The sequence below is a fragment of the Bos taurus genome, chromosome 1, assembly GCF_002263795.3.
Source record: "Bos taurus isolate L1 Dominette 01449 registration number 42190680 breed Hereford chromosome 1, ARS-UCD2.0, whole genome shotgun sequence".
NCBI classification, from domain to species: domain Eukaryota; kingdom Metazoa; phylum Chordata; class Mammalia; order Artiodactyla; family Bovidae; genus Bos; species Bos taurus.
In genome coordinates this window covers 73,489,267-73,550,214 of record NC_037328.1, presented here as the reverse complement: position 1 = coordinate 73,550,214, position 60,948 = coordinate 73,489,267, and the positions used below count along the sequence as shown (strand labels likewise).

General features: G+C 43.9%; 1 long non-coding RNA gene across 1 annotated transcript; it reads left to right on the top strand.

Annotated features, from left to right (window-relative positions):
• Positions 1 to 18,825: 18,825 nt before the first annotated feature.
• LOC104970902 (uncharacterized) lies at positions 18,826 to 24,322 on the top strand. Its single transcript, XR_001500607.3, has 2 exons — positions 18,826 to 19,617; positions 23,029 to 24,322. It is a non-coding gene; the product is annotated as an uncharacterized lncRNA (long non-coding RNA).
• The last annotated feature ends 36,626 nt before the right edge of the window (positions 24,323 to 60,948 follow it).

The following is a 60,948-nucleotide window of genomic DNA, read 5'->3' as shown; positions in this document are numbered from 1 at the left end:
AGCACCAAGCATGATGGCTGGCAGGCAGGTACTTAACAAGTTGTGGCTGAATAGATCAAAGAATGGTTCTCTCCCTGTCTCTTCATCTCTGTTTGACTCACCTTTTCTACTAATTCTCCCTTAACCTGAGTTGCTTAGCTCAGCAAATAATTCAAAATTTCTTGCTCAATTTTTGGGAGGCTGAATTCTGAGTGATGAGGTTATGAAGAAGTGTTGGTGGTTGGGAGCAGGGGTAGGGTCAGCTTGGATTCTGAGCACCAACCCTGGATATGCAACTTGGTAAAATCCAAGGGCTAAGCGTGAGGATAAATAAGTATTTTCTCTTTATAGACTTCATACTATAATCACTGTGAAAGCTTGCCATCAGTTAAGAAAAAATGAAGAAAGCACATATCAGCCTTTTTGTTTCATATCTAAGAAGAGGGACACGTGGCATTTATTTCTTCCAACCTTAGCTTCTTGTGCCAGGCGTTAGCATCACCTCATCAACAGCTGGTACCACACCTGAGAAGGGAAGAGTCCATTCTACCTACACCCATGAAAGCAGTTATAGGATGTGCAACATAGGGTAATGCAATGTAGAGTAATGCTTCCTAAATGCTAACATCCCCATCCACATACTCTTCTGTGAAGCCCACAACAGGAAACGGTTAACCTACCATTTACTTAGCACTTACTGTGTGTCAGGCACTGGGCTAAGCAACCACTTATATATGTATCCTCATACTTATTCTTCACAGGTACTCTCTCACATGGATAATATTATCCCCATTTTATAGATGAGAAGACTGAGCCATTAAAGCTGGGTTTGATCCTGTATCTTCGATTCCAAAGCCTGTGATGATAACCACTGTGCTTAACGCTAGGGCTAGTTCTGTGCCTCCATGGTCCCTGATTCAGATGAGGACATTATAGTGCTGAGACTGAGAATCCCTGATCTAGAAGATGCCCCCAAATGAACCTATGAACCTGGGAACACTGATGGACTAGATTCATGTTCAGGTGGGCCTCATGAGCAGAGCGAGAGAAGGTCCATCCTGACGGCTTGCTCCACAGTCTCCATCTCACTGCTGGGAACCCAGGTGCAATGAATTCTTATGGTGCAGGGTTGCAGCTTGAATTGCTTTTTTAACTGAAGTATAGTTGATGTACACTGTTACATATGGGTATACAATATAGTGATTCACAGTTCTTAAATGTTGCAGTCCATTTAGAGTTATTATAAAATATTGGCTATATGCCCTGTGTTGTACAGTGCACCCCTGAGCCTATCTTATACCCAATCGTTGGATGTCCCACTACTCCACACTTATGTTGCCCCTCCCCACTTCCCTCTCCACTGGTAACAACTTGTTTGTTCTGCATATCTGTGAGTCCACTTCTTTTTTGCTACATTCACTAGCTTTTTATATTTTTTATATTTCACATATAAGTGATATTATACGGTATTGGTCTTTCTCTGTCTCACTTATTCCACTTAGAATAATGTTGCTGCATGTGGCAAAATTTTATTCTCTTTTAAGGCAGCCTGAATTCTTATGGTGGATTTTCTCCTGGGGAGTTAGAGCTTTATGTTCACCCAAGGTCTTATTTTGAAAGAGGTATTTTATGGTTGGGGGAGCAGGGGTGGAGACGAGGGTTCACAATGAATGGGGATTGAAGTATGGAAACAAGTTACTCTTTCCATGGCCGCCAAGGGAGACAGATCCTTCTGGCATGAAGGAGAACCGCTCCTCTGAGGAGCAAGTTTGAGACCAGCTGGGGTTTCCTCAGCAAAATGCTGGACAAAAGAGAAAGCTCTCCTCTCTCTGGTCTGATGCTCCTTACAGAGAGATATGTCATCCTGGGAACTTGCCCAGCACCCCTAGGGATCCCCAGGAAGGGACATTCTGGCCTTCAGAGCCGTGACCAAGCCAGGGAGCCTGGCTCATGCTCACCATCCTCAGGCCCACTCCCTGGCTTGAGGACAGACACAAAGCCACCCTGTTTCCTGGCCCAGACCTCTAATGAGCCCCCCTGCTCCCCACCACTCAGACATCCCCTGTTTACACTCTGCTCTCCAGCCAGACCTAATCCCTGGGCTCCGGATCTGCACTTAATCCTGTTTCTGTATATCCTCTAGATCAATACATGTTAATAATAGTCATCACCGTGGGTAAGAACCTTGTTTGAGAAATTCTGAGCCCTTCAGCTTTGGTGCCAACAGGAGAAAATATGAAATGGGAAACCCAAACATTTACAAATACACCAAAATGTTTGGTTCAGGCTGCCTAATGTAAATAAGAGAAAGCCCAGGAGACACTCATTTTCCTGGGACTCAATCTTTTGTCCCAAATAAAGATTGACTTAAAAAAAAAAACCTAAGTCACCAGTCCCTGTTTCTTTCTCGCTTGCGGGGGCCATAAGATCTTTTTCATGTATTTTGCTTCAACACTATTGTATTTCTTCTGCACTTTGAAACTGAACCCCTCTCTTTGATGGATATTAGCAAAACGTGCTTTCGTGTCTTCCTAATGAACTTTCACTTGGAAAATACCCCAAGCGAGGAAGATGCTAGAAGGGTAACGATATTTTGTTTAAAGCAAAGCGGACCCTTGCTTCTGATTTCCCCCTCTTTGGTCCACCCCAGAGGAATCATCAGCCAAGAATCACAGATGGGATCATTTACAGTTTTACTTTCAAGCTCCCCAATCCTTTAAGATTGTGTTTACTCGGTCAAAGGCTTAAGACCAGCCAGTGTGAGCCGCCTGACAGCCCCATCTCGCTGGCTCTCCGATACTCAGATTGGGATTAAATCTGTACTGATCTGTCAGAAAGTGATTGATGGAGAAGTTTCTTTGTGATGTTCGAGGTAAACCTGAGAAGACGGAAGTGGACATGGAGGCAATATGCTTTTAGAGACATATCAACCCTTGCTGAGAGGAGACCAGGACAATGGTCCTGCAATAATCACTGGCTAAACAAAAGGAAAATGGAAGACAGCTTGGTGCCACAGCCTCCTTTAATTGGGGCTGTTATTATTATTCTTATTTTTAACAACCGTGGGGAACAGTTTTCTAAAATCCAATTGACATTAATTTTCAAAGTGTAAGCATAGAAGAAATAAGTAAGCAGCAAAACTCAAAGCCGTTAGTGCACAGATTGAGTTTCTCATTTTCTCCTCAATGAGTGTTTCCTTAGGGAGAAATTAGCTATAATAATCAATATTTTTTGTGAATATGAATGTGTTCCACAGCTGGACAATTCAGCAGAAACCAAGTACAGTTGTCAAGGTCACTGATTTCTCAGGGTAGCCAGTAGAAAACTGAGCAGATTGGACCTCTGGAAGCCTGCCTTCTTCTCCTTGCTTAGTGATTTGCTAGTTGTAAAGGCGTGGGCGGGTCTTTGCCTTTTGATTCTGCTTCCTCATCTATAAAATGGGGACACTCAGGTTCCCTCCTTCATGGATTTGTTCTGGGCATCAAACAAGGCCCTGAAGGTGACAGCACAGAGCGGTCCCTGATACATGATGGGTCTCACCATCCACCTTAGTATGTGAGCTTTCGAAGCAGAGGTTCCCTCCTCAGACAATGTCACCCACCGGTTGTCATTTAAACATTCCCAGCTCTGGGACTCAGGGTTTCTCACCCCTGTGCTTTTGCTTGTGCTGCTTATGTCAGCCTGGAGTGCCCACCTCCCATTTCCCTCTTCTGTGTTTCCCAAATGCCCTCCTCTCTCAAGGCTCAATTCAAGTACTAACTCCTCCGCACAAGTTCTCTCCCGCCCCCAGAAAAAGACCACACCTGCTCTGAGTTCCTGCTGCGCTTACCTTTTGCAGCTTTCACTTCTTTGTCTTCATTCAGTGATTTCTGTGCATCATCTGACCTTTTCCACCATTTCGCTGTGGCAGTTGTCAGAACAGAGACAAGTCTGGCGCCTTGGACCCTATGGGTACTCACTATTTGTTAAAGAAATGAGAACTGCCATAATCACATTCCTTATCCAAAGTTTATTTAAAAAGCAGCTACACTAGTCCTTTGCGCTGGAACCACGTTCACTGAAACATGTACAGAAACTCTTGTGTCCTGACTTAGCGGTTACCAGGGAACCGCGCAAGTGGGGACACATTCTAAGAGGCACGTGTTTTAGTCAACTGATACTGTTCAAAGCTGGGATTGCCTGCATATTCAAACAGTAACTATATACCATAAATGTGATCCATCTAATCATGTGAAAAAGAATTCCAGCAAGTCGTGTGCATTGAGGGCAGCCAGCCATATACATCAAACTAAGAACTCATAGAGCATCTCATAAATCAGAGCCTTGGCAGAAAACAGCAGTGCATTTCCAGTCTCAGAGCGGGAGGGGTTCAAATGATGGAATGACCATGTTGTTCCCATTTCAGAACCATTACAGTGGCTTATTGAAGGCTGTTTATGGAAGTCATTTCTGGGGACAGGAGGCAGTCTGAAATGTGTAGCTTAGATGCTGAGAGACGGTCATTTCTGGCATGTTAATAGCTTCAGGGACAATTTATAATCTGATATTTATAATATGAATGGTCTGAGGAATGCCTTAAAACCCGCTAAAATTGAATAAACATCAACTTCCCTGGTGTTCTGTGGTTTCCCACAGTGAACACTGTGACTGGCACAGAGAAACTCACAAGTCAATACCTTTTAAGCCACTATAAAAGCATGAGACTGCTCAGCAAATCTAAACATGTTGGGTTTATGTACTCTACAAAAGAAAGGGGCAAAGGAAAATGGAAACAATGGAAGATTACGGTAAACACAATTTGAGGCAACTTTAAAGGGAGCAGGGCTGATAATGCAGAGGCATAAGGGGTTGGGGGGTGGGGGGCACACAGAGCCCGAGACCCAGAGTGAGGACCTCGAAGCTGTGTTTCTGGGTCGGCTGATGAGCTACTGGAAGGTTCCGAGAGGCAGTTTTGCTGGTCTTGGTTCCCAGCACCTTCACCAAAAATCAAGGGGAGTGTTCAATAATGCTCAAAGTCCACCGAAGACAAGATGTAATGGGATGAACGTAGGTGTGGGAACCTGCAAACCAGCTCATTTTCCTCAGTTTCCCAAGTGGTGTCCTCGCCCAGGTTGGAGAACCTCACTGAGGCTCATTCTTAGGACAAGGGAGAAGAGTCATGGAGGGGAGTCAGGAGCTCTGAGCCATGCTCTCAGAGAATTTCAAGACTGTAAAAGTGACCTTATTTAGAAGTAGGGTCTCTGGGAAGTGAAGTGAAAGTTGCTCAGTCACGTCTGACTCTTTGTGACCCCCAGGACTACACAATCCATGGAATTCTCCAGCCAGAATACTGGAGTGAGTAGGCATTCCCTTCTCCAGGGGATCTTCCCAACCCAGGGATCGAACTCATGTCTCCCACATTGCAGGCAGATTCTTTACCAGATGAGCCACCAAGGAAGCCCAGGGTTTCTGTAGATGTTATCAACTTACATCTCTCTTCCTAGAAAGACCCTCAACCATTATTGGGTTAGGAACCCCACACATACAGTATTTTCCAGTCTCATCTTAATTTACAGTGGACCCAGATTCAGTATGATTGGTGTCCTTATAAGAAGAGGAAAACACCTTGTGAAGACAGGGGAATGCCAGATACAAGAGAGACAGAGACTGGGGTGTCTCAGCACAAGGCAAGGATTGTTGGCCAGCACAAGGAGCTCAGAAAAGCTAAGGACGGTGTCAACCCAGGATCTTACAGGGAGCATGGCCCTTGATTTCAACCTCCTCACCTCTAGAATTGGTAGAGAATACTGTATGATGTTTAAAGCACACAGTCTGTGGTACTTTGTATGGCAGCCACAGGAAACCGAGGCTGACCTCTGCACTCCTCTTTTCTGCTAAATTTGTACTTGCTAAAACATTTACCCCAAACTCTGGAAAGAAACTCCCCCTGTAATAAGGTTTATACTTCTATGTTTTATTTCTAAAGAGGCTGGTCATCATTTTAGCTGCTTCCGAAATCTCCTCAACTGCTTACTATCCATCTCTGGGGTTGGTGCTTCCAGAACCACTGTAAGTAAGAGATCATTCTGATTCTCCCAGGAAATAACTATTCTTGAATCAGAGGAAGGGAGTGCAGCATTCTGCAGAAGGGGTGGGCTGTGACAAATTAATGACACACTTTGGAAGGGCCCAGATGACACCACCCTTATGGCAAAAAGTGAAGAGGAACTAAAAGCCTCTTGATGAAAGTGAAAGAGGAGAGTGAAAAAGTTGGCTTAAAGCTTAACATTCAGAAAACTAAGATCATGGCATCTGGTCCCACCACTTCATGGCAAATAGATGGGGAATCAGTGGAAACAGTGTCAGACTTTATTTTTCTGGGCTCCAAAATCACTGCAGATGGTGATTGCAGCCATGAAATTAAAAGACGTTTACTCCTTGGAAGGAAAGTTATGACCAACCTAGATAGCATATTCAAAAGCAGACACATTACTTTGCCAACAAAGGTCCATCTAGTCAAGGCTATGGTTTTTCCAGTGGTCATGTATGGATGTGAGAGTTGGACTGTGAAGAAAGCTGAGCACCGAAGAATTGATGCTTTTGAACTGTGGTGTTGGAGAAGACTCTTGAGAGTCCCTTGGACTGCAAGGAGATCCAACCAGTCCATCCTAAAGGAGTTCAGTCCTGGGTGTTCATTGGAAGGACTGATGCTGAAGCTGAAACTCCAATACTTTGGCCACCTCATGCGAAGAACTGACTCATTGGAAAAGACCCTGATGCTGGGAGAGATTGGGGGCAAGAGGAGAAGGGGACGACAGAGGATGAGATGGCTGGATGGCATCACCAACTCGATGCACATGAGTTTGGGTGAACTCCGGGAGTTGGTGATGGAAGGGAGGCCTGGCGTGCTGCGATTCATGGGGTCACAAAGAGTCAGACACGACTGAGCAACTGAACTGAACTGAACTGAAGGTGGATTTGTCACTGTCCCTCTCCTTTAGCTTAGCAGAGAAAAGGAGGTCCACAGAGCTTTCTTCCAACTTCGTTTACCAATGGAAACTCAATCCACCTTGCCCAATACATGCACCAAGCGGTGAGCACATTGAGTCCAAGCAATGGGTCAAGAATAGGAGTCAAGCACTCTGGGATCAGTTCCTGCTCTCACCACTCATGAGCCCCCACCCCGGACTTCATCTTTAAAATGGGTGTCCCACCTCCATTGCCCAGGGTGGTCCTGGGCCATATTGACAAGATTGTGGAAGTGCCTGGAAAATCGTGAAGTCCTGTGCAAAGAGAAGGTGATGAAATCATTATTACTCTCGTCCTCCACCAGTTGTCAACGCCTGGTGGGGGTGGGGCTCTTCCAAGCAGACCAGGAAGGCTGGATCAAAGTGTCCAGCTGGTAAAAGAAGAGTCAGCTGTAGGGCCTGATCCTCTGGTATTAGCTGCCCAGGGGGAGAGCAGTGAGATGAGCTCTCCCGGTGGGTAATAAAATGAGTCTAGAAGGGAGGAAGCAGGATGTATAAAGCCCAGGAGCCTGATCTGTTTCTGAGATCAAACAGAGCAGCATTGTACCGGGGTGTGGAGCTGATGTCAGCGTCTAGAATGCTGGTCGGAATCGCCCTGGTTACGCAGCTGGACCGGAATAAGGCAAGTCTGTATCTGAACTCATTAATTTTTACAACCAACTGAACTGTTCTGCCTTTTTTTTTTTTTTGGAGGGGGGCTGTTGAGGGAGGCGGTGCAGGGGAAGAACAAGGGAAGGAAGGGAAAAGGGAGGGGTTAATATGTATGGAACAAGGGGCTTCCCACCAGCAGACACTGTCTCATTATCCCCAGCAAAGCCTAGCTTCAACTCTCCAGCCCCTTGGACCGTTAGGCAGCGCCTCTGCAGCAGGTTCTGCCCGTGGAGGGGGAGAAATGGGCCAATGGAACGTAAGGATAATTAGAGTGGCACAAGCCACTCCGTGGAGTTCAAGTTATGTCAATGTTTCCATTATATGCCTCACTTTTGGGGGGTTTATAACGTAGCTATAAAAACTCACGCCAGCTGAGAATTTGGCAGGCCAGGTCGCAGCAAAGGAGGGACTGTTTTTTAATTCAGTTCAGCTGCTCATAACTTGGAGTGGGGAGCACACTGTACATAACTCAAAGGGGCTGGTTGGAAGTATTGAGTACAGTACTGTTTTGCTGTCTGACCACCCCTCCTCCTCCTGGCATTCTTTTGTACTATCTCAAAAGGAACAGCATTATATAAATTATTACATAAAGCTTCCTGAGCCAAGAATCTACCTTCCCCTCTCCAAGTGTCAGCTAATCTGGCTTCACTCCACTCTGGACAACCATGAGGGTCCTCCCTTTCCAACAAACGTGCAAACCATGTCACCCAAACCTCTACACAGAAGACGGTTGAGCCTCTGCAAGGGGGCCGTTTGGTACAAGAGCTTTTCCAGACAAGTCTCAGTATCTGGGGCAATCCTTTCCTATTGTTGTAACAAGATGTATTACCCCCATCACATAGATGGGCTTGTTGCCTTCTCAGGCACAGAGAAAAGAGAGTTTTCTCCACATTTTAGCTCATAGTCTCTATTTCAGTCAAAATACCCCAATCCCGCTATATCCTTAGCTTTCCAGAACATAGACCTCGCCACCACCACCACCACCACCACCACCACCACCACCACTATGAAGCCTTCTTTGATTATCCTGCCTTTCTTTCACCTTTGGTCTCCTATCTGCTCTTTTCCTGTAATGTTTATCACTTGATTTTTGTGTTACATTTCAGTTATATTTGCACACTTTCTCTCTTTTACTGTTTGATGAGACTCTTTTCACAGAGTCCTAAGCTTATCCATCTCTCCATACTCCAAAAGTGGCAAACTTAGGTGGACTCCACTCAGCAAATTTTGATTAGGATTATTAATTAGCTAATGAATAGCAATCAGAAGCCAGATGGCTGATAGCAGAAATGCAAGTAAAGCTCAGAACAGATAAGAGACATATCAATCCCTTCTTCCTTAATAGATAAGAAGACAGCATCAAATTGATTCCTTACATTGTTATTGATAATAGCACTAAGAAAATGATAAGAGGTGAGGTAAAAATCTCCAACCAGAAAATAGGAATAAGATGCAAGTAATAGCATATATGTATGCATAAACATGGGCTTCCTAGGTGATGCTACTGGTAAAGAACTCGCCTGCCAATGAAGGTTAGACAAAAGAGATGCAGGTTGGATCCCTGGGTCAGGAAGATCCCCCAGAGAAGGGCATGGCAACCCACTCCAGTATTCTTGCCTGGAGAATCCCATGGACAGAGGAGCCTGGCAGACTATATGCAGTCCACAGGGTCACAGAGTCGGACACGACTGAAGCAACTTAGCACGCATGCACATATAAACATAACGATGTTACCTTATAATAGTAGTAAAAAAGTAAACCACAATGTGCGTGTTCTCATAATTGTATGAACAAATATTCTATGAACAATACAATAAGTGAACAGTACCATAAGTATATTTTATCAATATGCACTGACTTTGCTCTCCATTGTAACTCAGTCCCTAGCCTTTAATACTCTGAAAATGCTTTTATAAACTGTGGATAAGTGACCCTGTAAATGGATGGTACTGATAGCACTGTAGCACACATAACACTCAATAAAAATTTGCCAAATGAATGAATTTCTTAAAGTAATTTTACTGAGCTAAATAATATTATTTCTTCATATACTAGAGGAAATATTGTTAGTGATGGTAGTTAATTTAAGCTCCATGATAAATACCAAGCTCTAACCTAAGGGCTAGTAATAAATGGAATTTCAGTCTTCCCTAGGGGTTCAGAAGATTTGGGGCCCATTGTCCTAACAAGCAGTGAAGGAACAGACATATGTGTTAGAGTGACTGGGGGACTGGTTTCTTCAATACATCTGCACTAAGCTTGACAGCTTGGGGTAGCAGAGCTGGGAGAGCCCAAGGATGATGAATGGGTGGGTGGGCTAAGAAGATATATCAAAGTCAGAGACTCGACTGGTTAACACAGTAGTCTGGGTCCAACTATGCTTTCTGGAAGATTACTAGTGTTGATCCATAATGGCTTTTGATTAGAAACTCAAGGTCTCCAAAAATGTAGATGTATAACTGAAACCTATGTCTAAAAGCCAGGACACAAAGTTAATCTGAACTGCTTCTTTCTGGAAGGAACAAAATCTGAATATAAGGTTTTCCATTACAAAAAAAAAGATCAATTAAAGATCAAAGGTTATATATATTACATACACATGTAAATAGAGGAGGAATTAATTATTTAAATAATTAATTAATCACAGCCAGATGGCTGAGAGCAGAGGCACAAATAAAGCTCATACAGGTAGGTACTTATTAATTTCTTCTTCCTTAATAGAAGGGAAAATAGAATTTATTTAGTTTATATTAATAGGAAGAATTCATTAGAATGGCTGAGTTATAGGCCAGTGGGAAAGTGCCAAGAACTTTTAACTGGGAAGACTGAGTTGGAATCTAAGCTCTACGTCTATATATTATGTCATCTTCATTGTTTGAACCTCCAGTGTCTTCATCTACAAAGTGAAGTCAATATTAACTGTACCACCCACATCAGAGAACTAGAACATGTCGTATCAGTCATGAGTGTGTTTGGCTGACAGTAACAAAAGAATGGATTATGGCAGCTTCAAAAAAATTAATGTATATTTTTCTCATTGAAGAAGTTGAGGTAGGTAGCGCAGGGCATGCAACCCAGTGATGCCTTTGGAATTCAGGTTCTTCCTGTATCTCTGCCTAACATCCTTGCCATGTTGGTTCTCTTCCCCATGCTTGTCGTCCCTTGGTCCCAAGACGGCTAGTGTAACTGCAACAGTATGTCCACATTCAGAAAGAAGATGCAAGAGGCAGAAGCCCTTCTCTTCATGAGGTGGTTGTCAGTTGATTCACCTTTACATCTCTTGAGACACTCTATGTACATTCAGGTCAATCAATGGCCAATGGAACTGAGGTTAGCATCACTGGTTTAGATAGTTCATCATTATCTTCTGGCACAGAGATAGAAACCTGACAGTGAAATCAAAGAACATTTCTATGCTCCCAGAACAACACAGGGCTCTGTCAGCAGGGATGACGGAGAAGCTCTTGCTTAAGCGACCAACAAAGTCTACGCCAGGGCAAAACAAGATAAAGTCAAGGTCTTCACAGTGTGCTTCCCACACCACAGCATCTGGGGATGTGTTAAAATGTGAGTTCTCAGGCCCCACCCAGGAACTGCTGAATCAGAAACTCTGGGGTGAGACCAGCAACTTGTGGTTTAACACATCCTGCAGGTAATTCTGATGATTGCTTGGGTCTGAGGACCACTGGGGTAAAAATGAGGAAAAAACTGAGGAATAAAGCTTGAGGATTCAGTGAACTTACTGAAATGTGTTTTCCATCAAAACTTTCCTCTGGGAGCGGGAAAGGAGAAGGAGGAAAGGAAGAGAGGGAAAGAGAACTAACCCTAGTTGTTCAGTTCAGTCACTCAGTCACGTCCGACTCTTTGTGACCCCATGAACTGCAGCACGCCAGGCCTCCCTGTCCATCACCAACTCCCGGAGTTCACCCAAACTCTTGTCCATCAAGTCGGTGATGCCATCCAGCCATCTCATCATCAGTCATCCCCTTCTCCTCCTGCCCCCAATCCCTCCCAGCATCAGAGTCTTTTCCAATGAGTCAACTCTTCGCATAAGGTGGCCAAAGTATTGGAGTTTCAGCTTTAGCATCAGTCCTTCCAATGAACACCCAGGGCTGGTCTCCTTTAGGATGGACTGGTTGGATCTCCTTGCAGTCCAAGGGACTCTCAAGTCTTCTCCATCACCACAGTTCAAAAGCATCAATTCTTCGGTGCTCAGCTTTCTTCACAATCCAACTCTCATATCCATACATGACCACTGGAAAAACCATAGCCTTGACTAGACAGACCTTTGTTGACAAAGTAATACCTCTGCTTTTCAATATGCTATCTAGATTGGTCATAACTTTACTTCCAAGGAGTAAGCGTCTTTTAATTTCATGGCTGCAGTCACCATCTGCAGTGATTTTGGAGCCCCCAAAAGTAAAGTCTGACACTGTTTCCACTGTTTCCCCACCTATTTCCCATGAAGTGATAGGACCAGATGCCATGATCTTCAGTTTCTGAATGTTGAGCTTTAAGCCAACTTTTTCACTCTCCTCTTTCACTTTCATCTAGAGGCTTTTTAGTTCCTCTTCACTTTCTGCCATAAGGGTGGTGTCATTTGCATATCTGAGGTTATTGATATTTCTCCCGGCAATCTTGATTCCAGCTTGTGCTTCTTCCAGCCCAGTGTTTCTTATGATGTACTCCGCATATGTTAAATAAGCAGAGTGACAATATACAGCCTTGACATATTCCTTTTCCTATTTGGAACTAGTCTGTTGTTCCATGTCCAGTTCTAACTGTTGCTTCCTGATCTGCATATAGGTTTCTCAAGAGGCAGGTCAGGTGGTCTGCTCTTCCCATATCTTTCAGAATTTTCCACAGTTTATTGTGATCCACACAGTCAAAGGTTTTGGCATAGTCAAGAAAGCAGAAATAGATGTTTTTCTGGAACTCTCTTGCCTTTTTGATGATCCAGCAGATGTTGGCAATTTGATCTCTGGTTCCTCTGCCTTTTCTAAAACCAGCTTGAACATCAGGAAGTTCATGGTTCACAAATTGCTGAAGCCTGGCTTGGAGAATTTTGAGCATTACTTTACTAGCATGTGAGATGAGTGCAATTGTGCGGTAGATTGAGTATTCTTTGGCATTGCCTTTCTTTGGGACTGAAATGAAAACTGACCTTTTCCAGTCCTGTGGCCACTGCTGAGTTTTCCAAATTTGCTGGCATATTGAGTGCAGCACTTTCACAGCATCATCTTTCAGGATTTGAAAGAGCTCAACTGGAATTGCTTCACCTCCACTAGCTTTGTTCGTAGTGATGCTTTCTAATAGGGCTCACTTGACTTCACATTCCAGGATGTCTGGCTCTAGGTCAGTGATCACACCATCGTGATTATCTGGCTCGTAAAGATCTTTTTTGTACAGTTCTTCTGTGTATTCTTGCCACCTCTTCTTACTATCTTCTGCTTCTGTTAGGTCCATACCATTTCTGTCCTTTATCAAGCCCATCTTTGCATGAAATGTTCCCTTGGTATCTCTAATTTTCTTGAAGAGATCTCTAGTCTTTCCCATTCTGTTGTTTTCCTCTATTTCTTTGCATTGATCGCTGAGGAAGGCTTTCTTATCTCTCCTTGCTATTCTTTGGAACTCTGCATTCAGATGCTTATATTTTTCCTTTTCTCCTTTGCTTTTCACTTCTCTTCTTTTCACAGCTATTTATGAGGCCTCCCCAGACAGCCATTTTGCTTTTTTGCATTTCTTTTCCATGGGGATGGTCTTGATCCCTGTCTCCTGTACAATGTCAGGAACCTCAGTCCATAGTTCATCAGGCACTCTATCTATCAGATCTAGGCCCTTAAATCTATTTCTCACTTCCACTGTATAATCATAAGGAATTTGATATAGGTCATACCTAAATGGTCTAGTGGTTTTTCCTATTTTCTGCAATTTAAGCCTGAATTCGGCAATAAGGAGTTCATGATCTGAGCCACAGTCAGCTCCTGGTCTTGTTTTTGTTGACTGTATAGAGCTTCTCCATCTTTGGCTGCAAAAAATATAATCAATCTGATTTCAGTGTTGACCATCTGGTGATGTCCATGTGTAGAGTCTTCTCTTGTGTTGTTGGAAGAGGATGTTTGCTCTGACTAATGCGTTCTCTTGGCAAAGCTCTATTAGCCTTCGCCCTGCTTCATTCCATATTCCAAGGTCAAATTTGCCTATTACCCCAGGTGTTTCTTGACTTCTTCTTTTGCATTCCAGTCTCCTATAATGAAAAGGACATCTTTTTGGGGGTGTTAGTTCTAAAAGATCTTATAGGTCTTCATAGAACCGTTCAACTTCAGCTTCTTCAGCGTTACTGGTTGGGGCATAGACTTGGATTACTGTGATATTGAATGGTTTGCCTTGGAAATGAACAGAGATCATTCTGTCATTTTTGAGATGTATCCAAGTACTGCATTTTGGACTCTCTTGTTGACTATGATGGCTACTCCATTTCTTCTAAGGGATTCCTGCCCACAGTAGTAGATATAATAGTCATCTGAGTTAAATTCACCCATTCCAGTCTATTTGATTTTGCTGATTCCTAGAATGTTGACGTTCACTCTTGCCATCTCCTGTTTGACTGCTTCCAATTTGCCTTGATTCATGGACCTGACATTCCAGGTTCCTATGCAATATTGCTCTTTACCACATCGGACCTTGCTTCTATCACCAGTCACATCCACAGCTGGGTATTGTTTTTGCTTTGGCTCCATCTCTTCATTCTTTCTGGAGTTATTTCTCCATTGATCTCCAGTAGTATACTGGGCACCTACTGACCCAGGGAGTTCCTCTTTCAGTATCCTATCATTTTGCCTTTTCATGCTGTTCATGGGGTTCTCAAGGCAAGAATACTGAAGTGATTTGCCATTCCCTTCTCCAGTGGACCACATTCTATCAGACCTCTCCACCATGACCCACTCGTCTTGGGTGGCTCCACATGGCATGGCTTAGTTTCATTGAGTTAGACAAGGCTGTGGTCCGTGTGATTAGATTGGCTAGTTTTCTGTGCTTATGGTTTGTGTGTCTGCCCTCTGATGCCTCTTGCAACACCTACCGTCTTACTTGGGTTTTTCTTACCTTGGATGTGGGGTATCTCTTCACGGCTGCTCCTTACCTTGGACAAGGGGTATCTCCTCACCTCCGCCCCTCCTGACTCTCAGCCCTCCTGCACCCACACAGCCACCACTCCTTGGACGTGGGCTAGCTCCTGCCAGCCGCCACCCCCTAGTTGAGTACCTACCAAAGACAGACAAATGTGCTTGGTGCCTTCACCTATCTCTTTTAACTTAATCAGCACAAACCTGATTTTCTCAGATGAGAAAACTGAATGTCAGGAAGGTTAAGTGACTTGTCCACAGTTTTTCATCTGATGGATATAGTTGTTCAGTCACTAACTCTTTCTCTCTCCCTCACTATATATATATATATATATATATATATATATATAGTTTTCAGTCATGTCCTACTCTTTGAAACCCCATGGACAGCAACAACCCAGGTTTCCTTGTCCTTCAGTATCTCCCAGAGTTTGCTCAAACTCATGTCCATTGAGGCAGTGATGCCATCCAACCATCACATCCTCTGTCTCCCCTTCTTTTCTTGCCTTCAGTCTTTCCCAGCATCAGGGTCTTTTCCAATGAATTGGCTCTTCACATCAGATGGCCAAAATGTTGGAGCTTCAGCTTCAGCAACAGTCCTTCCAATGAATATTAAAGGTTGATTTCCTTTAGGATTGACTGGTTTGATCTCCTTTCAGTCCAAAGGATTCTCAAGAGTCTTCTCCATCACCACAATTGAAAAACATCAAATCTTTGGCATTCTGTCTTCTTTATGATCCAACTCTCACATCCATAAAGGACTACTGGAAAAACCATGGCTTCGACTATACAAACCTTTGTCAGCAAAGTGGTATCTCTGCTTTTTAATATGCTTTCTAGGTTTGTCATAGCTTTCCTTTCAAGGAGCAAGAGTCTTAATTTTTATGGCTGCAGTCACTGTCTGCAGTGATTTTGAAGCCCATGAAAATAAAATCTGTTACTGTTTCCACTTTTTCCCCATCTATTTGCCATGAAGTGATGGGACCAGATGCCATGATCTTGGTTTTTTGAAGGTTGAGTTTTAAGCCAGCTTTTTCACTCTTCTCTTTCACCTTTATCAAGAGGCTCTATTAGTTCCTCTTTGCTTTCTGTCACTAAAGTGGTATCATCTGCATATCTGAGGATGTTGATATTTCTCCCGGCAATCTTGATTCCAACTTGTGCTTCATCCAGACTGGCATTTCGCATGATGTGTGCTGCATATAAGTTAAATAAGCAGAGTGACAATATAGAGGCTTGATGTACTCCTTTCCCAATTTCGAACCAGTCCGTTGTTCCATGTTCAGTTCTAACTGTTGCTGCTTGATCTGCATACAGGTTTCTCAGCAGGCAGGCAAGGTGATCTGGTATTTCCATCTCTTCAAGAATTTTCCAGTTTGTTGTGATCCACACAGTCAAAAGTTTTCACATAGTCAATGACGCAGAAGTAGACATTATTCAGGAAGTCCTTTGCTTTCAGCAAATGTTGGCAATTTGATCTATGGTTCCTCTGCCTCTTTGAAACCCAGGTTGTACACCTGAAAGTTCTTGGTTTGTGTACTGCTAAAGTCTAGCTTGAAGGGTTTTGAGCATAACCTTTCTAGCATGTGAAATGAGCACAATTGTACAGTAGTTTGACATTTTGGGGCATTGCCTTTCTTTGGGATTGGAATGAAAACTGACCCTTTCCAGTCCTGTGGCCACTGCTGAGTTTTCCAAATTTGCTGACATATTGAGTGCAGCACTTTAACAGCATCATCATTTAGGAATAACTCAGGGGAAATTGCATCACCTCCACCAGCTTTATTTGTAGTAACTCTTCCTATAGCCCACTTGATTTCACATTCCAGAATGCCAGGCTCTAGGCGAGTGATCACACTATCATGATTATCTGGGTCATTAAGACTTTTTTGTATAGCTCTTGTATTCTTGCCACCTCTTCTTGATCTCTTCTCCTTCTGTGAGGTCCTTACAGTTTCTATTCTTTATTGCAACCATCTTTGAATGAAATGTTCCCCTGATATCTCCAATTTCCTTGAAGAGATCTCTAGCCTTTCCCATTCTATTGTTTCCTATTTCTTTGTATTGTTCACATAAGAAGACTATCTTATCTCTCCTTGCTCGTCTCTGGAATTCTGCATTCAGTTGGGTATATCTTTCCCTTTCTCCCTTGCCTTTTACTTCTCTTGTTTTCTCAGTTATGTGTAAAGCCTCCTCAGACAACCATTTTGCTTTCTTGTATTTCTTTTTCTTTGGGATGGTTTCGGTCACCACCTCCTATATAATGTTACAAACCTCCATCCAGAGTTCTTCAGACACTCTGTCTACCATATATAATCCCTTGAATCTATTCATCACCTCCACTATATAATCATGAGGGATTTGATTTAGGTCATACCTAAATGGTCTAGTGGTTTTTCCTATTTTCTGCAATTTAAGCCTGAATTCTGCAATAAGGAGCTCATGATCTGAGCCACAGTCAGCTCCAGGTCTTGTTTTTGCTGTCAGTATAGAGCCTCTCCATCTTTGGCTGCAAAGAATATAATCAATCTGATTTCAGTATTGACCATCTGGTGATGTCTATGTATAGAGTGATCTCTTGTGGTTTTAGAAGAGGGTGTTAGCCACGACCAGTGTGTTCTCTTGCATAACTCTGTGCCATCTGATGAATGGCACAGCTCAAAATGTGGTCTGATTCCAAGATAGTGTACTTCCAAAATGGGAGCAATCTCAGTAATTCTAGAATGACTCAATTTTTTAAAATGTGATTTAAATATGAACTTGTTGTTCCTTTGTTGCGCTTTCAGGACCCTCTGCAGTTTCATTCCGATCTATCTTCCACCTTACCTTCACTACAGCCTTTCCTCCCTGACTCCCATCTGCAGATCCTGGGTCAGGGCCACACCTGACTCCTTCCCATCTCTTGGGCACGCCCTGTAGCCTCAAGGCCCCAGCTAAACTCCTACTCCCTGGAATGCCCTCCCTTCCCTTTACTACCTGTTGAACTTTATTCTTCTGTAAATAATTAAACAAGTAAAATTGGCCCTCTCCTGAGTGTTCATGACATAGGGCATGAAACTAATTTGGCATTCAATAATTGTCTGTGTGAAAAAATGAATGCAAGAATGCCTAGTTTTAATTCTTCTCTACCAAGAAGCAACTCCAAGTTTTCCTTTCTAACCCAACAGCATTTTGCTTACATTTCTAATTTCTCAGTCTGTTCTGTGATGAGATGATACATCTGCCCCTGTCCCCCAACAAATATGTGAACTCCCAAAGCCGAGGTTAGGTCACCCTCATATCATGGCCCTCCATAGCACCTAGCCTAGGGTCTGAAATGTAGTAAGGGCTCAGACATGACATACATAGACTTAAACTGTATAACATGAAATGTACACCTGCACTTTAAAGAGCTAGATTTTTCAATTAGCTGGTGAATCCTACTATCTGTAATAAACAAAAGCCTGTTTCATACTAATGAATACTGCTGATATAGGAGCAAAGCTTTCCTTTGGATCATTCTAGTGACTTTTACCTTGCCCAGTGCTTAGCTAATCCAATTCTGAGAATACAGCGTCACTGCTGGGTATTGAAATGGAGCCATTTTGGGAAGCTGAGCGGAAAAACCTCCCAGGAGGAGTTATTTACGCACCTGCTAGACTGCCTATAATAAATGATACTGGCCAGCTCGCAGTATGCTCTCCTTGCACACCCTGTACTCGGACCGTGCCCTCCATGCTTGAATCTACTGGGTGACTTCCAAGAAGATTTGGAAATTAAACATATTTTTCAGCCTCCAGAAAGTACCAAGGGACAACCTGAAATGTGACACTGAGCAGTAGATAATTACATTTCTTTTTAAAAGTCTTTAAAAGAACACTTTTTAACAAAAATATTTGAATGTTGAGAAAGTGGATAGTGAAGGTTAGAAGGAGAGATCAGAGAGAAAATTTTAACATGGAATATAAAATTCTGGCACTTTCTAGACAGATAATACCACAAAACAGAAGAAATCTTATAAATACCAAAGAAGGCAGTAATAATATGTTTAATTTCTCTGTCACTCCCTTTTGTCTCCTCAGATATTCTTCAGCATTTTCTGGACATTCATTCCAAATAACTAACCGACAAAGATTTACAGAAAATCTTCCATACCGTGGACCCAACCCATGAGAAGCAAAAAAGAGAAAGAACACCAAAAGAATAGCTGCCATTTTTTACGTATTTTTTTTTTATCTTTTAAGAACTTCAAAAGGCTTTCGAATATTGTATTTCATCTCATTCAATCCAAAGTATTACTCTTCTTTCACAGATAAGTAAACTGAAGAGCGTATGACCTGGATCACATGGTTTATGAGTGACTGAGTGGGGACTCCAGTTCTCTTACATCTCTATTCCTCTGCCTACAAAGACTAGGGTTAATTTTTTTTTATAAAAGTCATTTTATTTATTGGGTGCACAATGGGGCATGTGGAATCAGAGTTCCTTGACCAGGGATTGAACCCATGCCCCCTGCATTGGAAACACAGTTATAACCACTGGACAGCTAGGGAGTTTTAAATAAATGTACAGCATATAATGTAATGTTCTTACAACATGAAAAATGTTAAAGAATGTCTTTTACGACTCCTGGGTAAAAAAATATTGGAATTAATTGCTTACATTCTTGTATAACCAGATCTCCTGTGAAAGGACCCAGAGAAGAAGAAACTAAGAAAAAACTTTGCTGGCAGGGAGGACAAGCACAGGAAAGTGTGCCTTCCGCAAGTAGACAGCCTGGGGCCATCCTGTTCAACCTGGTGCTGCTGGGACCAGAGGAAGGGAGACGCTAAGGGCCATCTCACCGCTCTGACTTGTGAAGTCCACGGATCCAGGAAGTAAGTGGCACAGAGACTGAGGCCAGGCCCCCCAAACCTGATTGCCGTCCCTGTTTCAGCTGGAAGCTTGGAGGGCCAGAGGCAATGATGAAAAGGCTGCTGCCCAGAGAAGGCAGAGATTTACAGGCGAGTTAAGGAAACTTAGAAAGCAACAGATAATTAAATTTTTCATTAAAAACAATAAAGAGTAGACTGGACATAGCAAAAAAGTCAAAATCAGTGGTACAGAAGAGAAACTCTGTCATGGGGTATGGAGAAAAAAGACAAAGTGATTGAAATAAGAGAAAAGATCATTTGGATTAAAAGAACAGATAAGACAGAAAATATAGATAAGAGATGTTGCTGGGAAAAACAAAAGAGAACAGAATAAATAAAACAAAATAACAAAAAACTATAAAAGAATAAAACTTTCCTGAGCTGATACAACCATAAGGGTCAGAGTCAGCTGCCTGGGACAGAAATGAAGTTTATAAACACAAAATTTCAAGAGAGTCTAAGAAATATGGGTTTTATTCCAAATAGCTGTATGTGCATATGAAAATCAAGAATTAGGTTGCTAAGAAGGGAAATGTGCCTTTAGGGGAAATATTACCAACGTCTGTCATAATTGGAATACTGAATATTTGCACTTCTAAAGGTCCCACTGAGTACCTGGCAAATTACCTCAAAGATTTCAATTACTAGATACATTCAAGTTCAGGAACAATAGAAGAATTTCACAATTATCCAGGCCTCAGACAGCCCTGCAACATTAAAGATCAGATGACAATAGAGAAATATCTATAGTTTTGGGTGCAAAAGATTGCCAGTTAAGACTTGTAAGCTCATCCAAGTTGTCATTCATGTCTGAAGGAACTATAAGAAGATTTCTAGCTACTCAGAGACTCTTAAAGTAAGTCACTCACATCCTTCTTGAAAAAAGGTACTTAAGTTACACTCTGGCCAACTGAGGTTAATCAAAATAAAGAATGGAGAAGTTCTGATGAAATGGAACTCATGGTGATTACTAAAACCATTTAATTATATCATATAAAATAATGTTAAAGCATGATTGTAAAAGAGTTTTTAAAATACAAAATAATAATTATTGAACAAGAAAATAATGTTAAGAATAACATCTGGTATACCTGTGGCTGATTTATCTTGATGTATGGCAAAAGCCATAACAATATTGTAAAATAATTATCCTCTAATTTAAAAAAAATAACATCTGGTATATATTTGTCAAAATTCAATGAAAATACATTTCAGATTTGTGTATTTCACTGTTTGCAAACTTTACCTCAAAGGGGTAAAAAGACTGCAAGCAATATTAAATTATTAATTTAATAATTATTATTAAATAATTAATGTTCATGCTGAAATATTTTGAGCAAAGTGTTCTGATATCTTCAATTTACTTTGAAATGCATTTTTTTAAAAAATGGGTTGATAAATGGACAGAAGAATGGATACATACATAGCAAATCAAACAAAGTATGACGGCAATGGTGGAAACTAGATGTTGGGTATGTGGGTGTTCATGTAGCATCCTCTCAACTTTTCTGTATGTTTGCAAACCAAACATTGGGCAGGGGTGGGGGAGAGTACTATCTGGGTCTAAAATCCAAGATTAAATAAATAGAACATAGAACTTAATAAAATAGGGAAGGGGAGAACAAAAGTGTGTTTATTTCCTAACATTACATAGAAAACAGTTGATAGCTAGCGTTTTTTTTAATTATTGATTCAGAAAATATAGGCCCTTTCAAATTTTTTCAGTGCAATCCAAGTGGAATTTTGAAATAAGACCTATACATTCCAGTAACTAACACATGCACACAACAAGCAACAAACAAAAAAAAGAGAAAGAAGACAGATATAAACACCATAGCAGAAAATAAATTTAAAAAGCAAGAAAGAACTCTTCAAAACAACAACAACAGCAACAACAACAGAAAGCATAAACAATTTGACTTATTTCAAATAAAAACTAACAGAGTAACTATGATAATAAACTCTCATATTTGAAAAACCAAACCTATCAATATGCTATCCCAAGATATATACCTAAAATAAAGTATCAGATTAAAGAAAGATAAGCTAGCAAATACATCATACATACAAACAATCTATAAAGAAATCAGGATAAAATGTTTATATCCAAGTAGAATTTAATGTGAAAAGCTTAAATGAAATTTAGGTAAACATTAACAAAGTAAGCATAAAGAAAATATAACTGTCATGAATCATTATATGTCAGATGTGTGTTAGTCGCTGAGTTGTTTCCAACTCTTTGTTTTGTAGCCATGGACTGATTGTAGCCTGCCAGGCTCCTGTCCATGGGATTCTCCAGGCAAGAATACTGGAGTGGGTTGCCATGTCCTCCTCTAGGGAATTTTCGTAAGCCAGAGATGGAACCCAGGTCTCCTGCTTTGCAGGCAGATTCTTTACTGTCTGAGTCACCAATATAGAACTAAAAAAAATAAATAAATAAAGCAAGAATTCTCAGAAATTCAGGGGGAAATTTTGATAGAAACATAGTAGTAATGGGAGACTTTAAGGTAATGTTTTTGACATGTGTATGTAATACACATACCACAACATAAGAAGCACCCCAGGTATGTTTCAATCAGTGCGAAGCTGATCAGGGCAATAACTCTGCTTGTTCTAGAGGGTGTATTTTTCCTAATGAAAGCATACTATGTATGGACTTACTTGGCATTACACATCATGGATTTATACTTGTCTCATGCTATCAAAAAAACTCTATTTGCACCACATGTGCTGGTCACAAACTGTTCTCCTCCACAAGACCCAACCAGGCCCATGAGCTATAAAGTTAGAGTTCATTGTTGATTTGGAGGAAGAAGAAACAGTATGAGCTGTAAGAACTGGAAAAGAGGTTTTATAACTATTAATATCGAGATAGTTCAAAGCAGTGGGTCCTAGTGCAAGATCAGATGATAGAAGAAAGAGATTTCAAGTCTTCCAAGCCAGTCTTCAATCCCTAAGACCAGATCATGCTTCCACAAACAGATAGATGGGAAGAGCAATGAAGTTAAGGGCAAGTTGATAGGTGTCCATGAGGATATTTTGAATTTGCTGTAATGACAAGATAGACCACTGGAGAGGTTTTGCAGACTGATGCTTTGCAGAACAGCATCTGGATTGAAAGTCCAGATTGAAGAGTGTTCATCACTTTGGGGATGCAAGTTACTTACAAATAGAATACAGGATTAGCAAAGCCTGCTAAAGGCAGGCAACAAGACATTTAAATCCAGACGGAGAAGTCTGTGCATGACTCAATAGGCAATGAAAAGCCAGCCAAGGTTTTGGATCAGGGTAGCTGTCCTAATAGGGAATTCCAGTTTCTAAGCCTAATTTCACCTCCCTATGTATGTCTCAGCTGATGCTTCTTCTGCCCTACAGGGTAATACAGAGTGCTTCTGGTCCTACCTCCACATGACAATCGAGAGAAAAGCAGAAATGACATTTCACTTTCGTGCGGCTCACAGGACTAGCAGGAAAAGCCTTTGGAGAAGGCACAAGACACTCTGAGGAAACCACATTAATCATCAACCCAGGAAACTGGAACACTCCACAAAGCCATTGCTATAAATTCAATATTTACACAAAATCTGGAGGTTGAAGTTCTTGTTACTCAGGGAAGGAAAACATGAAAAGCTGCCAGAAAGAGAGCCCACTTGCTATCTAGACTCCCCAAATCATCCTCAAGGGCAACATTCTCAGATTACAGAGCAGGCAACAGTTGCCAATAGATAGCATGCCTTGACTAATAACATGTTCATATACTTTGTTCTTCCTAATGACTGTGCCCATTTTGAGTGGAGGAAACTTTAACCCCAAGGGCACAGTGACTTGTCCAATGTCACACAACCAGTAAACGCCCAAGCTGATAGTCAAACTCAGTCTGCCCGCTACTCAACCTCACAGACCACACCAGACAGAGAGACAGAGAGAAAATTACCTGTATTGTGTCTAAAGAAGCATACCTATGCAAAGTTCATTTGGTCTGCTCTTTGGAAAGATGAAAACCCATGGTGTTGAAGGAACCTGCATACACTCAACAGGGTTTAGGGTGAAGTCACTGGGACCCTGTCTATAATTTCTAAAAAAAAAAAAGCATCTGTGAGCTGCCTTCAGGAACCTTACTATGGCCTGCTTTGGCTGGAGCCCAGCTCAGAGTTCTTGGACTAGAATTTCAAGGTAGGGCCCTGGAACATGAATTCCTAACAAGCCTCTCCAGTAGATCTTATACAAAGTGAAGAACAAGAGCCACCGGGGTTTACATTCCTGACCAAACAACACCGAAAGAGTGAAACCAGACCTTGTCCCCAAGACTGAGGTCAGATGGAACAGGGTGCGTTGTCCTGCCATCAGTCCCAGGTCCAGATGGGCCCTTCTGGCCCCTGCTCGTTGCTCAGCTCAATTTAGCTTACACGACTGAAGCGACTTAGCAGCAGCAGCAGCAGCAGCAGCAGTCCTCCTGAAGGACATCCCTCTGCTGTTTTAGTTTCTAAGATTTGTCCTATAAGCAATCCTTCTCTCCTAATGAGGTTATTGGTGCCATATTACCACCAGGAAGGTGGCCCTGGTGTGCAGCTCAATTAAGAAAGGTGTATTAAATTCTTTATATTTCTTCATTTAGCTGCAGCACTCATTCTAGATTTGCTAAATAATAAAATGTTGTTAATGAGCTAGAGTATGAGGCTCATTCAATTCAGTTCTGTAGCTTCCTAAGTGTTGATACCTGTCCTTCCTTATACCATTGTCAAATTTTTCTTCTTCCGATGCTGGAAACAGAGAGCGAGGCAGAGAGATGGAGAGGGGAAACCACTCGAGCATCAGATGGCAAAAGGGTGAACATTCGTAAAGACTGATTCTCAGCCAGATTGTGACTGACTGACCTCAGAATGAACCTGCAAAGTCATCTCTTAGCATAGGGAGTTCTATTCCTCTGGAAGCCCCACTCTGGAGGGTCTGGTTGCAGTGTCCCCATGCAGCAAGTTCTGCTGTTCTCTGGAGGAACCAAGGGGAGACCTGAGTTGGGATGGCCTAGCCTCGTTACCAAAAGTGTCGTCCACGGACCAGCATTAGCAGCATCACCTGAGAGCTCATTGAAAATGCTGACTTGCAGCCCCACTCCAAAGCTACTGAATCAGCATCTGGACTCAACAAGACCCTCACATGGTCCTTACACACTTTGAAATTTGAGAGGCACTGCTCTAGGTCCTTCCAGTTTAAACCAGAATGTCCCAGGCTTTCCTCAAGAGAGTCACCCACTAGAAACCAGCCCATGCCCACCCCAGTGGTAGCGCTGCTCTTTTCTTAAAAGCAGGCATGGGTGAAACCACTAACCTCCCCCGACCCCTTTTTTTTTAAGAAAAATCAAAACAGAAAAGATCAAGAAAGGGTTTCTAGACTTGAGAAGTTCAAAAGCCCATATTTCATCTCACTCCCATTACCACCAATCTGCCTGCCACCACGCCCAAGGCCTGCGTCTCTGCTCTGCCAAGCCACAGCTGAATGAAAAGCCAGAAGGAAGCACTCTTTCTGACCCAGGAAAGCCAGGAATGCCAATAGAGAGAGCAACCTCCTCACCCACAGAATCACAGCAGATGGGAGTGGGAAGGGCCCTTAGAAGTCGTTTCCCACCATTTCATCTTACAGAACAAGAAACTGAGGTCCACTGGAGAAGAGTGGTCTGTTCAAGTGACCCCAGCCCATCAGTGACAGAGAGCTGGAGGGGATGGGGCCCAGGTTGCTGTCTCGAGTTCTCTTTCCACGGTACCAGGAGACCTCGGGAAATCTGTGCACGGCCTACCCCCAGGCGAGCTTGGAAAAGCCATTTCACAGATTTGCACAATGTTAACCTGGTGGGCTGCCATCTCTGGGGTCGCACAGAGTCAGACACGACTGAAGCGACTTAGCAGCAGCAGCAGCAGCAGCAAACTGTATTCTACAGCAAATGTAACATTACTCAGCTGTAACCACTTCTGAGGAGAGATAATCCCAAGGAACCAGTCTGGTGGCCGGTCTCAGAATATCAGGCAAAAAGTGAGAACCCAGCCAAGCCATTCTCAAAAACTTGAACTGAATTCGGCATCAGATTAAGAAATGGAACCAACATTCTTTTTACTCTTAATTTTTCGCTCATTCTCCTCCCATTCCAGCCACCACCACCGCACCCCCTGACCTGCCTCTGGCAGCCACCAATCTGTTCTCTGTTTCTATCAGTTTTTTTTTATTTTAGATTCCACACATAAGTGAGATCATACAGTATTTCATTTTCTCTGCCTGCCTTACTTCACTGTCTTGTTCCTAACAGGCTGCCCCCTCCACTTTTGGCACTTTTACAATTATGCGTGTGAGAAGACCGGTACCACCAGCTCAATGGAATATCTCTATTGAGAGATAGTCAATGGTTGTTTAAAGTCACCATTTTTTCCCTTCAAATGCACACAAAACTGACTTGAGAACCAAGACAGAATAACATAAATGTCTGTTAAAACCAAAGTCTCAGCCAGCAACCCCATAACCTAGCAGACTCCAAGGAACTCAGATCCAAAATGACCAAGTAAAATCGGTGGGAAAAAAACCCAGAGGAGAAGGTGGTTTTGGAGGAGGAGGAGGAGGGTAATTCCCCAAATCCAGTGGAATCTGCCTCAATTCTCCAAGCTTTCTTTCTCCGCTACCTCCAGAAGCCAGACCACCTCCCAATCTCAACCTCACTTCCTGTCCCTCTGATGCCTAAACTGTCAAACATCAGCCTCGTGTTTATTCTATCCATGTACGTCAGATTTCTAAACCCAGGGCTCCTGGAATCGATCCCCTCCTCTTTTGTGAGTTTTTTGTTTTGTTTTTTCTTTTTTTTTTTTGGTCTATTTTTTTCCTTTTGGTCCCAAGCACCCTGCGATTTTTCTAAAATGGAGCAAAGAGTGGGGAAAGAGAAGCAGCCAAGTCCCTTTCCTGCAGGGATGTGAGTGACTGCTGTGTTTCCATGGCTCGCCTTCCACTGTTCTCGTGACCCCTGCAGACTCCCCTTATGAGTGAGTGTCCCGGAATGTCTCTTTATTAGGTGTCTGGAGAAGTAAAGCTGTCGTGATGCCAGCGCCCCCACACTGAGGACTTTATTAGTTTTTTAATTTTCTGTCTGGGTGCTCCTGCGGCATCAAACTTTCCACAGCTGTTAGGAGCTATTAAGTAAGTAGCCTCATGGGGCCCTTTCCCCACCCCCACCCCGCTTCTTAATAACAGGAGATATTTCTGGACATGCTACATGGAGTCTTTAAAGAAAGATACTTTGTCTGTCGGGTGAGAAATTGTTGGGGGTCCGGGTGGAAAGAGGATGCGTTGGCCTAAGAAAAGCGCCTTGTTTTTTCTTCTTTGCATCTTGGCTTAGAGCAGGGCTGTTTGGGCGGTGATGACGTGGGGAAGCAACCTGGGGGCAGGGGCATGCAGAAGTGAGAACCCACTCTCTCAGCCTTTCTGCCCAGCAAGTAGAGGACCGGAGGGGAGCTCTGACTGTTTTCAGAGCTGACTTGGCATCTGGCCCAGAGCTTGATGCCTGGTTCAAAGCGTTCCCTCCTGAGTGGACCTTCTAAGACCTGCAGCGAGGAATAAAACAGAACGACTTGCAAGCTTTCCCCTCGTAGGCACACAGCTGTGGTTCTGGACTAGAAGCCAGGGCTATTGCTCGTGTCCCCCTGGAAGGAAATCCTGATCCCCAGCACCCCTACGCTCTGCTCCCTGCCAGCGTCCCTGAGTGTCCCCAAGCCGGCCATCCACAGGACCCCCTGTGTGTAAATGTAAAGATGGGTGCATGTGCACACACACTGACTCACATAAGCACGTGCGCGCACACACATGCACATCCATGCAGAGTGATGCATTATTAGAGCAAGCAAACCGGCGGTCTCTCGCCACACCCCTGGATCTGGAAGGTTAGACCATTTGGTGGGCAGGGGACAAACTAAGGGGCTGGAGAGCCCAGGGAATTCTCAGCATCCCTCCCGGCTCCAGCCTGCCCAGCAATTTGCTTTCCCTTGGCCTCCTTTAAGCCTCTCTTTGAGAAGACCTTATTTGCAGGGTGAATGTGAAAGCCTAGAAAGAAGAAAACCCTTTGGTGATGCCCGCCTCGGGAACAATTTTGCCTCTGAGAGCAAGCTGGTATTTGGGGTTAATCCCTCTGTGGAAACACTGGGTTGAAAGCCCAGAGGAGGTCAGGGGTCTGATTACGGCTTCTGTTTACACATAAACTTCCTGGTCCTAAGAGACAATAGCAAAGATGGGGGAGGGGAGGGGGAAAGAAAAGAAAGAAAAGGAGAATTTTTTTAATTAAATGGCCTTCTCTCTTAAAAATAAAGTCAACAAAAAGGTGGAGCTTGTGGAATCAAGGTTTGATTTTAATGTCTAGGTACAGATAATTTCTTAAAATTTCTCCATCAGGATTTACATAATATGGTTGAAGCATTTTTGAAACAAAATTTAAAATTTAATACTGATATATATATATGCATATATTTATGTGCATAAGTATATTTTAAAAAATAATAAAATAATCTTAGTTATCTCCTGAGGACCCGAGGTCTGATTTTGTTGTATTTTTGAAAGAGGGTTCTGATTTGATTTTTGTATAGTGTGGGTTTTTTTGGTCAAGCAAAGTCATGAAGACTCTACAAGAGGTGGATGAGCTGAAAACTGTGGTATTTAGGCCAATTAAAAACTGTTATAAACACACACATACAAGAAAAGCCTAGATGACAGTATTAAAGCAAAATAACCTCATTCTTTCAAAAGAATTAAGGAGAAAAAAAAAATTTCCTCCACATGCTAAAAAGAAGGCAAAGCAAAACTATTTAGTTGGTGGGAAGTGAGGTAGGGGGAGTGACAAAATGGTCACCAGAAAAAGAGAAGTTTATTTTTAAGATCATAATTGAGTGATTTTTTAAAAGATTAAATTTAAGACAAAATAGTTGTTGTTTTGTTTTTTTTTTTTTGAGAAAGATACATGGGTTTAAGAGTCTGTCCCAGACAACTTTAAGAACATTAAACAAAATATCCATGAAGAAACCTATTGCTTTGGGGGCATTTACAACCAGATAAAACTCAGGTACGTAGGCTTTAAATCTCCAAACTTCCCCTAATAGAAAAGAAATCCCAAATACTTGATCACTAGTTTCCTTCTGTATTTCTAACTGGTGAGATTATTTGGAGGCTTTTGCAAATACTATAATGATGTTTCTCACGTTATCAAATAAAAAGGAAAGCATTTCTTCAATAAATCCTCATCTTTCTACTTTCAGTCTCCACCAAAAGAATTATTTATGGAAATCCAGACACTATAACATTTTGAAAATGAATTTGTCAACAAAAATATTTTTTAAAAAGCGAAAAAAAGTTGAGATCAAATCTTTTAGGGTATTAACTGCCTCTTCAAAAGAATCAAGACAATTTCTAGTTCTTTCACTTGTTCATACGTTCTATGGTCTCCCTAATTCATCAGCTACTTGGTTCCTGCTCTGTCCTCTTGGCCTTTTTCCTTTTATTCCTCTCATCTCCTAAATAACAATGGTTTCTTGCTATTTTCTAACACGAACCCTTCAGAGCATCTGACAGCAGGAAGGTAGCTGTTTCAGTTACAGGAATAAAGAAAAGACAAGGGAAGGAGGAGAAAGAATGACACCCGTAAACAATTCAGCGACAAGCGGACGCAGAGTCCAAAAGTTCACCAGCTGAGGCAGTCCAGAAATGCTCCAACTGAAGGCTCGCATTGTGAAGGGACATCTAACACAAAAGGTCTGCGAGTCTTAGGGGCCCTGGTTTTCCGTCACTCTCCCTTGCATAACCACTTTTGAGAAGGTGAGGCATTTCGCCAAGCTGAATATGGTGGCTGAATAAAGGGGAAAGAATTTGGGACCCACTGGCAAATATCAAAGGTTGTCAGAGAGCAAGTGGTGAGTCAAAGGGTGACATCAGACCATGTTACGGGCAGAAGCAGAAGGCAGCCTAACAATAGCTGTCCTTTGGACTCCAGAAGGCCAAGTGGCTGGGCTCTGGGCTCCATGGAGGACTATGGCCACGGTGACCACATCATTCATCCTCTCAGACGGGGCACTTTGGAAAGTAAAAGTCAGGAGTCTGTTCGAATTATGCTGGGGCAACATATATGTATGAAACAAACTGCTCTAGGCAAACGGGGGTGTTGCTAACCGTAACGAGACTCCCTCCAAAATCTAGGAGATGAAGTTTAGCTGCTCTGAGAGTCTCCTCCACAAAGCTCAGTCCCCAGCTGAGCTGCTTTTTCCTGAAGGGAAAACATCTCTGGTGGCAAAGAGGAGACATTGAGGAAGCGCCTTGGCCAAATCAGTGTGGAAATCATTTTCTCAGCCCCTCGGGGAGACTCACAATATAAATACAGTCATCCCTTGGGACTGACAAGGGATTGGTTCCAATCTGTGGATACCCAAATCCAGGGATGCTCAAGTCCCCCATATCAAATGGCATAGTCCTGGCTACAGAGGGCTGATTGTATTAGCACATTAGAGACTTCGAGAAGGCTTGCAGTGAACTAAGGCATTCTTCAACCCAGAGTATTCCCAAAGGTTTTGGACCACCATGAGGTCTTCTGTCAGCCCAACACCTAGAACGTTCAGGCAAACATTGCTTTAAACCTCGAGAGTCAGAGTGTAGAGGGAAGGGCTGGGATGACAGGCCTTCTCCGGGAAGCTGGCAAAGTCCAGGGAGCTGCCGGTATTCCTGAGGGCGACACAGGCACATGCTCAGCTGGGTGAGGTCACACAAGAACCTCCCCCGGCACAGCCAAAAGGCCTGCAGAAGCACGTCTGAAGCCACCCCGTGCCGTGAGCAGGAAGTCTCTGAGTTCACATTCATGCTGACAGGCCTCCCCGGCCCACATAATCCATTTCTTCAGACAGCTGCAAGGACTGCAATAGATGTTAAGGAGATGGTGAGCCCAACCCAAACTCAGCTGAGACACAGAGAATATCTGTCTTCCTGTAAGGATTGCCACCTCAGGGTAAGCCTGAGGCTACACCTCATCCATCCCACTGTGTCTCCGACCTGTGTGTCCTGAGGTAGGGCCTGAGAGAGCATGGGGGATGCAGACCCAGTCAGACGACACTGTAAACCAGAGAATGAGTTCTGGGAAAGGAGGTGATAGGAGGCAAGCTAGAGGCAGCCTGAGCACCAGCAAAAAGCACTGTCTCTGGATGTGGCGGGCAGTAATGCAGTCTATGAGGAAGAAACTGCTGGTCCCATGAATGCTCCATGGTTCTTACCTGGGTTATCACAAAATCCTCTGAGGCCATCTCCTCGTGGCCATCTCCTCCTGCTACTCCTATTTGCCTTTCATTTTGCAGCAGGAAACCCACTAACTTATGGAAGCACTCAGAGCATCTCACAACGAGTTGGTGGGCAGGAAAGCCCTAAAGAAAGGTCTTGGTGATTGGGGGTAGGGTGGGGGTGGGGATCAACAATTCTCATCACCAGTATCCCCACTCCTTCACCTGGTGCCCAAGGACCTTCAAGAGCACCTCTGAGATGCTCTCCTCCTCCCCACCCTCCCTCACTTCCACCTGCCTTCACTACATCTACTATACCCAGATGCTCAGGATCCCCAAACATACCACTCTTCTCATAATCCTTTGCTTTTCCAAATGCTGTTCCTTGCCTGTAAAATCCCCTGTCTTCCCATCAAAGTTTTCCTCATGTACTTTAAGACCTACCTGAGATTTCACATTCTAGCTGAGCATCCTTCTCCATTGCGCCTACTCCATCCCCTCTCAAGCAGAATTCAAGCCTTCCCCATGGGTGCACCCGCATCAACTCATCTGGCCCTCATCATGCCCTAGGGTAATCTCCTGACCTGGACTCTGAATGCCTGAGGGCAAGATGCTGTCACACCAACTCCTCTGTCCCCGAGCTGACCCCAACGCCTGTTGCAGAGTCAGTGCCCAGTTGAGGTGGTGTCATGGGCCAACAGACAGAGCGCATTCAAGAGTTAGTCTTCCTCAGCCTTTAACATTTTAGATTTGAAAATTAAAGGCACCAAAAACATGTCTTTATGTTGGAATCTGAAAAGAATGATCAAAATGATGAAAATGTAGAAATATACCAGAAATTCACAACCATGACTGAGCAAAAAGATGTTCCTGGAGGTAACCATCCTATCAATTCAGTTCACAAGAGATGGGAGTCTGAATGGTTAAAGCCCTTTTAAAGGGGACTAGAGTCCACTACCTCAATCCCCACCCAAAATCCAAAGTTTTTCTAGAAGGCAGGTATAAACATTGGCATAGACAGTTACCTTCAGCTCAGAGGGGTTTCTAAGATGGAAGAAATATTAGGGTAAGCAAGAAACGTGGGCAGGCAACTTGTACTGAAGTGAGAAAAAAGGAAATCAAGGAAAAGAGATGGTACCTGGGAGACGGGAACAAAAAAGGCACAGAGCTATCAGTAAACGCATAGTCCCATCAGAGGAGAAGGATCTTCTCCAAGAAGTACCTATGGCCCAAGGACCTAGAAAACAGAAGCGAAAAGTGAGAAAGAAGCATACATCATCAGGAGTAAAGAAGCCTACATACATCATCAGTAGAGCTCAATAAGCAAGCCTGCAGTTTGGCTGTTCTCTGGTTAATTTCCAGCCATCAAAATACAGCCCAAGCCTTTGTCAAAACATCCCTAACACACTTCACAAGCTTTTCAAGGCAGAGAATCTGTGTATGGATTTGGGTATGAACAAATCCACAGAAATTCTGGGGCCAAGAGCAACAAGGTAAGGACAAAGAAGAAACAGGAAACATGGAAAGGGGGGCTAGTCAGAACACAGAATGACAAATGCAGGCCATTGTCTCCTCCCAGCAAAACCAGAGGGCGGTGGAACTTCACAGCGCCTCAAAGGCTTGCTGTCACAGAGAAAGGCCCAACAAACCAGTTAGAAAGGATAGTTTCATCACGGGGAAAGCTCTGGAGCACTGCTGAGGGAACGTCATGTAGGTGGAATCGTAACGCTGCAAACTCAGTCCTTGAGATCACAGCCTCTCGCACTTGGAGGGAGATGGTCTAAGTCAACCCCACTGTGTCTCTGAGACTCTTCCACGTGGGCTGTTTCATGAGATCAGTCAGTTTCTGCTCCACCATCTTTAGGTATCTGGACTTATAGAAAGTTCTTGCTTATAATGAGCCAACGTCTTCCCCTACAGAGGAGGAGGAGGAAAAGCTGGAAGCTAACAGAGTCAGCTACAGTCCCCCAGGATGGGTCCTTAGGTATATGAAGGCAAGTCTCAAGTTCCTCACTAAGCCTCCCTCCCTCACTTGCTGTGACACAAGTTTTATGTCACTCTCCTGAGGCTATGCTCTAGTTGGAACCCAGTGCAGAACACCTGTGGGCCAGATCTCACTCCTGTCTATCATTATGCAGCCGTTAGTACTCTTGCCTGGAAAATCCCATGGATGGAGGAGCCTGGTGGGCTGCAGTCCATGGGGTCGCGACTGAGCAACACGACTGAGCAACTTCACTTTCACTTCTTACTTTCATGCATTGGAGAAGGAAATGGCAACCCACTCCAGTGTTCTTGCCTGGAGAATCCCAGGGACAGGGGAGCCTGGTGGGCTACCGTCATTGGGGTCGCACAGAGTCGGGCACAACTGAAGCGACTTAGCAGCAGCAGCAGCAGCAGTAGACTATTCTGGTGCAACAGCAGCTATATCTCAATACACAAAGAACAAACACTTAAAAAAAAACAAAAAACTGGCTGAATAGTTTGTGTTGTTCCCGCCAAAAATCTATGATGTGACTATAAGAGCCAGCATAGCTGCCATTGGGCTAGCATCACCCGCCTTTTCTCCTCCCTTGCTTTTTCCCTCTCTTCTTTAGTCCTTGTGTGTTGAGATTTAATCTTGTCGGGGCTTCCTCCTCCCCCTTCCAAAGAAATCTTCACTCAGAGTGCCCTGCACCTCAATTTGTGCCCCTAAAATTATTGTTGTTGTTCAGTTGCTAAGTTGTATCTGACTCTTTGCGACCCCATGGACTGTAGCATGCCAGGCTCCTCTGTCTTCCACTATCTCCTGCAGTTTGCTCAAACTCATGTCTATTGAGTCGGTGATGCTATCTACCCATCTCATTCTCTGCTGCCCCCTTCTCCTTCAATCTTTCCCAGCATCAGGGTCTTTTCCAGTGAGTCAGTTCTATGCATCAGATGGCCAAAGTATTGGAGCTTCAGCAACAGTCCTTCCAATGAATATTCAGGATTGATTTCCTTTAGGATTGACAGGTTTGATCTTCTTGCTATCCAAGGGACTCTCAAGAGTCTTCTCCAGCACCACAGTTCAAAAGCATCAATTCTTTGGCATTCAGCCTTCTTTATGGTCCAACTGTCACATCCAAACATGACTACTGGAAAAACCATAGCTTTGACTATACAGACCTTTGTCGGCAAAGTAATGTCTCTGCTTTTTAATATGCTGTCTAGATTTGTCATAGCTTTCTTTCCAAGGAGCAAGCATCTCTCAATTTCATGGCTGCAGTCACTGTCTGCAGTGATTTTGGAGCCTAAGAAAAATAAAATAAGAATTCCCAAAAGTACCACAGAAGACTGAGAGGCACTAAAGAATAGCTCAACCCACCAAAGCTGGAAATGGAGAGAGGTTCCCAGACAGGACTGGGGTTGCTGATCCCATAGCCTCTAGCACCGGCTTCCTGAGACTATCTCCTCTTAGAACATCTCAGGTCAGGAATCTAGCCACTTCTCTCATAATAAAATCAAATTCCTGCCCTCCAAGCTAACCACAGTCAGAAACTAAAAAAAAAAAAAAAAAGCAAAAAACCAGGAGGATCACTAGGAGCCAGAGTGGTATGATTTACCTGCAGGAAAAGAAATAGCTCCTCACTTTCAGGCAGCACTGGCTGCTTAGTGACTATTTCACATTCATCATCCCATCTGGTTCTCAGAGGAATCCAGGGATACAGGTAGGACAGGAGTTATTTTCATTTTTCAGATGAGGAAATTGAAGTCTAGAGGAGAAAAAGTGATCTCCCCAAATATGCAACAAATAAGAGAAAGAGCTGATTCTAGAACCAAGGTCTCTAGTCTCTTTCTGATGGTCACTGATGCACTGATACAGTAACAGGCTTAAAATATCCCCATCTTAAGTGCTTTATGCATCCAGCAACAGCCCAGTGGAAGTTAACACTTTTGGGGGACCTGCTGCTAAGCTGCTAAGTCACTTCAGTCATGTCCGACTCTGTGCGACCCCATAGACGGCAGCCCACTAGGCTCCTCTGTCCCTGGGATTCTCCAGTCAAGAGAATCTTGACTGGAGACTGGGGGACCTAACTGAGCTCAAATCAAGTAGCTTCTATCCTGCAGCTCTAACGCTCAACTCATGATGGCATAGCGACATCCTGTGAGATAAATGCCATCTGTGCAGGGCCCAAAGGAACACTCCGCCACAACCTGGAGCACCACAGGCCCTGCTGACTCAGGAGGAGCATTCCCACGGGTGACCACAGTTGGCTCCAGGCTGTTGCCCTGGGAGACCAGAGAATCAGCAAGCAAAGAGCTGCCTGCCCTGCCCAGCCTCTCCGGGGCAATAGCTTAGCCCCAAAGCTGGCAAGCGCCCACCACTTGGGTGTGACTCGGCTGGGTGCCCAGCCCTGCAAGCCCGTCCAGGTCTCAGTTCCTGGTAACACCCTCATGCTTCACCCTCCTGCATATGGGAGAAGAGTCATCAATCTGGCAGCAGCCCAGCTCAGCAGCTGATTGGAACAGGGAACAGTAGAAATCTTCACTAGACCAACCTTTCTTCCATAAATTTACTCAAACATGCAGGAATACATTTAGTGATCTTCTTACTAGCAACCTGGAAAAGACAGTCTGTAAATGTTACTCAGCGAGCAGTTCCTGGGCATAGTTACACAGACCTGCAATGAGGGGATGGCCATGGCAAGGTGCTGTGCAAAAAGAGATGTAAAAATACCAGAGTACTAACTACCTCAGTTCAGATTCCAGTTCACCTGGGTAATAGCTTTGTGAGCCTGGGCACGTTACTAACCTTCTCTGTGCCTCAGTTTCATTGTCAGCAAAATGGGGATGATAGCACCTAGCATACAGATTTATGTGAATTCAATAAGATGGTCACAACTAAAGTGCTTAAAACAGTGCTCTGAATGTAGTTAGCCCTTGATATATATCTTTGTTATAGGAATGATTTTACTTAATTCCTTCAAGAACCTAAAAAGATAGAAACTATTACTATCCTTATTAAGCAAGTTTCCCAAGGTCACACTGCTAATAAGAGGCAAACTTAGCACCCTAAACAGGTTTATCTGGATCCAAGCCCCATGCTCTTCTTTACTGCATGAAACAATACAAATACCTCCCAAGAACTCATGGTCTAATATGACATGAGGGAATTATATTTGTTTTGTGTTATTTAAGTACCAGACGCTTTGCTGGGGCTTTTTTTACATCCATTTATCTAAGTAAACAAATAACTCTGGTTCAAATCAATGTGATTAGGGCCTCACCAACTGCCATTGAAAATCAGAAGAGGGCAAGTGCCACACAGCCAGTCTCTCCAGGTCCCTTTATCTCTCTTCTGCCCCATGATATCTCCTGGCTCCCAACAGTGGCTCATGTAGGCAACCATAGCTTTTTTCCTTTACACTCTTCTGACTTCACCAAATATCAAATCTGTAAGAACAAGCTACACACAAATCAGGGTTTATTCAGATTTCCCAGTCCCTAACCCCAGCCACCCAGATTTCCAACAATTTGGGGTCAACTGTGCTTTGGTTCTATCCTTAACAACCAGTATGGACTTAAAATTTTTTTTCTTACCCATCTCAGGGAAGCTACTCAATGGGGCAAAATAAACTATAACTATAGAGGGTGAATATAAATAATATTGCTCAGGGTGAGATAGTTACACAGCATCATCAATTTAATGGACATGAATCTGAGCAAAATCCAAGAGATAGTGAGGGACAGGGGAGTCTGGCGTGCTGCAATCCATGGGATCGCAAAGAGTTGGACACAGATTAGTGACAGAAAAACAACAGCAACAACAAATTAAGTACTCAGAAGACAAGAGATTTCAAGGAAATCTTGGCTTCACGAAAACCTAAAAATATAGATTTGAACAACCATATTTATGCAAATGGTGATTGCAGCCATGAAATTAAAAGACGTTTACTCCTTGGAAGGAAAGTTATGACCAACCTAGATAGGATATTCAAAAGCAGACACATTACTTTGCCAACAAAGGTCCGTCTAGTCAAGGCTATGGTTTTTCCAGTGGTCATGTATGGATGTGAGAGTTGGACTGTGAAGAAAGCTGAGCGCCGAAGAATTGATGCTTTTGAACTGTGGTGTTGGAGAAGACTCTTGAAGGTCCCTTGGACTGCAAGGAGATCCAACCAGTCCATCCTAAAGGAGTTCAGTCCTGGGTGTTCATTGGAAGGACTGATGCTGAAGCTGAAACTCCAATACTTTGGCCACCTCATGCAAAGAGTTGACTCATTGGAAAAGACCCTGATGCTGGGAGAGATTGGGGGCAGGAGGAGAAGGGGACGACAGAGGATGAGATGGCTGGATGGCATCACCGACTCGATGGACGTGAGTTTGAGTGAACTCCGGGAGCTGGTGATGGACAGAGAGGCCTGGCGTGCTGCAATTCATGGGGTTGCAGAGTCGGACACGACTGAGTGACTGAACTGACTGACTGATTTATGAAGACTGGAGAAATCCATTTGAATTCTTCTTTATAAAAATATTGGGGAAGCAATAAAGTGTCTACATATATATGCAGACACACAGGTGCCAAACCACCAAAAGGAAGAAATTCAACAAAATATTAACAGCAGCTACCTCTGGAGCATGGGTTAATGGTAACTTTACTTCCTTTTTTACACATTTCTGTATTTTACAAGTTATATTTTGTGGGTCTAGTTACTTTTATAATCTAGAAAAATACCAAAATGATTATTTCAGTTTTAAATTTGTGCAAGTTTAAACCTATATGTTCATACTTAGAAAGTAGTATTTTAAACTTGTGAAAAAGTCTAAAATATCAACAATGATAGGAAAAGAATCAAAAAATGTGTTAATGAATATAAAGATTAATATACATTTTATATTTATAAATGAACTCAAATTTTGCAACAAAGTACTAATGATACATCAGCAACAGACTCTGGCTATTTGTATCCATTTACAAAAGGTATAATGCATAAAAATTTACCTCTAGTTGTAAGCATTGGTGTTCAGTCTTGAGAAAGAAGAGTCATAGATTCATTTGAGAATCAGAAAAGAGCTGCAAATAATAAACTTTAACCATAATGAGGATAGAAACACACACACACACACAGAGACAGGTTGACATGTACATTTTCAAGCTTCCTGGTCCCTGAAGCCCATCCACGTCTCCCCACAGAGCCCATGAAACCTAGGTCAAAGACTCTATTTCAAAATCTTTCTTTTCCAATCTGCCCTTAGATTTTTATTAAAAATAATTTCAAGCATAGAAAAAGTTGAAAGAACAATGAACATCCACATACCTTACACCTAGACTTAGCAATTAATATTTTTGTGGTATTAGGCTTATCTATTGGAGAAGGTAATGGCACCCCACTCCAGCACTCTTGCCTGGAAAATCCCATGGACACAGGAGCTTGGTGGGCCGCAGTCCATGGGGTCGCTAAGAGTCGGACACGACTCATTGACTTCCTTTCACTTTTCACTTTCATGCATTGGAGAAGGAAATGGCAACCCACTTCAGTATTCTGGCCTGGAGAATCCCAGGGATAGGGGAGCCTGGTGGGCTGCCGTCTATGGGGTGGCACAGAGTCGGACTCGACAGAAGCGACTTAGTAGCAGTAGCAGTAGGCTTATCTACGTACATTTTCATTGAAATATTGGAAACTGTCAACATTAGTAACCCTCATAAATTACTTCAGCTTGTGCTCTTTAAGAATAAAGATGTTCTTCGTCACAAGTGTATTATACCCAAGATATTAACAATATGTGTGCATGCTAAGTCACTTTGGTCATGTCCAGTTGTTTATGACTATGGACTGTAGTCTACCAGGATCCTCTGTCCATGGGACTCTCCAGGCAAGAATACTGGAGGGGGTTACCATGCCTTCCTCCAGGGGATCTTCCCAACCCAGCCAGGGATCGAAACCGTATCTCCTGCGGCTCCTGTATTGCAGGCAGATTCTTTACCAGGGAAGCCCATTAACAATAATTCCATAATATCTATTACCAAGAGCGTTTTTAATATAATAAACAATCATGAAGAAGGTAAAGTCCCAGGAAAGTATAAAGACCAGCAAGTGATAGTCTGCAGAGATTATAAAAACTCTGTCCCAAAAAGAGAAATGAGCAAAACTTCTCTGTCTTGTTCCCACAATGACTTGGGGTAGTACCTGCCTTCCTCCATCGCACCAGGCTCTGGCAGATCATTTGACCCAAGGCCTTGGAGTGAAGGAGAAGACCTCTGTAGGGCGGCTGCCTTGGCCAGTGAGGTCACCCACCAGGGCCTAGATGCTCTGACCTGGGCTGGGAGGCAGACACAAATGCTCCCCTTTTCTGTGTCCACCACAGAGAAAGCCAATGACCTATTTCATGGTGTCCAGCTCCTCACCTCCCAGCAATGTAACCATCAAAAATCCCAACTAACTCACAGGCTTCAGCTTTCTCTCATTTTCCTGCCCACTCCCCCAAACCTCCAGACAACCAACAGGGTTGGCTGAACTCAGCCAGACCAAGCAGATCCAGGTGGGCCAGTATTAATCCTCTCCATTCAGACTGGACTTGTTTTTCCAACCTGATGACTTTTTATAGTGATTTCTAGATGCCAGAAAATTGTAGAGTTCAAAAGTTAAAAAAAAAAAAAAAAAAAGCACACTCCATCTCTGCCCCACTCATAAGAGCCCCTCAACCCTCAGCTAAGCTCCTTAAGAAAAACAACCCTCTCCTTTTCAAATCTGTATCCTCTGTATGGTGGCTTGAATGGTGGCCTTCAAAAAGACATAACCATGTGCTAACCCACCAGTACCTATGAATGTGACCTTATTTGGAAAAGAAGGCCTCTGCAAATATAAATAAAGATAGATCAACCTGGAATATTCATGTGGCTGGACCCTAAATCCAATGACAAGTATCATTATAAGAAACACAGGGAAGAGAAAGACACTTACTTAGAAGGAGGGAAAAGTCACACGAAGCTGGAGGCAGAGACTGGAGTGATGCTGCCACAAGCCAAAGAATGCAAGGATCACCAGAAGCTGGATAACATAAGGAAAGATTCTCCTCTAGAACCTTTAAAGGGAGTGAAGCTCTGACAATGCCTTGACTTCAAACTTTTGGGTTCCACAAGTATGAAGGAATAAATGCTGTTGCTCAAAGCCCCCAATTCTACAGTACCTTGTTACAGCAGCCCTAGGGAAACAATATACCCTGGTATCACTGTCCCTGATAGACAGTTCGAATAAAACATTTTGTTGAAAAACTGGAAAAGCTGAGGATGTAGCTTTATAGCTTTTTTCATACTCTGCTGAGAAGGAACCATCTCTGAAGGCCACTGGTCTCTGGCTAACGAAGACCACAGCTTCGTTATCCTGGTGTCCACTGAACAATCTGTCCCTTTAATGAGGTGTTTCAATTTCACTTTATATTCATTGTTCTGCCCTCCTTGATTTTACTGTAAGTGACTGAACTGACTTCTGATGTATTGCCAGCACACCATAAATTATGAGCCTCTTTCTTTAAGGTTGGGGAGGGAAGGAACTCTATTTCCCTGTTCAGTTATTTCAGGCAAGGGTGGGAGCAGGTTTTCTGTGCCAGCAGCATCCTGATTGTGATTCAGGATGTGCGGCCAAAGGCAAACAGTTCCTCTTCAAATTCAATCAAATAGGAAGGAGCAAAGGGCCAAACAAGAAAAGCCGAGTCCTCTTTGTGTGCACAGCCAAGGGGTCCTGGGAAGCTCACGAGGGATTTCACCCTATCTCGGGCTTAGCACGACTGAACTTAAATGGTACTCAGGAAACTTCTGCATATATTCAGAACAAGTTTCCAATCCCTCCTTACAGAATCACAATCTGGATAATCCCAAATCTACTGCAGTGGAAGTTATTTGCAAGCTATAAGGACACAGGCTAACCAGAATTAAAATCTTCCTTTTTTATCTCTTCGCCTTGGAAAAAATTCTGCATGCAACATCCATGTTGTTAATTGTGGCTCATAAGAGCCAAACGATGGCTTCTGTGGCATTCCACTTGTTGATACATGGTGCAACTCAGAACTGTGATTTTTTCATTCATTAAGTCATAATCCTTTCAAGGATTGAGAAATCAGTTTCATGAGTTGTGCCAGCACTTTTGCTCAAACGAAACAGATAAGAGTAGAAAATATCAGCATGTAGCTTGCATAGTAAGCATAAGCACTGTCCCATGGAATATTGCTTCATTTCATATGTATGTATATGTTACTTGTTTGTGAGAGAAAAGGTACTCTATGCTGTGAGTCATAATCCAAAAAAAGAATGGAAGCCAATGTCTTAGAGGGTCTGCTGCCCCGAAGGAGAAAGCACTCTCTCCCCTTGTCCACATCCCAGTTCTGGTCGCAGACGGGAATTTAAGAGAACAATTCATCACATAGCCCACGCGAGAGAAGCGTCCATTCCCCCATTGCTGTGCCTTTCTCCTGTTCAAGCTCCATCATGCCTGAAGCCAAGCCCTCTGCTCTTGGGTCTTTATTTCTACACCTTGATAGCTTACCTGGCTCAATTCCATCTTCCTGGGGCCTCCTCTTCTTCCCTGTAGCCCTAGAAACTCCATAGATTTTCACAATTCTTCTGAGATAGACTCAAACATGGAGATCCTGAAGTCTTTGAGGAGGAAAAGAAACCACCTTGACTCCTTCACTAACCATCCCTTGGTCTTTCTATCCCAGTATGTCGAACTCCCTCTTTTGCTGTTTGGCCAGAAGATGGTCCCTCTGGCCTCTAGTAAAGATTCTCTCTCACTCACACATTTGCTGACTCTCCTAGCCTCAAGGTCCAATCCTTTGGCTGATGTCCCAACACTGTGCCTTGTTTCCCGTCTCATGGATCTGCTATAGGCTTTCTGATCACACATAAAGATGGTAACTAGAGCTTGCTGATCACATGTAATTAAGAACTACGACTAACTAGGTTAGCCGAGCAGTACAGACAGGAATAGGCACTTCGGCATCAGCAGAACTGGGTCCAAGTTTTGGTGTTGTTGCTTTTCTGGCTGTTGATCTAGAGCAAATTGCTTAACTTCTCTAAGCCTGTAAAATCAAGATCATACTAACACCTATCTCAATGGAATTGTTGAAGCTTGATTTATTTCTTAAAGGTTGATTGAAGTTTCTGTGATGAATTCCTGTTGTGCCTCTTATGAATGGACTTCAAAAAAAAGTTTTTATTCTTTCAACGCTTTTAGGAAACTATATTACCTGGGGAAAATGTAAAAAACAGAGACTTTATTAAAAATATGTATTATCAAAGGAGTCAAGCCATTCCCAACACGTTACAATTACAGTAAGTAAAAAGAAAGACACAAAGAAGGAAAGAAGGCAGAGAAAGAAAATTCTCTGTATGGTCCAATTTCCTGCGACTATACCACAGGGATCTTCTTGCGTTAACACCAGACCAGACTCATCTTTCTGCCAGCAGCATCTTCTGGTTTGATGGATCTGTAAATCTATTTCAGCACAAAAAAATCCAGTTAATGGAAAGCAAGTGTGTTGAGGAAAAAACTGCATTCACATTCTCTTGTGCATTCTTTATACAAAGAAGAAATGATTCAATTACCCAAAATAACCAAAGGAAGTGCCCTTTGCATCTGGAATTGGTCTTTCTTCTAAGGTGACCATGGATGAAGTGGCATAAAAAAATATGCAGTTGATTTTAAAATGGTTTGTAAAACTTTCAATAATGCATCTGCAGCACACCAACAGGAAAAATATGAACACTTCATTTTTTTTAATGATCAAAAACATAAACAGATAATTCAGAGAAGAAACAATGTTTCTCACAAATATATAAAAATGTTAAGTCCACTAATGATCAAAGAAATATGGAAAGGAAAAATTGAAATTCATCTGTACTAATCAAATGTGTAAATGTTGAAAAAGATATTTAATGTTAGTCCAGGAATAATAAACCAGGCATTCTTCTTTGCTGATGGGACAGAAAAGAGAAAACTTTCTGACAGCAATCTGGCAATATAAACCAATAACTTTAGAAGTTCTGTACCCTTTAAATAGTAATTTAAATTCCATGACTACATTGAAGAGAAATAATCAGAGATGTAGACATGGAGACATGTAGACATAGATGCAAAAAAATTCTCATTACAATAATGTTTTGTAATAGTTAAAAACTTGACAGTAGCCTATGTGTCTAATAAGAAAATTGATAACTTAGATGACTCATCAATATAATGTAATATTATACAGCATCATGCTTTCAAAATGTATAATGGCATGGGAAAAAATGAAGTGTAAAATTTTACACATAGATGGTTCCTTATTAGATGAAGACATAGATAAAAGAAAGTTCAAATAAAATGTACTAAAATATTAATTAATTAATCAATGGCTTTCCTAGTAGCTCAGTTGGTTAAGAATCCACCTGCAATGCAGGAGACCCGGTTTGATTCCTGAGTCAGGAAGATCCGCTGCAGAAGAGATAGGCTACCCATTCCAGTATCCTTGGGCTTCTGTGGTGGCTCAGCTGGTAAAGAATCTGCCTCCAATGCGGGAGACCTGGGTTCAATCCCTGGGTTGGGAGGATCCCCTGGAGAAGGGAACGGCTACCCACTCCAGTATTCTGGCCTGGAGAAATCCATGGACTGTAGAGTCCTTGGGGTCACAAAGAGCTGGACACCACTGAGTGACTTTCATTTCACTTCAAAATATTAATAAAATTTATCACTGGATGGTAGGATTATAAGCAAATTTATATTTTATATATTTCCAAACTTTTTAAGCTGGGTCTGTTTCACTTTTATTATTATGTGTTTCACTCACTACTGTGATATAGCAAAGCTGTAGCAGGGGTATCAGAGAAGGCAATGGCACCCCACTCCAGTACTCTTGCCTGGAAAATCCCATGGATGGAAGAGGCTGGTGGGCTGCAGTCCATGTGGTTGCTAGGAGTCGGACACGACTGAGCGACTTCACTTTTACTTTTCACTTTCATGCATTGGAGAAGGAAATGGCAACCCACTCCAGTGTTCTTGCCTGGAGGATCCCAGGGACGGGGGAGCCTGGTGGGCTGCCATCTATGGGGTTGCACAGAGTCGGACACGACTGAAGCGACTTAGCAGCAGCAGCAGCAGCAGCAGTAGGGGAGTGGGCCAGGAGAGGGACTTGACTGAGCATGGACATTTAGCTGTCGACTCCAATGTGCTGGATGGTGGGAGAATGCATGTATCCCAAGTGATCTCATTCCTTAGAGGGATCAACACATATAAAGATGCACATTCTGAAAACATGAATTAAGCAATCAAGGATTATGACCAGAGCAAAGCCTTTTACATGGTAAGTACTCAGTAGAATATTTCACTTTAGTAATAGATCAACATAACAAGCAGTAAACGTTACTATCACATGAACAGGAATCCTGTGACCTGCAGAAGAGAAAAGAACACAGTAAGGGAAGAGGCGGTGGGGAGTTCAGGGGCTGCTTCTTGCCCTGGAGCTCCTCGAAGGGCCACTGTGCTAGTGTGGAGAAAGGGGAGGGGTGATCTGTAGGAGAGATGGGCGTTTCTCATGGCAACCAGAGATAAGACCCAGACCCTCATTGGTCTGGCAGTTTCTATCTGCTCTTTTCAGTCATGTTAGAGCCTCCCTAAGTGTTCATCTGTTTCCTGGATCAGGAAGGGACAAATGGAGGCCCAGGACTTCTGGATATTCAGCCAATGATCATCACTGTACAAGCCAGGGCGATGGCCTCTGCGTGTTCATGTCTTGGTTGTGCTTCAACTGAGTGCTGATTAGGGTGGGTCCTGAGAAACCCTTTATCTGCACCACACTTTACAGTGTAGCCAGCACTTCCAACAGAGAGTCTTTCCCTTAATCTCCCACTGGCCTGTGTATGGGTCTCAGTTACAGCTAAGGAAACAGAGGCTCACTGAGGTGAAAGGATCTGTGTAAGCCCAGAACTAGCTAGTGATAAAACTAGGGCTTCAGTTTAGCCCAGTGCTTTCTCCCTGTAATATAGGACTAAGTTGTGATAACGTTCCTGGAGAAATACTCTTCCCCAGAAAGTGCTGACTAATTCTTTCCCCTTGTGTGAAATCAAAGAAACCCAATGCTGGTCAGCATCTTCTCTGCTTCTTCAAGGCCTACGTGCATCAGCACTGGAGGCACTAGGAAGTAACACAAATAAAATGTGAGGTATGGCCACTGAAGATTCCAAAGGGAGTGATGAGAATCCACTCTTTGCTTATGTTTCGTGGGCAGATCGGAATGCTTCCTGAGGGATTCCTCTCTGCTTCCATCAAAATCCCACAGCCATCTGTGAACCTGAAAAGACTGAGAATTACTGAAAGACCACTACAACAGAACCAGGGTAGGATTATATAAATCCTCAATACAGCTCTGAGATTCCTGGTCACCACAGGAAAATCAACAAAATAATGATAAGGCAAGGACTTTCTACTGCAGATAACTGCTTCATCCCCAAACTAGAAACAATCACACACACACACACACACACACACACACACACACATTCTAAGACAAACCAAAAGCCTAAACAGAACAAGCCTCTCATTCTGTCAACCTAGTGAAGTTACAGGCAAGGACTGGTCAGGAGTCAAAGGCAGTACTTTTTAGTAGAGGGGTTGAACTGTTTGGGTGAGACTTAGGAATCCAGAGCAATACAAAGTCACAAGAATTCATAAGGCTGTCCAAGACACTGTAAATACTCAAAGATGGAAAACTTGAAGCCAGGAGGAAAAGGGACTTAGCCCAGATATATTTGGAAACCTGTATCTTAGTATCTACACCAACATGCTAGAGGTATTCATCAAATGTTGCCCCTCAAAAGGTCCCACATGATTGATCCACTTTTATAAACAGAAATAGATTTCACATTAACATTCAAACGATACACTAGCTAGAAAGCTGAGAGAGTTTAACGTCTTAGCCATATGAAGGCTCTGCCTTTCAGGCTTGGTTTATTTTACTCTGTTAATCCACCTAGGGCACTTTCTTTCAGAGCTAGTGCTGTGGGAAGGACCCGCCTCCTTCCGGGATCTATTTTTCCAAATCTAAAATTAACAAGATCCTAATATGAAATTAAAAGATGCTTACTCCTTGGAAGGAAAGTTATGACCAACCTAGATAGCATATTGAAAAGCAGAGACATTACTTTGCCAACAAAGGTCTGTCTAGTCAAGGCTATGGTTTTTCCAGTAGGCATGAATGGATGTGAGAGTTGGACTGTGAAGAAAGCTGAGTGCCGAAGAATTGATGCTTTTGAACTGTGGTGTTGGAGAAGACTCTTGAGAGTCCCTTGGACTGCAAGGAGATCCAACCAGTCCATTCTGAAGGAGATTAGCCCTGGGATTTCTTTGGAAGGAATGATGCTAAAGCTGAAAGAAACTCCAGTACTTTGGCCACCTCATGCAAAGAGTTGACTCATTGGAAAAGACCCTGATGCAGGGAGGGATTGGGGGCAGGAGGAAAAGGGGACAACAGAGGATGAGATGGCTGGATGGCATCACTGACTCGATGGACATGAGTTTGAGTGAACTCTGGGAGTTGGTGATGGACAGGAAGGCCTGGTGTGCTTCGATTCATGGGGTTGCAAAGAGTCGGACACGACTGAGCCACCGAACTGAAATGAACTGAACTGAACTCAATAAGTAAAGGAGTTTGTTAGTAGAATTGGATGTTGGGGTTTTGAGGGACTTGGGATTTTTTTTTTTTTTTTTTTTTGTCTTTTTGGTTTTTTTTTTCTTAAACCAGGCATTCTCTTTTCTTCATTTTATTTAGCCCTGGAGAAAACGAAGTTAAAACACATTCCTGGCAAAACCACAAAACTGAACCACAAAACCTCTTCGAAGACCTAAATCCCTCCTCTGCGTTGCTTAGTCTGAACTAGTTGATTGGTTTAGCGTGAAGGAGTTCTTTCCTCTGGGCCCTTTGAAATAGCCATAATGAACACTTCTGCAAGGTTTATGAGACAATGGTATCCCGTACAGCAGGACTCAGCACACTCTGTCCAGCGGGGGATTCGCTGTTACAACAGAAACCATACGACTGGCAAAGCCAAAAGTATGTACCCCAGGCCCCTTTCAGAAGTTTGCCAGCCCCTCCGCTCCCTCTCACTTCCATCTCCAGCACAGCTCACCAAGAAGCAGCCTTGAGTTTTGAAAGTCACCTGGGCCTCAGAACAAACAAGGACTTGAGATTTCTTCTGTAGTACTGTCTGCAAAGAATACCAATTTATCGAAGTCGGGGGTAGGGGCCCACTGTAGGGACAAGGGTTAGAAAGGTGACTGGAAAAAAAATGAGGCAGAGAAAAACTCCCAGAGTCAGGGCACTCCCACCGGGTTAAGATGCTGTGACTGCTGCTTCTCCAGTCCTCTCCCCTCTAACTTCCCTCCCCTTCCCTTCCCTGAGTCTCCTGGTGCAAGCGCAGAAGCAGCAGAGGTAGGAGCTTGCTCCAGCTCAAAGAGGTAATTGCTTTTGGCTGGTCCCAGGTTCCTCTGCAGTGACATCACATTGGTAGTAAGGATCAGCCACGATAGGGATATTTATACTGCAAAAATCAGCAGAGGCTACAAATGCGAGCAACCCCCCACCCCCACCCCCGCCTCCCAGCCCCTATCTCCCCAAGAACTATTATTAAACCTTCGCCAGCATAAGTATGTATTGACATATATCATTTTACATAAATGGCAACGTGCGTGCATTGTGAGGGATGCTGGGGGCCACGCCCATCCCAGCCCCTACCACAGCCCTCAGCTGAAGGAGTGTTGGCTGCTGACAGCTCACAGCTAAGTCTCTCTCTCCAGGAATTGCCTGAAGCTGAAGGGAATTGTAAAACCCCAGGTCTGCCCTCTTCCCTGGGGCACCCTCTCGGCAACTACTGGGGTGAAAAAGCCAGATTCATCTCAACTCAGAAAAATTCCAGCTCCAAAGATTCTCCCTTGGGTTGACCAGAGGCCTCTGTTGCAACTGCCTCAGAAAGAGAGAGACAGAGACAGACGGACATAGAGACAGAGGGACTGAAAGGCCCAGTGGCCCACCACCCAACTCTTCTCTCCTTCATCTTCTCCTGTCTTGAGTTATGTGCTTCAGTTCACTTTTTCATTTGCTTAAGGTTTTTTCTAAAATATTTTTCTCAGACCTGTTGCCTGGATATCTGGGTGATACTTTTTTTTTAACCTTGACCAGCAAGAAGTATTTTGTCTGGCTCTAGTATTTTTTAAATGTCTTAGGTTCCCCTTATTGTTAGCAGAAGCATGACACCCATCTCTTTCCTTTTCCTTTGTAATTAATGTTTTCTTCTTTATATTGAAGAGGGCAAGAGGTTCTCTTTACACCTCTTTACACCTGCTGTTCAAGAATTTTATCTGGATGGGCTTAGGTATTTGTATGTGGCTTTCAGTCCTAGTGACCCCATCAGTTCTTTTTAAACCTCAGACAGAAGTCTTTTTCACTTGGGCAACTTATCATCAATCATTTGTCTAATTATTCCCCTTCCTTCATCTGTTTTTTCCCTCCTCCCGGAATCCCTATTACTGACATCTTAGGTCTCCTGGGTCCAGCCTCCAGGTCTCTGATTTTGCCCTCATGATTTCCATCTTTATATTTTTGTTCTGGGTTTAGGATGCTTTTGCATTGATCTGTCAAGTCTATCTTCTGATTTATTTCATCAAGTTGGGGTTTAGTTAAAAATACGTTTAGCTCCAGGAAGTCTTTGTTTTCCTTGTTACTTCTGCTCAAGTTGATACTCTAGCTGTTCTTGTTTTCCACCCATTCTTTGAAGCTCAGGGCCAGCTCCGTGAATTCCTTAAGTGACAGTAGTCCTGTAAGTAGCTGCATATAGAGAGTCGATCTCAATCATGGTACCAGAAGGGAGCAAGTCTCTCAGCTCTGCTGTCTCCCCAGGTTCAGCTCATCTTCAGCAACTTGAGGGGAGGGGGCCCTGTGATGAGAGCTGATCCAGTCCAGCACCTACCGTAATTAGAGCCTCATCCCCAAGCTCTCCATCCACTGGCTCACAGAGAAGAAAGGCCTGCCCTGACTGCCTTCCCCAAGTCTCTAACACTGTCTCACTTGACCTTGCCCCTCCAGACTCTGCCCCTATCATCCCCAGTGGTTACCTCACCAGGAGAACCACTCTCCAGGTTGGAGCTCAGAGTCAAGGGCAGCCAGGTTACCATCATATGAAAGTCTCCACCTCATGTCTTAACATTAACACAAGAGAAATTTGATCTGGTGTCCCTGGCAAGTGTTTCATTTACTTGTAAGATGATTAAACTCTGTTCACAATAGATTTCTTTGGGGAAGTCCTTCAAAGTTGTATGTATTAATTAAATATTTTTGAATAATTGGATTCACTTTAAAATTGGGGCTTCGTTGATGTCTCAGACAGTAAAGAATCTGCCTGCAATATGGGAGACCAAGGTTTGATCTCTGGGTTCGAAAGATCCCCTGGAGAAGGGAATGACTACCCACTGTAGCATTCTTACCTGGAGAATTCCATGGACAGAGGTGCCTGGTGGGCTACAGTCCATGGGATCGCAAAGAGTCGGACATGACTGAGCAACTAACACTTTCACTTTCACTTTAAAATTATGCTCATTGGTCAATAACCGAGTGAAAAGGGCAAATTGCAAAGTATGTATATATATATGTACATATGTATGTGGAAGGAATGATGCTAAAGCTGAAACTCCAGTACTTTGGCCACCTCATGCGAAGAGTTGACTCATTGGAAAAGACTCTGATGCTGGGAGGGATTGGGGGCAGGAGGAGAACGGGACGACAGAGGATGAGATGGCTGGATGGCATCACTGACTCGATGGACGTGAGTCTGAGTGAACTCCGGGAGTTGGTGATGGACAGGGAGGCCTGGCCTGCTGCGATTCATGGGGTCGCAAAGAGTCGGACACGACTGAGCAACTGAACTGAACTGAACTGAATTGATGTATGTGTATATCTCCCTCATCCACAAAAATACACCCAGAAAAGAAGCTTGCAAGGACAGACTAACTTGTTGTCTTTAAGTGATAAATTTGTAATTTTTATTATTTTCTTTTTTCTTACGTAGATTGTCTAATATTTCTTGCTTATGAAATGTAAAAGAATTATTCTGTGCAATTGTTAATTCAGCAAAATGCATTATAAAACATTGTTTGATTCTTACAAGCATTTTGAGAGAGTGTGAGGAGGGAGATGGCAAACATTCCTTGGCCTCTCCACTTCCATGTCTGTACAATGAGAGCCCATCTTGGGAAGTCCATGTTCTCAGAATACTGATTCACCACTAGTAACCTGTGGGAGCAAAGAGCTTCTTAGAGCTTCTTACCCAGAGTCAACCAGGATAGTGCCCACTTAAGATGCACCCAGGCCAGGAATGGGGTTCAGAAGCAAAGTTCAGCCACCCCTGATTCCCCGGGTCTCCCTGGTTACCTCGTTCTGAGCCCAGTGGACTGGGCGGACTCTCAGGGTAGAGCCATTTCCATAGAATTGCTAGATCTCCAGCACAATCTCCAGTCAGGAAGATTGCCTGACACTTAATGGCCGCTCAGTAAACACTGTTGAATGAAAGAACGATTGCTCGGCCTCTCAGCTCACTTGATTATATAAGACATGTCAACAGATGGCACTGCTTGCTTTGGGCCATCTTTGAACTCACAACCCCATCTAATTGCGAGTCCACAGTTTGAGATGTATGGAAAGATTTCAGCTCAGCAAATGGAGCTCACACTTAGATTTGTTGGAAAGTTTTCAGCTCCTGTTGGTCCATACAGGAGGCTTCTTTCAATGAGTTAAATTCTCTGTCAATGGACAATACATAGAAGAGGCTGGTCATGTCCTGTGAGGAGTGCTATAGACGGATTCTGTGTTGGCTATGAAGAGAGACCAGATGTCCTCCAAGTATCCTTCTAATTCAACCTCTATGGCAAATGCATTTCCTGGTTGCAAAACCTTATGCAAATTTGTTCCCCAAATAGTCTTCAACCCTGAAGTCATGCCGATGCCTATTAAAACTCTCCTTTGAGACAGCCAAATATGATTCAAGGGAAAGGTTGGGTGTGTTCTCACAGCCACTAGGAGAGCAACAGGCACTCCTTTAGAAAGCCTCCTTTGGCCTCCTGGCCTGGGATCAGTGAAGCACAGTCTTATGGAAATGTGCCCCTGGTCCACAGGTATCTGACAGGCCCCATCACCAGAAAGACAGCACTGTAGGAGAGGTGATGTTTTTAACAACAGACACAGCCTGGGCACCAGTCAGTTAGGAGTGATGGGGCACTGGAGATGGGGGCATAGAACAGGATCTGCAGTCTCTCTGCATTTGGCTGCTGGATCTTGGGGAGGTCCTGGAGTGGGGGGCTGGATGGCCAATGTGGTAGGGGAGCTCTTAGGAAGTTAAGAGCAGTAGCTACTTAATAACTGGTACAGAGGCTGTCAATAGTGTTAGAACCAGGATGGCCATACTAGAATGGTCTGCTCAAAAACTGTTTCTGAACAGGGCTGACCCTCTGGCAGAGGCTGTAACCCCATTGCTCCAAGCCACATTTTATAGACTTCTTTTATTAGTCTCTCATGTAACCCATAGCCACATCATAAAACTAAACACCCCATTCTGTACATCAAGTGCACTGGCTTCTTGAGCCCTGATTAGCACTGGGCTTTTCCCTCTGAGGGTTGTATTACAGTAACATTATAACTGACAGAAACAGAATCTTTGCTGGGAGCAGTCAGATCCTTCAGACTAACTGAGCTTATGCTGTCGTCACAGTGTCACGGAGTGTCACCCTGTCTCTGAAGTCCCTTTGCCAGCTTTCCATCATTCTCTCTCTGCATCTTTCCTTCCTACCTCTTTCTCTCCCTCCCCAGGGGACCCTTTCTCCTTCCCAAGCTCCTTTCATCTCTTTCGATGACAAACAACCGTGAAGGCTTAAATATTTGCCTGGAGTCACTAGACAGGATAGCCCCAACTCACCTCTGAGAATAAATTTAGCCTGTGGGTGATATCCCAGATGCAGAGGTTATCTTTAGCCTGGCAGAGGATAGGAGTCAGTCTGGGCCATGAAATGAAACAGCAGAGGGGGAAGGAGGGGGCAGCTGGGGGAGGGAGGAAGGGAAACTAATCCTCAAGAGTGGACAATAGGGAAGCTCAAGTGTACTCAGGTGGTGGAGGACGAAAAGGTGAAAAGTCATGGTATACTTCCTGAAACATGAGGCTCTTCCGGGAACACCCTGGAATAATGGTCTGTTTCATTCCATCCATGAACTAGGAACCATTTTAATAGCAGAAAATATGGTTACATTATGGGCAGGCAGTATAAAACCACAAGCACATATGTTCTTTAGGAAAAGCAACAAACTCAGCAGGATTGGTGGTTTCCAAGCTTTCCCATTCATATCTGTTTACTACTTGTTCATTAGTTTTGTTGCCTGCAGGTGCTAAAGGTTTAAGATGTAAGAAAAATGTATGGAAAAAAATTTACATGGAGAAATTGTATTACCTGAATTAGGGAAAAGGCCACTATTATTCAATTTTAAAGGTAGGACATCTCGGTCTACTTCAGGAATACCAAGGGCTCAGCTTGGAAAGAATTAGGACCCCTCCCTATTCCTGAATGATTCCAGAAAGACTGCAGACTTTTACCTAGGGTGACTGAAATAACTTTCCTTCCTATCATCCTGATATAAGAAATCCTCCCTTGTCATTCTCTAAAATCTTTCCTACCAACATTGATATCCACAACCTCTTGTCTGGCCTTCCTTATAGAACAATTAGCAGAATCTTTCATCAGCACCACCAAGCACTTGCTAGCTATTATTAGGGGAAATCTAGGCTCTTGTTTGCAGCCGAATTGGAGTGTGACATGTCTGAGCACGTCTGACAGCTGCATGAAGGACAGAGGGCCTCTGGGGAAGAGCGCATTCTGGGACAAAGGAGACCTGAGGGGCCCCGGGTGGACCCTGGAGGGTAGTCTTGTTCATAGGATGCAATTTATCCCAAGCATCCCTTGGCTAAACATGCTTTCCACTCATATCTGAGTTTTATCAAGAGCAGCAGGACTGTAGGAAAAATGGAAAAGACCATTTTGTTGGAGTTTTGTGGGGCCAGACAGTAGAGTTTTGGGGCCATGCTACTGGAATATCACACAGAAGGGAGAGGGGTGAAGAACCTTCTTCCTCATTCCCCAGAAATCTGGCTGCAGAGTACCTAGGAACTGCCAGTGGAGCAGGCCCGGGTGCTCCTAAGACAACTCAGAGAGGCTGTGCCAAGGGCTGGAGACCTCATGCCCTAGACACCTTAGGGTACAGTGCCACGGAGAGAGCACACTCAACCAGTGAGGTCTGGGGCACTCAGCTTCCTCTACCAGGTACTCAGATAATTAAGCCACCTTTTGTCCTTTCCTTCTCTAGATTAAATGATGCTAGTTCTGTCAACCAGTCTATTGGTATCTTTATTTTAATGGCATACAAGTGCATTTCGGTCCTCCTTATTTAACTAGAAGTGACCTTATTCACGGGTTTCCCAGGTGGTACAGTGGTAAAGAATCCTCCTGCCAATGCCGGAGACGCAGGTTTGATCCTTGGGTCCGGAAGATCCCCTGGAAGAGGGCATAGCAACCCACTCCAATATTCTTGCCTGGAGAATCCCATGGACAGAGGAGGCTGGTGGACTACAGACGATGGGGTCACAAAGAGTCAGACATGACTGAGTGGCTAACACACACAAATGTGCAAGATTAGTTCTCTAGTTCTCAAGGTCAATGCACATTAACTTTCTTTTCCAGAGCATCAACAACCATAACCATATCACCATCACCTGCAATGCATTGAGTATGTCCACAATAACTTTATTGTCATCATAAAATAATACAAAAATATTGTATATATGTGTACAGAGCATCTCTAGGAAAAGAAACTCTTAATGATGGCTGCTCCTGAGGAGGAAGACGATGAGTTAAGGAGTTTATGTTGGAGGCAGAATTTTCATTGTATAGCTTTTGGAGTCACTTCAATTTTAAATTGTGTGCATGTATTATTTTTCCAATTAACATTTAAAAACCTGGTTCTATACAAACAGAAATACAACAAAGAACAACACACAGCTCTGACCCCCTTAGCAGTGGTGTTGACAGGTACCCGTGGTTGATGCCTTACCCTTTGGAGTCAAATGTCCACCACCATGCCACTGGTCCATGGAATGCCTCATTGATACCAACACGGATTAGGCAATGTAGTGCCCCGTTCCAGTCCCTCACAGCCCTTTCCCCATAACTGGGGCAACAAGACTGACCTCCTGCTATGCCCAGGCCCCAGGACTAATCCTACTCCCAGTCTGGAGGGATTTTAAGGGACTCTGAGCTTGGGTAACTCTACCTTTGTGTTCCCTTGGCAAAGTTGGTCCAGACTTTCTCTGGAGGGATATATATCATTCTATTTTTAGCTTGCTTGATTATGAAACCCATAGAGAGGTAAATGAGACACCTATGAGATCAGAAGCTTTCTCTTTCCCCAGTTTATTCACCAAATGCAGTTGCTATTCACCTCTTATGTGCAGGATATTAAGCCAGGCCTGGGGCAGAAGCAAGTGAGAAGGGAAGGAATATCCCACTGGCCTCCAGGAGCTCACAGTCTAGTAAGAAAGACAGAGGGACCCCAAACCCAAGAGCTGTACTGCACACAGGCAAGTGTGAGAGGAAGGAGGAGGAGGAGGAAGGACTACTTTCAGAGAGATAAAGAACAATCCAGGAAAGCTTTCTGGAGGGGGTGGCACTGTTAAGACTTGGGAGCTGGTGGAATTTCAGCAGTTGCAGAGACAGCTTTCCAGATCAAGGAATGGCCTGGGAAGGTGCCCTTGTTCTCATGCAGTATGAAGGTTCTGCACTCCTGCTCTCCCTTTGCTTGGAGAATGAATATAAAATGTAAGGTGAGAGAATCTGGGCCTGGAAAACCCAAGACCTCAGAAGGTCCTTCTGTTTTGCCTTCCTCTGGCCATCACATCTGTCTTGTGAAAATCTACTCTTCAAGCCCCGACTCTCATGACGCCGCCCTACCTGCCAACAGTCCACTCATCCACTTTGTTTCTGGACTGGCCGTCCTGCCTGCTGCTCTCCCACTGCTCCTTATCTATTCTACAGTGTCTGGGAAATTTAGAAGTTAGGTGCCCATGCTCTGGCACCTTTCTGCCTGGGTTCAAATCCCAACTCAGTCATTGACTTCTGAGTCATCTCAAGCAAGCCACTGGCCCTCTCTGGGCCTAAGTTTTGCCACCTGTAAAATGGCATAATGATGGCATCTCCCTCCCAAAGTTACCCTGACCCCATTAAACAGGCAAATGCCTCCAAGGCATTAGAGAAGTGCCTGTCTTGGCGCTAGCCTTGGCCTCCGTGGTGTCTGCTACTTATAGTCCCAGGCTGTTACTCTTTTCTGGACTTTCTGTCCCTGTGAGCACAAGAACCTTGAGGGAAAGGACTACCCTCTTCATCTTTGAACCCCCCCCTCTCTCTCCCTCTCTTTCTTTCCTCACTCTTCTCCAAGCTTAGAGATGTCCTGCGAAACAGGTGTTCAATTACTACCTTTTGAAGGGATGAACAAAATATGGTCATGAAAAAGGGCAGCAAAAGAAACGCGTCCAAACGCAAAGACAACAATATAGGTGAAATGATGGCTTTGAAATGATGGAGAGGGACATAAAGTAAAAGCAGGGGAATGTATTTCACCACATTTTCAGAGAACGAAAGTCTCTATCACCTCTCTCCCACCTCTTAACACGGGGACTGAGCATTTTTATGTGCCTGGTAGTTTTCTCTTCACCGGCTTTCCGGCTCAGGCGCTCCCTTTCCCCCTCCCCCGCGGGGTGGTCCTCCCCTCCCCTTCTGCGGAACAGCCGCGGCCGCAACCCTGACCTCGGCTCCCACGCGGGGCAGCAGCCGGGCAGCCGGGCAGCCAGCGGGCGGGCGGGGCAGGAAGGGGGAGACGCGGCTCCGGGCACCCGAGATCCTTAACTGTAGCTTCCAAAGCCCTGCTCGATCCTAATCAGTGTGGGAAAGGAGCGCGGGCCGAGCCGCCGGCCGGAGCCGCCGCCTCTTTTCATAAACTTTATCGCTGCGCGCAGCCGCTGATAAACCACCGTAAATAAACGAGCGCGGGTGCGCGGCGGCCCCAGGCTGCCTGCGCCCGCCCGGCCGGCCCCGCGGCCCCGGGGGAAATGAATCACTCGCCGCCCGCCGAGTTGGACAGAGTTCCTCGCTCTCCTCCTCTCCAGACCAGCGCCATAAATCACGCGGCGTTCCTCCCTCCCCAGAACCCCCTCACCTTTTGTTTTATGGATTCAATAAAAAGCCCAGGAGTTTGCTTTCTGGCTGCCGCCCCCCTCCCGCCCCCCACTTCTCGTCCGGGGAGCTGAGTGTGTTGTCCTGGGTTAGCCTCCCGCTTCAGGTCAAGCTCCTCAGGCCTGGGTTGGGCTCAGGCCTGAGCCTGTTTTACACAAATCCCCTTTGGCTCCTGCATAAGCTGAGAGGGGCTGGAGCAGGGGAAGGAGAGCGTAGGGAGGCGTCATCTGAAGTCTGGTGATAAGAACGAGTTCCCACAACAGTGGCCTTGGACGCGTTGTGGATGGATAGCTGGCTGCTGCCGAGTCCTGGTCGGAGCCCTGGGCTCTGGGCTTGGCCTACACCCAGCGAATCTAGAGGCAGGAGTGGGGTTCTGATTGCAAGGATGGGAGAGTGGGAGCCCTCTCTACTTCCTAAGTGTGTTCTAAAGTCCCCAAGGTGCTGTTCAGCAGATCTCTTGATCTTATTCTTTAGATCTGGAAATTTGATTTGGGGGTCCTGGATACAGTTTCGAGATTGCAGTTTGAGGAAGGCGCCTGAGTAGGAAGGAACATGGAAAGTTGGGGTGCACAGGGCAGCCCCAAGCACACAGCTTAGTCTCAAGGACCAGGTCTTCTGCCCAGCTCTGCTACCTTCTGGCTCTGGGCCCTAAGGCAGCTGCCCCATTCTGGTTTCCTCATGGGTCTGTCCAATGAGTGAATAATACCTTAAAGGAGTCTCCAACTTTCCTAGTCTGTGGGGGAAAACATTCTTCTTATGAATCATTACATTTCTGAGGTGTCTTATCACAGGTCTCTCTGTTAGGTCCCCTTGGAAGACACTGGGGTGTGGTCAGTTTCTGTGGCTGATGACTCCTTAGTGAGATTAACCAGACTTTACTCCCGATGGAGGTTAGAGAGGCCCAGGGTGCCTCCAGCCAGAACGGAGTCTGCCTGTGGAGCAGAAATACATTTAAATGTCTTCAAAGATCAAACCCAACACACTTGAACAGCATCCGTTCACTGCCTTTCCAGTCCCCAAGTCTCAGCTGCCTGGTGACCGTGGTTCTGCTTCTCATGCGAGGAACTGTTTGACTCGGAACATTTTATCCAAAAAAGTCAACATTTATCTCAGGAGAAATCAAGGCTGGGGAGGAAAGGAGTTTCTGATGGCAGCTCTGGGGCAGCAGAACCTGCTGGCATCCTGAGGTGACGCACTTTGGTCAATGCTCCTGAGGGAAGTTGGGAGTCGCCACCCCCCAGCCACGGCCAAGAGGAGGGCTCACTCACGAAACAGAAATGGACAAAGGCCTGCTTCTTTCAGAACGCTTTTGTGACACTACAACGTGTCCCAAGGGAGTGTGTGGCCCCAGACAGGCTTCACTTCCTGCTCTCTGGACAGAAGGCCACTCAGTCTCCTTTCCCTTATTTGCATAATGTCAAGAAAAATGAGTCTTACTGAATTGGCATTTGTTTAAAAATATTGGCAAGAATGTCCCGACTGAGATGGGAGTTAATTCCTCAGAGAGAAATGAACACTGACTCGATCACTGATTTATTATGTGAGTGTGATCAACACTTAAGCCTCAGTTTTCCTATCTGTGAATCCTGGTGATTTTTAAGGTTCTTTCTGTTTTTTTTCTGATCCATCATATTGGGACTCTAACAGACCAGGGGTGATCATGGGTAGAAGTAAAATTTTAAACTTTGCAGAAGAGAGATAGGTAAGGGAAACTTATCTAAATGTGACTCCACGAATTCTTCTTGCTTTCTAGTTTGTTCACTGTTGTGGGGGTCAGCAGCAAGGAGGGGAGAAAAACTCACAAAGATAGAGCTGAGTGTCATGATTGGGCTAACCTATGAATTATTTTACCAGAATAGAAACCGGAGGGTAGTGGTTTTGAACCTCTTACAGTCACGGAACTTTGTAGAATTTGATGCAAATCTCATGCTCTTCTCTCTCTCTTCCCCTCTCAAATGCACATACAAATTCAGTCTTGTCTCTGAAGATCATTTCAGGGGTTCACAGACTTCTGAAGTCCTATCCAAGGACCCTGTTAAGAACCTCTGCTCCAAGAGGCTAATAAAATATTGACCCTATGTTTCCTTATCTGTAAAAAGGAAATACTATTCACCTCCAACTAGCTTCATAAAGGAGAATAAATAACCTATGCTATTAAAACATATTGGTTCTTTGCCTAGCAGACAGATAATATTGATGCAATCCTATTATCATCATCTGCCATCGTCATTCCCTATTCGGCTTTGTGGGATGTAAATTTCCTTACTAGATGGAAGCCGCTCTGTCTGTTAAATTCCCGATACAAGGCCTTCTGGTAAGCCAGCACTGTAAGTCTTCCGACATGCCTATTAGAAACGTAATGAGTCCCTGCGGAGACTGAAGGGAAGGCTGGAGGTAGCTCTGCAGGCACTCAGAGGGTAATAATAGATGGAGTAGGAATCACCAAAGGATACCCTTGTGACTTTGAAAGTCAGTGTAACTTTCCACAGTCTTCCTTTCTCCCAGAGTAGGTTGTAATATTAGAGAAATTAACTCATTGAATCAAAACCAAGGTTTAGGGAAAAGGCTTTTGAGGAAGTTAGCTAATACATTAGAGTCAGTACATTTGGTGCACAGATGAGATTCCATGGTCTTCAATCTTCCTGGCTTCACAGATTTTTTGAGAATCAGATATAAGCTATGGTTCCTGGCCCCAGAAAATGCACGTGCACGGGACATATACTCTCACACAGTTGCACTTACAATTTAGGGAACTGACAGAACCCTGCGCTTCATCTACGGGCCACCAGATTCACAGAAGTTGCACACCACCTCTTTAAGACCTCTTCTGCCTTAATTGTTAAAGACTTTTGGGATTCATAGATGATTCCGTTTGTAGCTTCAGGGCCAAGCCTTTGACCATTTTCTCAGATCCTCTGCAAATAGAGGAAGGAGCAAAGTGTTCTTTCCACAGCTGCTGTGAAAATAACTAGGCTTGAGACTCTCAGGGTCAGTTATGTTTGGAAAGTATCATCACACAGCAGCTTTTCCAGAAAATGACATGAAACTAGAACCTAGAAGATGGGGAATGAGGATGGATGGGAGGCCTGGATAGTACAGGATAATGAGTGCGGTATAGTCAGAAGATGCAGACAGCACAATCCTGGGAGAATTGAATGCTCAGGGTTTCAAGAAAGCCCTGATGAGCAGCAATCTTCCCTGGGAAGGAAGTGGTAGAAGAAGCTATACAGCTTTTCAGCAGACAGAGGGGCTCTTCCTACAGCACCTGTGTCTTACCTTACTGTGGTTCATAAACATTCACTGACCTTCACTAGGAAAAGCTGATCTGTCTCCTCATCACCGTTGACCTTAGCCATGTAATTTGCCCTAGCAGAAATAGTACCCATCACTTCCAGGCACAAGATTCCAAAGCCAGCTCTAGGTTTATCATGTTCTGGGCTCCCTCTGCCATGAGACTAGCCCTGTTGCCAATCTGCCACTCTGTCGTCCTACTCCCAGAGTGAAGGGGACCTGGGGCAGTCCTGCCGTCAGCCTACCAGAGAGTGAAGGCAAGTGCACAAAAAGTGCTTGCTGTATGAGCCATTGAGGTTTATTCGTGACTGCAGTAGAGCCGAGCCTACATACTGATATAGCACTTTCCTTTGGAAAGGAAGAAAAATGGGTGCTCAGAATGGCCATCACTTACCAGCAAGGCTACTGATGGCAGCACCAGCCAAGGCCAACAGGAGTCATGTGCATACTCCTCACTGTTTCCATCTTTCCTTCTCCCTGACACTGTTCCAAGCACCCTCGCTCTCCACCATCACCCACACTCTAGAGCTCAACTTAGAGCCAGTAGCCCAACAATCACGCCACCTGCAGTGAGTTGAAGGGGAGTCCCCAAAAGATATGTTCCAGAACCTGTGAATGTGACCTTATTTGGAAAAAGGGAATTTTTAGATGTAATTAAGGACCTCTAAATAAGGTCATCCTGGATTACCCAAGTGCACTATAATATTCAATGACAAGAGCCCTTATAAAGATGAAGAGGAGAGTGAAGTAAGTCAGAAAGAAAAAAACAAATATCATGTATTATTGGCTTCCCTGGTGGTTCAACTGATAAAGAATCTGCCTGCAATAAAGGAGACCTGGGTTCGATCCCTGGGTTGGGAAGATTCCCTGGAGAAGGGAAAGGCTACCCACTCCAGTATTCTGGCCTGGAGATTTCCATGGGCTGTATAGACCATGGAGTTGCAAAGAGTCAGACATGACTGAGCAACTTTCACTTTCAATACATGTATGTAGAATCTAGAAAAATGGTAGATGATCTTATTTGCAAAACAAGAATAGGGACACAGATTTAGAAAACAAATGCATGGACACCAAGGTGGGGAATGGGGGAGGGGGATTAATTTGGAGATTGGGATTTACAGATATACGCTATTGATATTATGTCCATGGGGATTCTCCAGGCAAGAATTCTGGAGTGGGTTGCCATGTCCTCCTCCAGGGGATCTTCCCAACCAGGGATAGAATCCAGGTCTCCTGTATTGAAGGCGGATTCTTTACCATCTGAGCCACCAGGGAAGCCCAAGAATACTGGAGTGGGTAGCATATCCCTTCTCCAGGGGATCTTCCTGACCCAGGAATCGAATTGGGGTCTCCTGCATTGCAGACGGATTCTTTACCAGCTAAGCTAGCAGGAAAGCCCCACTAATGAGAACCTACTGGATAGCACTGGCAACTCT